Source organism: Phaseolus vulgaris, chromosome 10 (assembly GCF_000499845.2).
Source record: "Phaseolus vulgaris cultivar G19833 chromosome 10, P. vulgaris v2.0, whole genome shotgun sequence".
Lineage (NCBI taxonomy): Eukaryota > Viridiplantae > Streptophyta > Magnoliopsida > Fabales > Fabaceae > Phaseolus > Phaseolus vulgaris.
This window is the reverse complement of record NC_023750.2, coordinates 14,483,562-14,555,650: the sequence shown is the minus strand read 5'-3', so window position 1 is coordinate 14,555,650 and position 72,089 is coordinate 14,483,562. Positions and strand designations below refer to the sequence as shown.

General features: G+C 35.1%; 1 protein-coding gene across 4 annotated transcripts; it reads right to left on the bottom strand.

Moving 5' to 3' along the window:
• Window positions 1-28,479: 28,479 nt before the first annotated feature.
• On the bottom strand, window positions 28,480-40,462 carry LOC137818707 (pentatricopeptide repeat-containing protein At4g02750-like). 4 transcript variants are annotated; one of them, XR_011082127.1, is made up of 4 exons: window positions 37,388-40,462; window positions 37,196-37,289; window positions 36,165-36,315; window positions 28,729-28,867 (listed from the first exon to the last, which is right to left on the bottom strand). XR_011082127.1 is itself a non-coding variant. In XM_068622278.1 (2 exons), the coding sequence occupies exon 1, from the start codon at window positions 39,638-39,640 to the stop codon at window positions 37,394-37,396; it is 2,247 nt and encodes a 748-aa protein (XP_068478379.1). In that variant the 5' UTR covers window positions 39,641-40,462; the 3' UTR covers window positions 35,949-36,315; window positions 37,388-37,393. The 4 variants fall into 4 exon arrangements, 1 of the variants encoding a protein (XP_068478379.1); XR_011082128.1 differs by lacking the exon at window positions 37,196-37,289 and having other exon boundaries at window positions 28,480-28,867; XR_011082126.1 differs by lacking the exon at window positions 28,729-28,867 and having other exon boundaries at window positions 35,949-36,315.
• Between the last annotated feature and the right edge of the window lie 31,627 nt (window positions 40,463-72,089).

Here is a 72,089-nt window from a genome sequence, read left to right as displayed (position 1 = left end):
AAGCAAGTGGAAATCAAGTTTTCCATAGGGAACTACAAAGACAAAGTTTTATGTGATGTAGTGCCTATGGAAGCTTGCCATATCTTATTAGGGAGGCCATGGCAATTTGACAAGAAAACCTTGCATGATGGTCTCACTAACGAGATTTCCTTCACCCATAAATATAAGAAGTTTGTACTTAGTCCTTTACCACATTCTCAAGTGGTGAAAGACCAAATACAAATGAAACAAAAGAGGGATGAGGAAAAAAAAAAAAAAAAGAGCTAGAAAAAGAGAAAATCCTTAGGGATAGAAAGGCGTGGGAGAAGAGTGTTCCTTCCCACAAGGTTGGTCAACAAGAAAAACCTCTTGAAAATGTTTTTGAAAACTTGCTTCTTGTTGAACAACCAAGCCTTATCTTGTGTAAAGGAGCACTTACATGCACTGCCACAAGTAGTGAACTCATGGTTTTACCTCCTCAAGTGCAAAACCTTTTGAGTGAATTTGAAGATCTATTCTCCCAAGAAGGACCCATTGGGCTTCCTCCTCTTAGGGGGATAGAACATCAAATTGACTTTATACCGGGGCAAGCCTACCAAATAGGCCTGCTTATAGAACCAACCCCGAGGAAACAAAGGAGATAGAATCACAAGTTCAAGACTTGTTGGAGAAGGGTTGGGTTCAAAAGAGCCTAAGCCCTTGTGCTGTACCTGTCTTGTTGGTGCCAAAAAAAGATGGAAAATGGCGTATGTGTTGTGATTGTAGAGCAATCAACAACATCACCATCAAGTATAGGCATCCAATCCCAAGGCTTGATGATATGCTTGATGAATTGCATGGGTCAACTCTATTTTCCAAGATTGATCTTAAAAGTGGATATCACCAAATTCGAATCAAGGAGGGTGATGAGTGGAAAACCGCTTTTAAGACCAAATTTGGACTATACGAGTGGTTGGTGATGCCCTTTGGGCTTACTAATGCTCCAAGCACATTCATGAGGCTTATGAATCACACCTTGAGAGATTGTATAGGTAAATATGTAGTAGTTTACTTTGATGATATCTTAGTCTATAGTAAAAGCCTAGAAGACCATCTAAGTCACCTTAGGGAAGTTCTTCTAGTTCTTAGGAAAAATAGTCTTTTTGCCAATAGGGATAAGTGTACCTTTTGTGTAGATAGTGTAGTCTTCTTAGGTTTTATAGTAAACAAAAAGGGGGTGCATGTAGATCCCGAGAAAATCAAAGCCATCCGCGAGTGGCCAACTCCACAAAATGTAAGTGATGTAAGAAGTTTTCATGGGTTAGCTAGCTTCTATAGAAGGTTTGTGCCTAATTTTTCTAGTCTAGCTTCTCCTTTGAATGAACTTGTGAAAAAAGATGTTGCATTTTGTTGGAATGAAAAGCATGAGCAAGCCTTCCAAAGGCTCAAAGCTCAACTCACCAATGCACCCATTCTATCTCTTCCAAATTTTTCCAAAACTTTTGAGATAGAGTGTGATGCATCGGGGGTAGGCATAGGTGCGGTTTTGTTGCAAGGTGGACACCCCATTGCTTATTTTAGTGAAAAACTCCATGGTGCCACCCTCAACTACCCCACCTATGACAAAGAGCTCTATGCTCTTGTGCGAGCCCTAAAGACTTGGGAACACTACCTTGTGTCCAAAGAATTTGTTATCCATAGTGATCACGAGTCTTTAAAATATTTAAAGGGCCAACACAAGCTCAACAAGAGACATGCTAAATGGATGGAATTTCTTGAACAATTTCCTTATGTAATCAAATACAAGAAAGGGAGCACCAATATAGTGGCCGATGCTCTTTCAAGACGGCACACACTCTTTTCAAAACTAGGTGCCCAAATTCTTGGATTTGACCACATAAGAGAGCTTTACCAAGAAGATCAAGAACTCTCATCCATCTATGCCCAATGTCTACATAGAGCACAAGGAGGTTACTATGTGTCCGAGGGATATCTTTTTAAAGAAGGAAAACTTTGCATTCCCCAAGGAACACATAGAAAACTCCTTGTCAAAGAATCACATGAAGGGGGACTCATGGGCCATTTTGGAGTTGATAAGACTCTAGATCTTTTAAAAGCAAAATTTTGTTGGCCACACATGAGGAAAGATGTCCAACGACATTGTTCTAGATGTATCTCATGTTTAAAAGCAAAGTCTAGAACAATGCCGCATGGACTCTACACCCCTTTGCCGATTGCAAATGCTCCTTGGGAAGACATTAGCATGGATTTCATTTTAGGACTTCCTAGGACTGCAAGAGGCCATGACTCTATTTTTGTGGTAGTGGACCGTTTCAGCAAAATGTCCCACTTTATTCCATGCCACAAAGTAGATGATGCTCAAAATATTTCTAAACTCTTCTTTAGAGAAGTGGTGAGACTCCATGGTCTCCCTAGAAGTATAGTGTCCGATAGAGATCCCAAGTTTATAAGCCACTTTTGGAAAACTCTTTGGGGTAAACTTGGAACAAGACTACAATTTTCAACTTCTTGTCATCCTCAAACGGATGGTCAAACCGAAGTAGTCAATAGATCTCTTGGAACTATGCTTAGGGCTATCATGAAGGGAAGCCACAAATCTTGGGATGAGTACCTTCCCCACATTGAATTTGCTTACAATAGAGTAGTTCACAAAACTACTAATGCTTCTCCTTTTGAGGTCGTATATGGTTTTAATCCTCTCACGCCTATGGATTTAATACCCCTTCCTAATCCACAAGATTTTGTGCATAAGGAAGGAGTAATCAAAGCTGATTTTGTCAAGAAAATGCATGAGAAGATTAAAATCCAAATACAACAACAAAATGAGAAGTACACAAAATACAACAACAAAGGGAAGAGAGAAATAATTTTTGAGGAAGGAGACTTAGTTTGGCTTCACCTTCGCAAAGATAGATTTCCAAATCAAAGGAAGTCCAAACTAAGTCCCCGAGGTGATGGACCTTTCCAAGTTCTCAAGCGAGTCAACAACAATGCATATAAGTTGGACCTACCTCTTGAATATGGAGTACATGACACTTTTAATGTAATTGATCTTTCTCCATTTGTAGGTACCAATGACAGTGACGAGCTGGATTTGAGGACAAATCCTTTCCAAGGGGGAGGGGATGATGGAGGAGGGCCAAGCACACCTACCCAAGGAATCCAAGGCACAAGCCAAGGAGAGCGTCTAGACCAAGACCAAGACCACGGAGAGCGTCTAGGACGTGAAAGTGAGCGTCTAGGACGTGAAGGTGAGCGTCTAGGACGTGAAGGAGGGAGGCTATCCATGGAGCTAGACCGTCTAGGACCCCTTACAAGATCAATGGCCAAACATATTCAAACACAAGCAAATGAGGCCACGGATGGAAGAGAGAAGGCTTTGTATATGTTTGCATAAAGGCCCATTGGGGGTACTTAGTAGATAGGATAGTGTAGAAAGCATTTTTGATGGAAACCTTCTAGAATCTAGGGTTGTGTATGGCCGGTCATTGCACCTTAGAATTTAGATTTATTTTTGGTTTTATTTTCTTTAGAAATGTGGCTTAACATTTACGTCCACATAGCCTTATAAATAGGAAGGCTATCTCCTTGTATTTGACAAGTTTAATTGAGTATTGTTATGCTGCCCATTTTGTGCACTAGCTTTACTTCTCCTAGAAATCTAGGCTAAACTTCAATCCCTTCACCTTTCTCCCTTGAGCTGGCCAAACCTCTCAAACCCATACTCATCATGCACCTTCAAAGCCAACACAACTCCTAGGAGGGCTTTGTTTCACTCACCCATTGCTTCCGCATCACTTTCACTACTTTGATTCAAGAAGAACACATGAAATGCCATCATTATTAAACAAGAAGAAGTGAAAATTGATGATGAAGGTTTTCCAGGAGAGCTAGTGGATAAGTCATTAATGATTAATTATGAAGATCATGTGGCCAGACAATTATGAGATGGTTCGGTAAGTAATGAATATTAATTGGGTGTCTTATGTATGTATTTGTTAATTATTGTAGGATCGTGGTGAGTTGAAGGTTGTTTCTCATGGGAGAAAGGTGAATAAGTTAGAAGCACCACATGAACACATAAAGGCTACAGTAGACATGTCTAGCTTAGGTGGTCTGGCTCATGCAAGTTATAAGAATTTAGACCGAAGATTGCTTTGTGCATTTGTAGAGAGATGACATGCAGAGACAAACACATACCTATTGGGGAGACGACTATCATTCTTGATGATGTGTCAAATTTGTTGAATCTGCCCATTGTTGGACAAAAATCATATTATATCGATTAACAATACATATCCCATGTCTAGAATTGTCATCCACTTATTTGTTCCTGCCTGCAAGTGCAAACGACTAACGAAGTTAAATCAAGAAAGCAAATGCAAAGTGAAAACGAAAGGGTGTCAATGGTTGATACCATTAACATGCAATCAACAAGAAGTGACTTCTTCAAATATTCACATCGTTCATCACCACCAAATAGTTCAACATATTCTTGTCTCCATTCACTTAGTTCTTTTAACAAATTCATTTCATTTGAACAACACAACATCCACGATGACTATCAACCTTAACATCGACAACATCAAGAATGTATGGGTGATACCCTACAAGAATCTAATCTAGCAAATGAATGGATTGTGCTAGTAGAATTTGTGGTATTTGTCCTTCATTACATTTTTTACTTGAACAATTATTATGTTGTGAGTGTATGAAGTTCACATGTTCAAAATAAGAAGAGATTCGCTTAGTTGATCTCATAAATTTGGTAGGACGAGTCATCTTTACAACACCTTTTGTTTTGACCTTATCATGTGGTGTGTAGATAGATGTCTTATCTGAAAAGGCAATCTCTTGCAATTTAGTTTTTATGTTAACCTTACCTGCTGATAAAAAAAAAATGTTAACCTTACCTGCAACGTCCAACTCTTTAAAGCGCTTCGAGATCACATCAAACTCTTTCTCAATTGACAACTCAGATGATCATTATTGAGTTGCAATATCTTCAAAGCTTAATCGAGTCCATATGACATGTACTGATTTAAGTGGTATACTACCTACACCAAATGAAACCAATTGACACGCACACGAAAGACCATTGGTACATGTAAGAGTAAATCCACCACACCTATTTTATCAAACTCCACAAATTTAACTTTAACAAGCTCTTCGACAATAAGGTTCAAAGCATATTTAAACGCAAAACCTAAAATTTTTTGGTATTGCTGTAGCCTTAAACCGATGTCCAACCACATGCAGACTCTTTTGGAATGAAGCTTTGATTGTATTATGTTGTAAAATAATCATCTTGTTGATCTAATCCTAACAAAAACATAAATCCTCAATGGAATTTTAAACAATTCTCTTTAGGTTCCAATGTGCTGCCTCAACCCTGTTTCTTGTTATGTTTCTTAAGTGCATGACCTTATCTATCCACGCCTTCACAAATTTTTCTTTATATGGACGTAACCATGTACCGATCACATAGTCAACAAATATAGGCCATGGAGAACAAACAACTTGAAAAGCATTGACACGATCTTCAAAGGCCTCAACAATATCACAATCCACAACAGATCCCCGAGCTTGCATTACTTGATCCCATGCCTTTCTTGGATGCACTGACATTTTACAATTTGTTTTCACATTTTTATTAATATGAAATCGACATAACAAATTATAAGCTTCAGGAAACACAATTCTAATTGCATTCATTAATACAATATCTGTAACACATACCACCACCCTAAGGTATGAATCAACTTTAAAAAACAACCCTTTAAGTCTGTCAAGGGTCCACACAAAATTATTTTCCTTTCCAACTACTAGTAAACAAAATGCAACGAAAAAGGTCAAACCAGCTGATGTAATCCCAACAACCTTAAGTAACGACATCCTATACTTTTTATTTTGTACGTACTATCCATCAATATGACAATATTAAAGGAGTTTACTAGCTGTACCGAATCTAGGTGTGTCCTAAATATATCTTGCATGACATTTGACACCCCTTCACACCTATACCAATGTATATACATGTCCCTTTCTAGTAACATGAATTGTTGCATTTCTATTTTGTGACCTCGTTGTGATCTTTGATGAATATTCATTGCATTATAAACTTGCTTTATCCTCATCATATTTTTCTCATTTCTCTCTTTCATGGTTAGTAAAGTATTTCTTGGTTTCACTAAAGTCTTATTTATATCCCCATCCATAACCTTTTTCCTCAACACGTAACTTTCCAGCATACGGATGACCTACCAATGTTTCTGTCAAATCATGATTGTGAGAACAACAAATTAATTCAACCATCCACCCTTGACCACCTTTGACGATTTGCCTCGCAATTTGAATGGACACTCACATTTTTTAGTTCCACTTCGACTGATATCTACGTCTTTTTCATACCATTTCTATTTACCTCCTTTCACACAACCTAATAATGTGAACGTCATCCTTCCTCGTTGTCCCGTCCATGTATCTGACCTTAATATAACAATAGCAAATTCATAGCTATAGGTAACACTTCTCGCCCATTCTAACAGTTCATCTCAATTGCGAAATACCTACAATAATATATACCAACATTATAAATCATTTGTAAACTACAATTCACACGTCTAACATTTACCTTACCACTTACTTCATTTGTAGTAAACGCCTCACTATTGATGGAAGAGGCCCAACACCAATCCATTAAAAGATCACCAACATGTCAAATTGAGGCAACCACTAGAGTTATGGTCAAGAGGGTTCAAGAGGATGCATTTTACATGCCATAAACTCTAGTGTAGAATAGTTTTTAAATTCTTGTCAAAAGTAGCATAGAATATTTCTTTTGTAATTTTGTATACCTAAAATGCTAACTTAAGTTTAATTGGTCCAAGCTAGCCAATTGAAGCGTAAGTTCTAGAATTCATGGCACATGCTAAATTTTAGAACATACCACCCGTGTGCTCATTTTAGGCTCCACTTTTGGGAGGGAATTCATTTGAATTTCCCTCCACTTTCTTTTGAATTTTCAACCCTCTAAACACTATAAATAAGAGGGCTTGACTCATGTATTTGGAAGATTAATATACTTAGTGAATTGCTGTCAAATTGTGTCAATTTCACTTCTTGCCCAAAACCTCCTAGGTTAGGCTTTTAATCTTTACAAATATTCCCTTTCCAAGTAGAGTTGGCCTCACCACTCTCAATCTCTACCTCTCATGCACCTTCAAGGTCACCAACACTCTTAGGAGGACCTTGCTTCCTCTTCAATCCATGATGCTTCCGCCATTCACCAACAAAACCCAAAAATCATGAAGGCACATCTCCATCAACTATACTCACGTATCTTATTTTCATTATCTAATGTGTTATAAGTTATTGACTACTCTAGATTAACATCATCTAATCCATCCCACATATCAATCTCTTCTAAAATTTCCATGTATGGATCCACTGTATCCATTGTCACAAAAACACATATCAACAACCTTTGTCTTTCAGATATTCATATCCATAAGGTAAAACACACCATTCCAAATATGACTTTCAAATTGCCTATGAAAATTTTCTGCAACTCAAATTTTTGAAACGGGATTTTTGGAAATTTTAGAATGAGATTTTAAAAGAACATAATTTCCATAAAACAATTTTTGCAACGTCACATATACCTTATGGAATGATCAGTTTTCTATTTCGCAACGAGTTCTGCCTCTCTTCTTCTATAGCGACAAGGTACACCAGTAGTGTTGGTGTGTGCATTGAGGAGGGTATTTTAGTCAACACTCTGGTTCCTCAAAAGTGTCATCTATCGTGTCAAGATGCTCTCCCCAAAGTGATATTCTGTAACCATAAATCTACAAGAACAAATGTAATAAATATAATATCATATGCCATATAGGCACATAAAACTAAGAGGTTCACACAATTATGGCATCAGTCAATTTTCTCCAAACAGACAAGGTACTAGAGATACATAGTTCACTTTGAGTAGAAGATCAGGGTGATTTTCAGGTCTATCTATGCCTAGAAATCATCCAGTAATTTGATATATTTGATTTATAATCAATTTAGATAAAATATCACATGACATCTTTGGCTGGATAGAAAGATTTACAACTAGAAAATTTGCTTCCAGAATTAAAGCTTCGGGAGAAATACAAACCTGACCATGTGTAATGGGGTTGATAAGCACCCATACCTATCTCAGTATCCATAGCTCTTTGGTTTATATTAGCAGATCCAATTATAACATACTCACCATCAATAATCATCCCCTTAGCATGCACACAACCATTTTCGTTCACTGTCTAATATGTAAGAGAACTTGAGAAGTGTTCCTACTAGGGAGATGAGATCTAGAGAACTATTGAAGTCTTCGTGCTTCCTCATTTTTAATTTAACTAGTCTCTTTTCTTTACTATTCATTTGCATGCACTATCTCGTCTTTAATTTTAGTTTTCTTATATATATGTGTGGTTGAGCGACTCATCCCTTTTAAAAATATAACTAAATTATTTTTTGATATTTTTATTATTAGACTTTTTTTAATTTAGAAATATAAAATTTAGAGATATCCTTAATTATATAATCTAAAAATTAAAATTTATGATTTTTTATTTATTTTAAATTACACAATTCAAAATAGAAAAATTGTATAACACAATTTTATATTTCAGACTCTACAGTTCATACTAAGACATGGGATAAACAGAGAAATCCCAGTGTGATTCTGTAATCGAAGTTCTACTTAAGAAAGGTTGGGTGGACATTTTACTCATTTCCTATTCCTAATTCAACAAATATTGTAAATTAATATTTGACATATGAAACTTGTACAATTAGCAAATAAATAATAAATAATATATATATATATATAATTAGAATATTTAAGGAGTTAATCCATATAAAAAAAGAAAAGAGAGATTAAAGGTATAAATCCTTAACCCCAATATATAGAAGGAACCAAGAGCTATTACAAAGATTAATGCTACATAGCAAAACCAGAAAACATAGCAAAACTGAATATGAAGTCTCTTTGCAGTGAAAGCCACCCATGACAGAGATATTCCCAGAATAGCACCAAGGACACAAAGATGAGCTCCATAGAAGGACAGACAAATCTGAATTGAAATGCCTCAAATGCAAGCATAAACCTTTAAAAAGAAAGCTGCAACATAGAACAAACAACCCATACTTTTGTGCAGTGTATAGCAAAATCATGAAATTGGAATTAATTTTTAGATATCAAAATAGTTAGTTGCAATAGTAACTAAATTAGATATCATTTTAGAAACTAAAAAAAAAATAGTTTCTAAATTAGTTTCTATTATTATTAAATAGTTTTTAAATTGGTATTTAATTAGCAACCAATGTTTTAACTACCAATTATTTAGTTTCAAATTTGGTAGCAAAAATTTTAGTTGCTAATTAGATACCAATTTAGAAACTATTTAACAATAATAGAAACTTATTTAGAAACCAATTTTTTTTAAGTTTCTAAAATGATCTCTAATTTAGTTACTATTGCAACTAATTATTTTGGTTTCTAAAAATTGGTTTCTATTTCATGATTTTCTTGTAGTGATATTAAGGAAAAAAAACACTCTTAAACCTAACTAAGATGATTAACAAGTATATCAATAAAGCATAAGATAAGTTACATAGATTTAAGACACAAAAATAGAACATTGGAACCATTTGAGATATGAAAAATTCGCAACTTTTTTTTTATGTTTAATCCACCACACTTTTACACCACACTTCACTTCAATCATATCAATCTTTCCCTGCTTAAAAATAATATTATTCTTGAAATTCATATGCATCTCACTTATAACCTTACATGCATTTTTATTCTATACTTATTATCAACTCATTATATCTCAATCACTATAATATATATGACTTTTTTACAATATGTAACCAATCTTTGGTTTTTCTTTAGCAAACACAACAACAATAAGAAGTAGAATTTTTTAAAGTTGAAACTGTTCGAACCAAAATAATGAAGAGACAATAACAGAGTTGGCTGCTGTTACTACCGTGCACTGAGCATTAACCAGTCACTCAATTTCAATCTTACTTTTCCAATTTCAATTTATAGATATCATTATTCTTTTCAGAATGGTAATTTACTCTGATATGATCTATTTTAATAAGTTTAAGTTCACCATTCTGAAAAGAATCTGCATGTTTGTAAAGTTAAATTGGAAGAGTAAAATTGATAATAAGTGACAGTTTAATGCTTATTACAAGAAAAAACAGCTCCCAGCTCTGTTATTGGCTCCTCACTATTTGGGTTCGAAGAGTTTCAAAATCAAAATATTTCACGTCTTGTTGAAATGTGTTACTGCTAAAACAAACCTGAAACTGTAGTTTTGAAAGAATGGTAATGCCAAAAAACAATTTGGTTACATATTGCATAAGAAATAAAGGTCATGTAATAATCTCCAAGTACCTTAGAAAGAGTTTTGCTAAAGAAATAAATTGCACAAGCATAACAAAATAAACAGATTTTACAAAAATATCACACACATTTACACTAAAATTTAAAGATGAAGTTAGTACAATACAGAAACAAAAAATACCAACAACATATAACATATACTCATACATTAATTAGCCTTTAACATGAAAGCATTTGAATTGTATAAATAACCCCAAACTGAGATAAATAATAATAATAATAATAATAATAATAATTGTTCTTACAATTTTTCTGAGACCGAATGTCCCTTATCAAATCTCTTTCATCTCCTCTCTTTTCAGTCCTTCACTTGTTCTTTCGGTATGTCCACGAGGGTGTGGTACCTGCAAAGACACCCTGACCTTCAAGTCAATTGAAGTGTATATTTGATTATCTAGTTCATAATTGAAAGAATCATTACTTTTTACCATGGGGTGCCCTCTTATTTATAATTTTCTATTGGATTTTGTGTTGGGTAAAGATTAGCGTAGACCCAATGATCCTTAATCATGGTTTATCTCTTCTAATCAAGCTTAATCTATTTAATCTGTTTTTTTATCAACAAAAACAAATGTGAACCACTTCAGGGGGTGGTCCAACCCTTATACAAAACAAAACTTTCTCCCTAAAAACAAAAAACCAAAGACTTCTACCAACATCAACGAAAAACACATAAGCAAACATCCAACCAATAAGTGAATTAGTGTTATATTGGTTTTGGCTGAAAGACCATGCTACCGTATAAGGTGATCGATCTTTCGACTCCTCGATTCTTAATATAATAATAATAATAATAATAAATAAATAAATAAATAATGATGTAAAAGGCCATAGCAGAAAACCAAAACACATATACAAATGAAAATCTATTATTGAATAAATATGAAAAGTCAGAAACCTGTAAAAAATTGTTTAATCTATTTGATCTGTGAATTACCATGATATTGGTTTTGGTCCAAGGACCGTGCTATCGTATAACGTGATCGGCTTTTGGTTTCTCGATTCTTAATAGAACAATAATAAAAAAAAATGATGCAAGAGAGAAACCAAAACACATATATACAAATGAAAAACTAGTAGTGAGTAAATATGAACCGTCAAAAACCTATAAAAAATTGTTTGAGGGATGAAAAGGAATATAGTATCACAATTGCATTCCTAATTTGTTCATGAATTCACCCACTCAATGCATATTTTCTATGGAAGTTGAGAAATTTATGAGAAGTCTAAAATTTGGAGAATAAAAGAAATGCATTTTTTAAATCTATGAACTTCTTTAAGAGTACCATGAGAGGGAGGGAAAAACTCTTGCGAGAAGAAACCTTATTTGGAGAATAAAATAAACTATAAACCTTATTCGAAGAAAGGCTAAAAATCTTGGAAAGAAAAAGGAACATATTAATAAACGAAAAATTTGTCTTCTACAATATCTCAAATAAGAAAAAAGGAAGACTTTAATTTGCAACAAGTTTTGCTCAAAATATTGAGGAAATTGCAAAGAGTGAGGTTGAGGGAAGTTGTAGTTGGAGGTTAGAGAGAAAGAGGAATCTGTTACATAGGTTGGAGAAAATTTGGGATGAGTGAAAGTTGTTCTAATGGAACATGAGAGTTAGTAGAAGGAGAGGAAGGTATTTAAACTAAATTGAATATGATAGTGAGAAAAAAGAATTAAAATATTTAATTTAGAGAAATAAATTTATTAATTGAAGGATTGAAATAATTTATTTTTGAGAGAGAAATTTATTAAACTGAAAATTAAACATTTTATTATAATGAGAGAATGAGAGATCTCTAGTATAAAATCATTATTGTAGAAAGAAAAAAGTCATAAATAACGTCATAAGATAAATGTTATTTACGTTATATCCTAACTACTACAGTTTAATACAATACATTAAGATATCTCAGCAGCTTCTCATCATATCCTTACTTAGGGTGTGTCTGTTTCTATGGGGGAGGAGAGAAAGAGTGTTTTTTTGTGTTTGTTTCAAGGATTTTGAGGGTGGGGGAGAGAGTGAGTGGTTTTTTTCATTCTTCACAAAATGAAGAGATTGGTGGGAATTTATGTAGGATGGTTGTATTTTACCAAAATACTCTTGGGCATGCATTTTATTACAATATCAAAATTAAATATTACATAAACTTATTTATAATTTCAAAAATATCTAATTATACTATTAATAACAACATACAATTATAAATAATGAAAATAATAAAATAAAAAATTATAATATTAACAAAATATATATAGTTATATAAAATAATAAATGAATATAATAATAAATATTATTTTCATAAAATTTTAATATATTTAATAATTTTATTTCAATTGAACACACAAATATTTTCTATTATATTTTTTAATTTTTTATTATAAAATATAAGTAATTATGAATAATATATATTAAGAAAATTTAATTAATTCAAACCTACACACAAAAAGAATCATAGTTCATTATTCAAATATTTTTTAATAACAAGGACAAATTTGTAAACTTATAATAAATCATCCTCACAAATTCACTCAATCATCCTTCAATCCAAACAACCTCACATATTTTCACACATCCTCTCTATGTCCTAACTACTACGGTATAATACAATACATTAAGAATCAAGGTGAGTTCAAACATTGAATATCTTGTGACTACAAGCATGTATGAATTCCCTTACCAGCTTTTCACTACTTAGTGAAGTTATATGATCTCTATTAAGCATAGATTTTTCATACTTAATAATGTACCATCAATCAACAACTCATATATTATCATAAATGTATGACATTAATTTCAAACAATTTTCATTATTCAGATACAACTCATACCATCCAATCACATAATATTCAAGAACCTTTCCAACATAAAAAAAAACACTTAACTACCAAATTATCAAAATTTAATAACATATAATCAAACAATTTCATCAAATAACATTCGTGCGAGAAATTTTTTAACTTGGAATCACGTCCTCTTCCCATCTAGATCTTCTAGTACAGGATACTGATGAAAGGAAAAGTTAACTTCCCTTCCCTTAAATTATTTATTCAAATGGAAATTTTAGCTCAAGCAGGAGAACCACTCCAAAATTTGATGACGTAGAGTAAGTTATCCAAACATAACAATTGAGAGAATTACTTTTATCAATTGACCATTTTAAAATTGATAACCAAATCCTATGTAAAAACAAAGAATAATGGATATTTAAAGTAAATAGAAATTGACTAAAATAAGATAGTAGAAAAGTTGAGAGAGAGAAAATATAGGGATTTATGTTTTGTGTTAATTTTTAGGTATAATTACATTTTTGGTTCATACATTTAGAATTAATATTCAATTTTCTATCATGGTTATTAAAAAATTTAATTTGATCCTGACATTTTTTTAAAATGCATTTAAGTTTGTCCTTTTTGTTAACTTTGGAATAACCACGTTAAGTGGTTCTAATGGGATAAAAATAAGTGCAAACATAAATTGTGATTTGTTGTACATGTAAGTCTCCTCCTCAATTGTTCCTACACCTCATTACCTCCCACGTAAAAATAAATTATTAAACGGATGATTTATTTATTTAATATTAGGTCCATCTCTTTCATATCTTAAATTGCTTATTTTAGTCTTTAATTTACTTAAAATGCATTAAATTAGTATTTTGTTAAACATAAATAACTTTCTACTGTTAACTTCTCTATAAATTAAAATTAGTTTATGGAAAGCTAGTTTTGTATAATTTATTTCACGTAGTTTTTCCACATTTTTATTTTTAACATCAATTTTATTTTTTCTTTTATATTTTTCTCTTTTAAAAGTGTCTACGGATAATTTTGTTCAAACAAACCTGATGTGAAAATGGACATTGTACCTAACTCCATGTGGAAAATAATAAAATTTCCATTACTATTAACATCTTTAGTTTTTATACCAACAATTCTAACAAGAATGTGTACTATATGTAAATAAACATCACCAAGTCTTATTATCATAAAAACAATATATTTAATTGTTTTTTACTATTTTTTATAACTCCACCTACTCTCACTACAATTAAGTAGACTCCACCAATATTCAGTAACATAAATATTAATAGACTACCTTTGTTTATATTTTTATAATAACATTTTCTAAATAATATAATAAAAATTATGTTATTTCTCTTTTTATTGTTAAAAGAATTATCATATCTTTATCAATTCATTCCTCATACTTGGAGTATATTTAGTAAACTAATTAATTAGTTGCTAGATTATTTGACAAACTTATAAGTTAGTTTGACCCACACAAAAGTTTTTTATAATAATATCACAATAGCTTATTTTATGAGCTTGTAACTCATAAACTATAAATTAATTCAATTAACTTGTAGTTTATTTAATATTTATTTTCTATTATTGTCTCTTATAATTTTTATATTTAATTTTGTTTTAGTAATTATTATTACACATTTCAATCTTATAGACACAAATTAACTATTACATATATTTTAATATATTTTTTATTATCTTTAAAAAAAATCTTATTATTATTAAAAATTGCAATCTTATAGATATAAATTAATTATTACACTATTTTTAATATTTGTTATGTTATTTTTCATTTTTTATGCATTTTAAATGAAAAAAAAAATTATATTACAAACTGAACTAACAAAAGATGATATTTAAAAATTATAAAAAAATCAATATAATAATAAATTAAATTAAAAAATTAAAATTTATTCTTTTTAATTTTTTATTAATACTCATTGGATCAAGTCATATTAAAATATTATATATTCAAATTAAAAAGCATACATGACTGTAAAAATATAAATTTATTAAAAGGATTAATAAAAATTTTATTGTTTTATATAAATTTAAATTTAAATTTATATAATAATATACTTTTTGTTTAGAGATACAAATATTCTTTATATAAGAAAAGTTAAGTCCAGGTCAATATTTAATTTACTTAGTTATTAAAAAATTCAAAAAAAAATTAATGTTTTTTAAATTTATTTAAGTTGGTTTTTAAGATTAATTTTGGACTAACAACGTTTAAATACAAACTGTGAGTTGTAATACATTTAGTACTCCTCTTCAAGTATCCATACACCATCAAAATGCTTCCTACGTTCTCCTCTCTCACATCTTCAACCTACAAAATTATATGAAACATAAAAATTGAAATATAACATACAAAACTTTGACATGGCCTGAATTTATCTCTAAAGTAAATAGTCTCTTATTCAGACATGGATAAAAGTGTTTCTCAACATTCACAAGTGTACCGATCAGGTCATCGGGGGTGACGACGTGTTTAGCAAGTGACTACGTGGGGCGTGCTCAGCAGGATACGTGGACAAGAGAAAAGATGAATGGTCCAGGAGTGAGCATAGTCGTTGTTTGCGGAAGCGGCGTTCTGCAGTGTACATGGTCGGTTGTCACCAGGTTTTCATGTCATCGCCGTGTTAGGTCATGTAAGATCAGGTGGTCTCACATCGCCACAAGAAGCACATCGTCGGGTTTCCCCAGTAAACGGAGTTGAAGCTGTTGGAGGCCCAGACGAGTAAGTTCAAGCGTGTAAGTTCAGTAAGATGATTGTTAAGTCAGCATGGGGCGTGAAGGTCGAGTGGGTTGGAGGAAACAGCTTGCTCATCGACGACGGGATTCCCAGAGTGGACATTCGTCGATGGCGAGGTTTCCTCAGCTAGAACATGCATGGCGTAGCAGAGAGGAGGGTGGCACTTGCGACAAGCGATATCACAGAGACGGTGTACTTTGTTGCATCCGATACTCGCCTTGTCGGGTGGTGTTCCAGAGCGTGTTACGTGCTAGATTACTCCTTGAAAGGGAGGCTCGGCCGCACGACTGGTTACTAAATAGAAATGACGCTCAAGTTACCCCAGCTCAGATGATGACACGTGTAGGGTTGGGTACTACCAGTTACCCCAACCCAGATGACGACACGTGTAGGGTTGGATGCTACATAGAAATGACGCTCAAGTTATCCTAGCTCAGATGATGACACGTGTAGGGCTGGGCGCTACCTGATACCCCAACCCAGATGATGACACGTGCAGGGCTGGATGCGAGCCACGCGTCCCAAACGTAACTGCTTGGAGAGAGAAAAAACCTAGGTACAAAGGTAAACTTAACAGAATTTGCAGAGGTACGTTCATTACGGCTCATTGTTTTGGGTTGAGTGCACTTTAGTACGGTTCTACAGAGCATAGTTTTCTCTCAGTTTTTGGGTGTTCTTGTTATTGACTTGAGCGTCGGAGCGCCACCGGCCGCAAAGGCGCCATCTTGTGTTTTCAAGTTCTCAGAGAGGCAATATGTGGTGTGAACTTGAAGGGCACGTGGTGTCAAAGCTGGTGAGGAAGGATCGTGACGAGGCATCGTTCTTGCGCTTGGTCAACCGGCAGGATCAACAAGTTTTAGCATTTTCATGTTCATCATCAAATGAGAAACCTTCTTTTAAGTTGGCAAGACAATCTAATGATTATCTGTTTTGGTAAGCTCACAGAAAAAAAAAAGTATGGAGAAATCCTTAATCGTACATCAAATCTACACTTAAAAAATAATTAAATTAAAACAAATAATTAAATTAGATATTATTTTAAAAACTAAAAATTATTAATATTTAAATTAGTTTTTATTATTAAAAAAATATAAAATAATTTTAAAATTAACTACCTAAATTTTAGTTATTAATATTTTAAGTTTTAAATTAATTTTAAAGATTAAAGTAGTCTATTTAATTATTTTGTCACGTAATGTTTGAAGTCCAACTTAGACACCTTATAGTAATCTATCATTCATCTCCTTTCAATCTCATAATGAACAAAATCAACATTCAAGAAAAAAACTTAGACAGTGGATTATACTCAATGAGAGTGTCTTATAAGGTTTTTTCTTGAAATTTGGAAAAAGTTGTTAGTAAAATTATATTTTTATTTATTGTGTTATATTATCTTTTCTAGTAATTTATTTTGGCAATGAGTTAATGTGAATTAATATTTTCCCTCTATGATAACTAATAATGAATATATATGATATTGTCATTGAAATATGAATATATATATATATATATGATATTGTCATTGAAATGTTTGATTTCTGTAATTCATGTACATTGACTATCTCATCTTTAAATTTACTTTGCTTATACGTCGATTTTTTCTTCCATCCCCATAATTTAAAAAATATCTAAATTACTTTTTGATATTTTTTATTAGACTTTTTTCTTAATTCTAAAATGTGAAATTAGGAGAATTTCTCATAATTTAGAAAATACCTAAATTTCTCTTGGATATTTTTCATTAGATTTTCTTTTAATTTTAAAATGTGAATTTTGGAGTGGTTCCCTATTTGAGATAGAATTTTCATCAGAATAAAGAATTTCAGGTAAGGGAAGCTAACTTTAATTTTTTAATAGCAGATATGCTAGAAGATCTGGGTGTGGAGGGGACTTGACTTAATATTCAATTTATCTTGCAGAAATTTTGTTGTTTGTTTATATATTGTTTAAACTTGTAGAAATATTAGATTTTGATAGTTTAGTATTTATATGTTGTTTTTTTTATGTTAAATAGGACTTTTAATATTGTTGATTGCGTTTTGAATTATATTGTATGATGAAGATTGTGTAGAATTGAAGTTATACATTTGGGATAATGTATGGACTGATGTTTGTTTGTTTATTAAGTATTGATGTATTGATGTCTATGTGCTAACAAAGATCTCTGAGTTTCATTCATGATCCAAGTCACATAAACTAAGATATCAGGTGGTGAAGGGGAGTTTATGCACACCGTGAGATATGAGATGCACGACTTGAGTTGTATTGAACTTACCCTGATTATTTCTTTTGGATTCGCTGGTAATCTAAATATTGGGTGTTGGACTAGGTGTTAGTCTCTGATAAGACTTACTTAATATGATTCTTCCAAAAGACGTCAATTGTTATTTTGTTTGTTAAATATCCTGGATGTGTATATTCATGTGGGATTTATGTGATTGTTTTAGGTAAGGATTTGAAGAAGATTGAACAATTGAGAAATTAATCAATGTAATTTGGTTTGCTCTTTTGATTGAATTGTGTATATTATAAAAAAAAAAAATCCATTAGCTTACCCTTACTTTTCTTATTGTGTTGGGAACTGCAATTACTGTACACAAGTATATGATCATACAAGTGATGGAGGTTTTGAAGGGCTTTACGATGTTGTTTTAAACCTTATATTATAAACATTTGTATTTCTATAAGTCTTAATCATGTATTAAGAATGTTTTGAAAAACTCTAAACTTATAAATTAGTATGTAGGATTTGTATGACAATAGTTAGATGTATTTCTGGAATGTTACAAAATAACCTCCAAAGAATCTTACAACAACACTCAGAACCAAGACCTACTACAAAGATTTATGTTACACCCTCCCCAAAGACCAGAAGGCAAATAAAAAATAGCATTAAGTAGCCACCAGCAGCGAAGAAGATGCACTGGACCATCCTAAATGGACTGCCTGATTTTTGGGGGTAGCCCCAAGTAACCTTCGACAACACCTAGCAAAGCTGAATATGAAGTCAACCCTTTTATGATAAAATGCTTCCCATCACAGAGATAGTCCCAGAACTATTGATAAAACCTTCCTTTGTAAACATACTCCATTCAACAAAAGAGTGACACACCTAAAACTTGAGATACGAGGTCAGTGCTCTTTACAGTGAAAGCTTACATGATAAAGATATTCCCAGAATAGCACCAAGGACACAAAGATGAGGTCTCTTGCTCCATAAAAGCACAGATAAATCTCTGAACAAAAATACCTCAAATGCAAGCATAAACCTTTAGAAAGAAAGCCTGCAACATAAAACACCACATACCTTTCTACTGTGTATATTCAGACCATATTAAGAAAAACAAATCTTAAACCTAACTAAGAGGATCAACAAATATACCAATGAAACATAAGATATGTTACATACATTTAAGACACACAAATAGTACATTAGCAGCATTTGGGATATGAAAAATTCTCAACTTTTTTATTTATATTTAATCCACAATCAAATTTTTAAATGAATCAACTTTTAATTGAGTCAAACACCACACTTCACTTCAGTCATAACAACCTTTTTCCTACGTAAAAAATATTATTACTATGATTTCTATGCATCTCACTTATAATCTTACATGCATTTTTATTCTATACTTATTATCAACTCATTATATCTTAATCGCTATAATATATATGACATTTGTACAATATGTAACCAATTATTTTTTTTTGCATGATTATTCCTTTCAAAATTTCAATCTTTGGTTTTTCTTTAGCAGAAACAACAACAATAAGACAGAATTTTTTAAAGTTTGAAACTTTTCGAACCAAAATAATGAAGAGACAATAACAGTGTTGGCTGTTGTTACTACCCTGCACTGAGCATTAACCAGTCACTCAATTTCAATCTTACCCTTCCAATTTCAATTTATAGATATAATTATTCTTTTGAGAATGTAATTTACTCTAATATAATCTATTTTAATTTCTTTAAGTTCACCATTCTGAAAAGAATCTGCATGTTTGTAAAGTTAAATTGAAAGAGTAAAATTGATAATAAGTGACAGTTTAATGCTTATTGCAGGAAGAAACAGCTCCCAACTCTGTTATTGGCTCCTCACTATTTGGTTTCGAAGAGTTTCAAAATCAAAAGATTTTGGGTCTTGTTGAAATATGTTATTGCTAAAACAAACCTGAAACTGCAATTTTGAAAGAATGGTAATGCAAAAAACAATTTGGTTACATATTGCATAAAAAATAAAGGCCATGTAATAATCTGCAAGAACCTTAGAAAGATTTTGCTAAAGAAATAAATTACACAAGCATAAAAAAATAAACAGAGTTTTATAAAAATCACACACACATTTACACTAGAATTTAAAGATGAAATTAGTAGTACAATAAAATTAATTACAGAAACAAAAAATACCAACAACATATACTCATACATTAATTAGCCTTTTAGATGAAAACATTTGAATTGTATAAATAACCTCAAACTGATATAAATAATAATAATAATAACAGTTCTAAGATAAATAATAATAATAATTGTTCTGAGATAAATAATAATAGAATAATAATAATAATAATTGTTCTTACCATTTATTTGAGACCAAATATTCTCTATAAAGTGTATTTCATCTTCTCTCTCTTCAATTCTTCCATTGTTCTTTCGAGTATGTCTATGAGATTAGGGTACTTGCAAAGATATTATGACGTTCAAGTCAACTAAATTGTATATCTGATTATCTAGCTCAAAATTGAAACAGTCATTGCCTTTTATTATGGGGTCTCCTCTTATTTATACTTTTCAACTTTGTGTTGTGTAAAGATTAGTGTAGACCCAATAATCCCTTAATCATGTTTTATCTTTTTTAATCAAGGTTAGTCTATTTAATTTACGGATTAACGTGATACTAGTTTTAGCCAAAAGATCGTGCTACTATATAAGATCGTTCTTGATTCTTACATATATATATATATATATATATATATATATATATATATATATAGTAGCGAGTAAATATGAAAAATCAAAAACCATTACAAATTCGCTTGAGGGATGAAAAGGAATATAATAGCACAATTTAGTGCATTCCTAATTTGTTCATGAAATCACCCACTCAATGCATATTTTCTATCAAAGTTGAGAAATTTATGTGAATTCTAAGAATTGGAGAATAAAATAAATGTATTTTTTAAAGCTATGAACTTCTTCAAGATGACCATGAAAGGGAGGGGAAGACTCTTGCGAGAAGAATCCTTATTTGGAGAATAAAATGAAATATAAATCTTATTTTGAGAAAGGCTTAAAAATCTTGGAAAAAAAAGGAACATAATAATAAACCAAAAAAATTTCTTCTACAATATCTAAAATAAGAAAAATAGAAAACTTTAATTTGCAACAAGTTTTCTTCAAAATATTGAGAGAAATTGCAAAGTGAGGTTGAGGGAAGTTGTTCTAATGGAGGATGAGAATTAGTAGAAGGAGAAGAATGTATTTATACTAAATTGAATGTGATAGTGACAAAAAGAAGAGTTAAAACATTTAATTTAGAGAGATAAATTTATTAAATGAAGGATTGAAATAATTTATTTTTTAGAGATAAATTTATTAAACCGACAATGAAACATTTTATTATAGTGAGAGAATGAGAGATTTCTATATAAAATCATTATTGTAGAAAGAGAAATTCATAAATAATGTGATAAGATAAGTGTTATTTACGTTATGTCCTAACTACTACGGTATAATACAATACATTAAGAATCAATGTGAGTTCAAACATTCAATATCTTATGACTACAAGCGTGTATGAATTCCCTGACCCGCTTCTCACTACTGAGTGAAGTTATATGATCTATGTTAAACATAGATTTTTCATACTTAATGTATCATCAAGCAACAACTCATAAATTATCATAAGTGTATGACATCAATTTCATATAATTTTCATTATTCAGATAAAACTCACACCATCCAATCACATAATATTCAATAACCTTTCCAACATAAAAAAAAACACTTAACTACCAAATTATCAAAATCTAATAACATATAATCAAACAATTTATCACATAACATTCGTGTAAGAAAACTTTTAACTTGGAATCACGTCCTCTTCACATCCAGATCTTCTTGCCTAGGGTACTATTGAAAGTTAAATTTAACTTTCCTTACCTTAAATTATTTATTCCAATGGAAATTCTAGCTCAAACCAGAAAACCACTTCAAAATCTGATGACCTAGAGTAAGTTATCCAAACATAACAGTTGAGAGAATCATTTCTATCAACTGACTCCTTTAAGATTGACGACAAAATTCTAAATAAAAACAAAGAATAAGGGATATTTAGAGTAAATAGAAACGAACTAAAATAAGATAGTCAGAAAGTTGAGAGAGAGAAAATATAGGAAATTATGTTTTGTGTTAATTTTTAGGTATAATTATTTTTTTGATTTCTATTATGGTCAATTTTCAATTTAATATGATAGTTATTAAAAAAAATCAATTTAGTGTACACGTAGACTTTCTCCTCCTCCTCCTGTACCCCACTGTCTCCCCCACATCAAAATAAACTATTAAAGGGATGATTTATTTATTTAATATTAGGTCCATCTCTTGCTTATTTTAGTCTTTAATTTACTTAAAATACGTTTTATTAGTATTTTGTGATAAACATAAATAACTTTATACGGTTAACTTCTCTATAAATTAAAATTATTTTATGAAAAAATAGTTTTGTATAATTTATTTCACATAGTTTTTCCACATTTTTATTTTTAACATCACTTTTATTTTTTATTTTATATTTTCTCTTTTAAAAGTGTTTACGGATAAGTTTGTTCAAACAAACGTGATGTGAAAATGGACATTGTACCTAACTCCATGTGTAAAATAATAAAATTTCCATTACTATTAACATTTTTAGTTTTTATACCAACAATTCTAACAACAATGTGCTACTATGTGTAAATAAACATCACCAAGTCTTATTATCATGAAAATAATATATTTAATTGTGTTTTTTACTGTTTTTTATAACTCCATCTATTCTCATTACAATTGACACTACAAGAAAATTATGAAATAAAAACTAATTTTAAAGACAAAAAATAATTAGTTGCTATAGTGACTAAAATAGGGAGGTTTCTAAATTAGTTTTTATTATTGTTAAATAGTTTTTAAATTGATATCTAATTAGCTACCAAAGTTTTAACTACCAATTATTTATATTCTAAATTTGGTAGCTAATTTGATATCAATTTAGAATCCATTTAACAATAATAGAAACTAATTTAGAAACCGTATTTTTTTTAATTTCTAAAATAATCTCTAATTTAGTGACTATAATAACTAATTATTTTTTGTCTTTAAAATTTGGTTTATACTTCATATTTTTTTATTTATTTTTTAATGTAAGGGTACTCCCCCAATATTCAATATTCAGTAACATAAATATTAATAGTAGACTACCTTTGATTACATTTTTATAATAACATTTTCTAAATAATATAATAAAAATTATGTTATTTATCTTTTTATTGTTAAAAGAATTATCATATCTTTATCAATTCATTCTTGGAGTATATTTAGTAAAATAATAAATCAATTACTAGTTATAAGTTAGTTTGACCAACACAAAAGTTTTTTTTATAATAATATCATAATAGCTTATTTTATGAGCTTGTAACTCAAACTATAAAATAAATTCAATTAACTTGTAGTTTATTTAATATTTTCTTCTATTACTGTCTCTTATATTTTAATATACCTTTTTCTCTTTAATTTTGTTTTACTAATATTATTACACATTTCAATCTTATAGAGACACATTAACTATTACATATATTTTAATATTACTTTTATTATCTTTAAAAAGAAATCTTATTATTATTACACATTTCAATCGTATAGATATAAATTAATTATTACATTACTTTTTAATATTTTTTAGGTTATTTTTAATTTTTTATGCATTTTAAATTAAAAAATATATATTTTATATTAGAAACTGAACTAACAAAAGATGATATTTTAAAATTATACATAATAAAAATTATAAAAAAATCAATATAATAATAAATTAAATTAAAAAAAATAAAAAATTAATTAATACTCATTGGATCAAGTCATATTAAAAAAATTATATATTCAAACAAAAAAACATACATGACTGTAAAAAAATATAAATTTATTAAAAGGATTAATAAAATTTTATTGTTTGATATAAATATAAAATTATAATTATACAATAATATATTTTTGTCTAGAGATACAAATATCCTTTATAAAATAAAAGTTAGATTTAATTACCTGTTTGGTCCAGGCCAATATTCAATTTACTACCGTGATTATTAAAAAATTCAATATGATCATAACTTTTTTGTGTAACTCTGGACTAACAACGTTAAGGCTTTGTTTGCTTTATGGATTTACTGTTCACAAGGAAAGAAGTGAGAGGATATCAATTGTTTGGATCTAGGGTTTTGCAAGGAAAAGGATATATCTGGCAACAGTAAATATCCTCTCCCCTCAAAATGAAGAGATGTAGAGGAAAAGTCACATCAACATGTGTTATTTCCGAATTTACCCTCATTCATTTGCAAGGATTTTTAATATTAAAAAATATTTTTTATTTATTTATATAAGATGTGATTTATTTTCTAATTTTATAGTATATATTTAATATTTTAAGAAATTATTTGAATTAAATAATGTGAATTAATATTTTCCCTGTATGGTAACTAATAATGAATATATATGATATTGTCATTGAAATATTTGATTTCTGTAATTCATGTTCATGTACATGCACTATCTCATCTTTAAATTTACTTTGTTTATATGGCGATTTCTTCTTCCGTCCCCATAATTTAAAAAATATCCAAATTACTTTTTGATATTTTTTATTAGTCTTTTTTCTTAATTCTAAAATGTGAAATTAGGAGAATTTCTTAGAAAATAATTCTAATAATTTTTTTATAACACTTGAAAATATGGGATGCACGAACAAAAAATGGAAGTGTGATTCTGTAATGAATGTTCTGCTTAAGAAAAGTCACAGATGGGTGAACATTTTATTCATTTCGCATTCTTAATTCAACAACTATTTTAGAAATTGATATTTCACATATGAATACGAATCTAACCCCAATATGTAGAAGAGATGTAACCCCGGTAAACAGCTGCCCCACACAGTCACCTTTTTCCTTTTTTTTCATTTCTTCTCTCTCTCAACTTTTTTCTTCTTTTCCTTTTTTTTTTATCCCACGACTAGAGATTAGAGCCTTTCATTTGTATATAAGTGGGTGCAAACCTCAACCTCATGAGCCAGTTTTATGGGGTTGAGTTAGACTTAAAATACCTTTTTCCTTTTTTTTCATTTCTTCTCTCTCTCAACTTTTTTCTTCTTTTCCTTTTTTTTTATCCCACGACTAGAGATTAGAGCCTTTCATTGTATATAAGTGGGTGCAAACCTCAACCTCATGAGCCAGTTTTATGGGGTTGAGTTAGACTTAAAATACACTTCGTAATATGGTATGAGAGTCATTTCGAGCCTATCCTAGCGATTGTTTGTGTAGGGCCTATCGTGTCACCTGCTATCGGGCTGCTATCGGACCACCCATAATATATAGTTTTATGCACGAGTTGGCAGTCTCGGCGTGAGGGGGTGTGTTGGAGATCCCACATCGACTAGATATTAGAGTCTTTCATTGTATATAAATGGGTGCAAACCTCAATCCTATGAACTGGTTTTATGGGGTTGAGTTAGGCTTAAAGTCCACTTTGTAATATTCTTTTTTTTAATTTTCATCTATTTTAGGAATTTGATAGTACCACGCTTTAATTGAGGAATTAAAAAACATTTTTACTCTAAAGATTTCTTATTATCCGTTTTTCTCTATGATTTAGTCATCAATCTTAGTGAAGTCAGTTGAGAAAAATATTTCTCTAAACTTAATTAAACCATACTAAAATTTGGTAATGTTTTGATAACTTGCTCTAGGTTCCAAAATTTTGAAGTGGTTCCCTGTTTGATGTAGAATTTCCATCAGAATAAATAATTTCAGATAAGGAAAGCTAACTTTAATTTTTTAATAGCACCCTAGGCTAGAAGATCTAGGTGTGGAAGAGATGTGGTCTTAATATTCAGTTTATCTTGCAGGGATGTTGTTTGTTTATATTTTATTTAAACTTGTAGAAATATTAGATTCTGATAGTTTAGTATTTAGTGTTTTTTTTTTTGTTAAATAGGACTTTTAATGTTGTTGATTGTATTTTGAGTGATATTGTAGGATGAAGATTGTATGGAATTGAAGTCATACGTTTTGGATAATGTATGTACTAATGTTTGTTTGTGTATTAAGTATTGATGTTTATGTGGTAACAAAGATCTCTGAGCTTCACCTGATGAGCTAAGTCACATAAACTAAGATATCAAGTGATGGGAAACTGATGAGAGAGTTCATGCACACCGTGACATATGAGATGCACGACTTGAGTTGTATTGAACTTACACTGATCCTTTCTCTTAGATTCATTGGTAATCTAAGTCTTGGGTATTGGACCAGGTGTTAGTCTCTGGTAGGACTTACTTAATACGGGTCCATTGTTGGATATCCTGGATGTGTATATTCATATGGGATCTATATGGTTGTTTTATGTTGGGATTTGAAGAAGATTGAATAATTGAAAAATTGATCAATGTAATTTGGTTTGCTCTTTTGATTGAATTGTGTATATTATAAAATTTTACTTTCACTAGTTTACCCTTTCTTTTCTTATTGTATTGGAAACTGCGATAACTATATTATGTACATGAGTAGATGATCATACAGGTGGTGGAGGTTCTGGAGGACTTTAGGATGTTGTTTTGAACCTTATATTGTAAATATTTGTATTTGTATAAGTCTTAGTCATGTATTATTGTATTAGAAATGTTTTGAAAAACTCTAAACTTGTAATAACACGAATAATAATAATAATTGTTCTGAGATAAATAATAATATTAATAATAATAATTGTTTTTACAATTTATTTGAGATCAAATATTTTCTATCAAGTCCCTTCCGTCTTCTCTCTCTTAAGTTCTTTCGTTGTTCTATCGAGTATGTCCGTGAGGGTGAAGTACCGGTAAAGACACTTTGACGCTCAAATCAGCTGAAGTATATATCTGAAACTTTAGTTCAAAATTGAAATAGTCATTACCTTTTACCATATGGTTCCCTCTTATTTATACTTTTCTATTGAGTTTTATGTTGTGTAAATATTAGCATAGACCAAATAATCCATTAATCATGTTTTATCTTTTCTAATCAAACTTAATCTATTTAATTTGTAGATTAACATGATACTAGTTTTAACCAAAAGGTTGTGATTCTGTATAAGGTGATCAAATTTTCGATTTCTTGTTTCTTGATATAATAATAAGAAGAAAATGATGCGAGAGACCATAGCAGAAACCAAAACACATATATATACAAATGAAAAACTAGTACTGAGTAAATATGAAAAATAAAAAACCTGTAAAAATTTGTTTGAGGGGTGAAAAGGAATATAATAGCATAATTCAGTGCATTCCTAATTTGTTCATGAAATCACCCCACTCAATGCATATTTTCTACCAAAGTTGAGAAATTTATGTGAAGTCTAAAATTTGGAGAATAAAAAAAATTATTTTTTAAAGCTATGAACTTTTTCAAGAGGACCATGAAAGGGAGGGGAAGACTCTTGCGAGAAGAATACTTATTTCGAGAATAAAATGAAACATAAACCTTATCTGGAGAAAGGCTAAAAATCTTGGAAAGAAAAAAGAACATGATAATAAACCAAAAAATTGTCTTCTACAATATCTAAATAAGAAAAATGAAGACTTTAATTTGCAAAAGTTTTGTTCTAAATATTGAGAGAAATTGCAAAGAGAGAGGTTGTAGTTGGAGGTTAGAAGAAAGAGGAATATGTTACATAGGTTGGAGAAAATTTGGGATGAGAGAAAGTTATTCTAATGGAGCATGAGAGGTAGTAGAAGGCGAGGAATGTATTTATACTAAATTGAATGTGATAGTGAGAAAAGGAAGAGTTAAAACATTTAATTTAGAGAAATAAATTTATTAAATGAAGGATTAAAATAATTTATTTTTGAGAGAGAAGTTTATTAAATTGACAATGAAACATTTTATTATAGTGAGAGAATGAGATATTTCTTGTATAAAATCATTATTGTAGAAAGATAAACTCATAAATAATGTGATAAGATAAGCGTTATTTACTTATGTCCTACCTACTACACTATAATACAATATATTAAGAATAAGGTAAGTTCAAACATTCAATATCTTGTGACTACAGTGACTATAAGCGTGTATGAATTCCCTCCCTTAGCAGCTTCTCACCATATACGTTACTTACTAAAGTGAAGTTATATGATATTTGTTAAACATAAGTTTTTCATACTTAATGTGCCATCAAGCAACAACTCATACATTATCATAAGTGTATGACATCAATTTCATACAATTTTCATTATTCAGATACAATTCATACCATTCAATCACATAATATTCAAGAAGCTTTTCAACAACAAAAAACACTTAATTACCAAATTACCAAAATCTAATAACATATAATCAAACTATTTCATCAAATAACATTCGTGCAAGAAATTTTTTAACTTGGAATCACGTCCTCTTCACATCCAGATCTTCTAGTCTAGGATACTATTGAAGTTAACTTTCCTTACCTTAAATTATTTATTCCAATGAAAATTCTAGTTCAAGCAGGAAAACCACCCCAAAATCTGATGACCTAGAGTAAGTTGTCCAAACATAACAGTTGAGATAATCACTTTTATCAACTGACCATTTTAATATCGATGACCAAATCCTAAGTAAAAAAAAAAGAATAAGAGATATTTAGAGTAAATAGAAACGAACTAAAATAAAAGAGTAGAAAAGTTGAGAGAGAGAAAAAAAATCCATGGAGTTGTGTTTTGTGTTAATTTTTAGGTATAATTACTTTTTTATCCCTACATTTAGAGTCAATATTCAATTTACTACAATAGTTATTAAAAAAATTCAATCTAGTCCTAAATTTTTTTTAAAATGCATTTAAGTTGGTCCTTTGTTGTTAACTTTGGACTAACAATGTTAAGTGTACTTATGATGTGACATAGATAAGTACAAACATAGATTGTGATTTGTTGTATCATAAACCTCCTTCCCACATCAAAATAAATTATTAAACGAATGATTTATTTATTTAATGTTAGGTTCATCTCTTTAATGTCTTAAATTGCTTATTTTAATCTTTAATTTACTTAAAATGCGTTATATTAGTATTTAGTTCTAAACATAAATAACTTTCTAATGTTTACTTCTCTATAAATTAAAACTAGTTTATGGAAAGCTAGTTTTGTATAATTTATTTTACGTAGTTTTTCTACATTTTTATTTTTAACATCAATCTTATTTTTTCTTTTATATTTTTCTCTTTTAAAAGTGTTTAAGGATAAGTTTATTCAAACAAACCTGATGTGAAAATGGACATTTTCCCTAACTCCATGTGGAAAATAATAAAATTTCCATTACTATTAACAGCTTTAGTTTTTATACCAACAATTCTAACAACAATGTGCTACTATATATAAATAAACATCACCAAGTCTTATTATCATAAAAATAATATATTTAATTGTTTTTTACTATTTTTTATAACTCCACCTATTCTCATACAATTAAGTAGACTCCGCCAATATTCAGTAACATAAATATTAATAGTAGACTAGCTCTGTTTATATTTTTATAATAACATTTTCTAAATAATATAATAAAAATGATGTTATTTATCGTTTTATTGTTAAAAGAATTATCATATCTTTATCAATTCATTCCTCATAATTGGAGTATATTTAGTAAACTAATAAATCAATTATTAGTTTATTTGAGAAACTTATAAGTTAGTTTGACCAACACAAAAGTTGAGATATGAGAGATATATAACAAGCCTCAGTCTCTACTATCAAAATGGAATAAAAACACTCTTCCTTACCGTAATTAGAACAGTGTACAACTGGGAAAACAGGGATTTCAGCAACAACTTTTACACTATTTGATCATAGAATATAAGTATTGTTGTATATTAGTAGCCAAGCCCATTACAAGACTGGCTAATGGAATGCAGATCAAATAACAGAGACAATCAGCAAGAAAATGGATATCTCCTTTAGGATTCCTGAATCAGGTAACTAATACCGTGTATCTCAGCAGGAAAAATAAGGAAATAACAATCTAACAGTAATTGGTAGCAAGCTACCAATCCAGAGCCACAGGGCCTCTACAATTCACGTTTACAGTGAATCCACTTCTAACAGAATCCTCGATACTCTCTCTCTCCTCTAACCACCTATATATATTACTAATGCTTATACCCCTTATATCCTCCATACATATCAAGCCTGATTCAGGGCCACGTCATTCCTCTTAACCCCTCTCTTATTCTTCCTCTCATACACTCTCCAAATCTTGGGCTTAGGACCATATTCCTGGCCCAGTTGTACCTCAGCATTTCTATCAATGCCACCCGCATCAGAAATGACCTTGTCCTCAAGGTTAAATTCTGGAAATTGACCCCTCAACACAGCATTGTCCTCCCATGTGACATCATCAATAAATTTATTCTTCCATTGGATCAAACTTTGAGGAATGGAAACTCCTTCCTGAACTGTTACTCTGAAGCCCAAAACCTTTACTGGATATATCTCTTCTTCAGCAACAACCTCTAATTCTTTAGGCAATTCTCCCAGGATATGGTAGTTCCCAACTGCCTTCTTTAATAAGGATATGTGAAAAACAGGATGAATTTTGGAGTAGTCAGGTAGTTGAAGCTTATAAGCAACTTCTCCAACCTTCTCAATGATCTTGAAAGGACCATAAAAACGTGCTGCAAGTTTCTAATTTATCCTTCGGACAACTGATTGTTGCCTATGGGGCCTCAATTTTAAAAACACCCATTCACCAATCTCGAACTGCAAATCCCTCCTCTTCTTATTGGCATACACTGTCATTTGCTGCTGGGCTTTGAACAAGTGCTTCTTAAGTTGATCCAAAGCCTCATCTCTGTCTTTTAACTCCAAAGCAACTGCAGCTACCTTTGTTTCATTGCTCAAGTATCGCAGCAATTTAGGAGGTTGTCTCCCGTACACAACTTCAAAAGGGGACTTACCTATAGACACATGATAAGTAGTGTTGTACTAATATTCAGCCCATGGCACCCAATAGGCCCAAGTCTTGGGTTGATCAGCCGCAAAACACCGAAGATAGCTTTCAAGACACCTATTGATAACCTCGGTTTGCCCATCTGTTTCGGGATGATAGGCGGAGCTCATTTTGAGTGTCGTACCCTGCAATTTGAACAATTCCCTCCAGAAATGGCTCACAAACAAGGGATCTCTATCACTTACAATGGAACTAGGAATTCCATGAAGTCGCACCACCTCCTTAACAAAGACTTCTGCCACAGACTTGGCAGTATAAGGATGCTTCAATAAGATAAAATGACTATACTTGGATAGTCTGTCTACCACCACAAAAACCGCTTCAAAACCTCTGGATTTAGGCAAGCCAGTCACAAAGTCCATGGAAATATCCTCCCATACAGCATTGGGAATAGGTAGAGGTTGTAAAAAACCCCCTGGAGTAGTTGCATCATATTTCTGTCTTTGGCACACATCACATGCTCGTACATAATCCCGGATGGATTTCTGCATTCCCACCCAGTAAAGATTCTCTGCAATACGCCTATAAGTCCTCAAAAATCCAGAATGGCCGCCCATAGGAGTTTCATGAAATTCTTTCAACAATGAAGGAATAGAGGGAGATTTAGCACCCAATACCAAACGGCCCTGGTACAATAAAACCCCTTGCTGCACACTATAACCCGGTTTAGCCATAGGATCTTTTATCACCTCCGCCATTACCTTCTGAACAGATTCATCATTCCTCACTTCTTGTAGTAGCTTATTACTCCCTAACCATATAGGAGTGTGCACCAGTGCAGAAAATGCACCCTCATCATAGCAACGAGACAAGGCATCAGCAGCTTTGTTTTCGAAACCCGGTTTATAACGCACTTCAAATTGATAGCCTAACAACTTTGCCAACCAGCACTGTTGGTCAGGAGAGGAAATCCGCTGCTGTAAAAAATGCTTCAAACTCCTATGATCAGTGTACACAACAAACTCCTTGCCCAATAAATAATGCCTCCAATGTTGAATGGCAAGGACTAAAGCCATCAACTCCTTTTCATAAGCAGTTTTCATCAAGTTGTTGTCAGACAAAGCTTTGCTAAAATAAGCAATTGGTTGTCTGTTTTGCATCAACACAGCACCTACTCCTCTCCCTGCAGCATCGCATTCAATTTCAAAGGGCACAGAGAAATTAGGCAGCAAAAGAACAGGAGATGTTGTCATAATTTTCTTTAACCTCTCAAAAGCTTCCTTAGCAGCCATACCCCAATTGAAACCATCTTTCTTTGTCAATTCGGTCAGAGGTTTGGCAATCTTGCCATAATCCTTGACGAACTTCCTGTAGTATCCAGTCAAACCCAAAAACCCACGCACTCCTTTAACATTCTTAGGTTCAGGCCACTCCAAGATGCATCTAACCTTTTCTGGATTCACAGAAACCCCTGCACCAGAAATTATATGACCCAAGTAATCTACTTGCAAACATCCAAATTTACATTTAGCCATGTTAGCAACAAAACACTGATCCACTAACACCTGTAGCACTTGTTGAAGTTGTTGTATGTGCTCCTTTTCATCCTTGTTGTACACCAATATGTCATCGAAAAATACCAACACAAACTTTCTAAGAAATGGCCTAAAAATGTCGTTCATTGTGGCCTGAAAAGTGGCTGGTGCGTTCATCAATCCGAAAGGCATCACAAGATATTCGTAATGACCATTGTGAGTCCTAAACGCAGTTTTGTGCACATCATTCTCATGCACACGTATCTGATGATACCCTGATTTTAAATCAATCTTCGAAAAAATTGTTGACCCATGTAATTCATCCAACAATTCATCCACAATGGGTATAGGGTATTTATCCGGGATAGTTACTTTATTGAGAGCTCTATAATCCACACACATCCGCCATGTTTGATCCTTCTTCTTGACCAAAATGACTGGGCTAGAGAAAGCGCTCATACTGGGCTGAACAACCCCTGCCTGCAACAGCTCTGCTACTTGTCTCTCAATTTCAGATTTTTGGTGGTGAGGGTATTTGTATGGCCGCACATTGACTGGACCACAATTAGGTAACAAATTGATTCTATGCACCTGATCTCTTACTGGAGGTAGTGTTAACTTGTCTGTAAACACTGCAGGAAACCGCTCCAATACTTCCCGCACACTGTTTTGACCCAATTCCATTGCATGCTGCTTCTCTTCCAATTGAGTCCACCACCCTTCACCATTCCACCCCGCTCTTGGCCTGTCAAGAAGGAATTGAGACAGCCATGTCGAACCTGTCCTTTTCCTTGACCCTGTAATGTTACCAGCTCCCCATTATGCCAAAACTGCATAGATAAATTTTTCCAGTCCATTACCACTTTCCCCAATGTGCTCAACCATGATATACCGAGAACCACATCTAACCCTCCTAATTCCAACACCAGAGCATCTATTACAAAGAGCCTAGACCCCAGAAAAAGCTTAATTCCTTTACACGTGCCTTCGGACATAACCCGATGGCCATCCCCAAGCTTGATTCTCTTAACAGTAGTAGGGCTTACTGGTAGTCCCAATGCGGAGGTCAATTCAGGTGAAATAAAATTGTGGCTAGCTCCACTATCGACCAACACCTCCACAACCACATCAGCTAATTGTGCCTCCAACTTCATGGTATTATATTCTCCCATCTTTCCCAGAACCCCAATAATTTTGCACTCCGCCTCTGGTTCTTCCTCCTCCTCGGCATCTTCTACCTCCAACGCTACTATTTCTCCGTCTTCATTCACTGTTTCTCCTTCCCCCAATATCAACACACGTAGGGAGCGTTCAGGACATTTGTGCAAGGTTGGGTGATACTTACCACCGCACTTAAAACAAAGCCCCTTTGCTCGCCGTTCCTCCATCTCCTCACTTCGCACTCCCCGCCACCGTTCCGAAGCTCTACCGCGGCGGTCGCCGTCGCTCTTCCGTCCCGTCGAGCTCAGCGATGAAGTTGGGTTCGCGTTCGACCCAAAAGAGCTCCCTGTTTTTGCCGGGTTGGGCCAACTTAAGTTTCCGGGTCTATTCATGTCCTTCTGGGTCGGGTTAAACCCACTACTGAACTTAAGCCCACTTTCTTCTCTTCGGCCCACAAACCTTTTCCCCACAGCTTTTTCACCCTCGGCCTCGTCTTCCTTAATCTCCTCCTCAACATCCTTAGCCATCCTCATCATCTGCATCCGATTAGAAGGATTCAGAGTTCTCACCCTTCGTCGGATCGGAGGTTTCAACCCACTCATGAAGTATCCTAAGTATTGCTCCTTCGGCAATCGACCCACCTGCGAGGAAAACAATTCAAATGCTTCAACAAACTCTTCAACTCTTCCAGTTTGACGGAGCGTGGATAATTCTTCAAACGGGTTTTCCAATCTCCGGCCACCGTAACGTGCGATCAATGCCCTTTTGAGTTTTTCCCATGATAGCTGATCTTCCGTCTCCATCAGTAAATTGAACCAATGGATCGTGGGACCTTCCATGCTCAAACGTGAAAGCTTCACCCGCATATCCTCCGGTGTGTTCTGGACATCGAAATATATTTCCGCACGAGTTATCCAAGCCACTGGATCTTCGCCATCAAACAGTGGAAGCTTCACCTTCTTCCCGGCGAGTCGAGACTCACTCGAAGGCGAATCACCACCCGAGTTTCCACTCGATGCCTCTCCTTCTCTATTTCCCTCCTTCAGTTTGCTTAGTTTCGCGAGAACTAGACTCTGCTGCTGCATCTATTCGGACTGGAGCTGCATCTGTCGAACCAATGCGTCGAGCGTGGAGGTAACATGTCCCACTTGGGTCTCCAAAGCGTCAATCCGATCACCCATCTTAGGCGTAGGTGGCTTCCTTGGCATCGACGGTCTTCTCCGGGCTGGGTCTTGATCCGGCAGGTCGGACCAATTTAATGGAATGCAGATCAAATAACAGAGACAATCAGCAAGAAAATGGATATCTCCTTTAGGATTCCTGAATCAGGTAACTAATACCGTGTATCTCAGCAGGAAAAATAAGGAAATAACAATCTAACAGTAATTGGTAGCAAGCTACCAATCCAGAGCCACAGGGCCTCTACAATTCACGTTTATAGTGAATCCACTTCTAACAGAATCCTCGATACTCTCTCTCTCCTCAAACCACCTATATATATTACTAATGCTTATACCCCTTATATCCTCCATACATATCAAGCCTGATTCAGGGCCACGTCATTCCTCTTAACCCCTCTCTTATTCTTCCTCTCATACACTCTCCAAATCTTGGGCTTAGGACCATATTCCTGGCCCAGTTGTACCTCAGCATTTCTATCACTGGCATATATTGATTCATATGTCAAGGCTATCATATCATATAAGCATAGTGAAAGCAAAAGCTAATGGCTTTTTATCTATGAGCAGATTCAAGTGAAGAACTGTAAATGGAGCCTGGGTGAACTCCAAACAAATGCATATCGCTTGCTATTTTCATTTAGAGTCCAAGAATCTTGTAAAGGGATAAACTAGAAGATTATAGTGTAATGTTTAGTCGAAAAATGGCCAAAGCCTTATACCACAATGTTCTATATTACAATTGACAAATAAAATTCAACAATGACTTCGAAGATGCTGCCGATATAAGTCATGATGGATGAAACATAATAACCAACAATTTTTACTATACTACAAAGCTTACGGCAAAGAAACAATAATTTAAAACACATCTTTTTGTGAGTGAAGTGATATTACTGGCAAGAGATTACTATTGTTGTCTATGTAAAGAAAATTTCATCATAGACAGTGGCAGATAACGATCTAGAATATAAAGCAACTTTGTATGGTCTGATATGCTAATAAACTACATTTTAAAGAAGCTTAAAAGAAAAGAATTACGGTGTGCTGAAGATATAAACAAGATGGATATAATATTATTTTAGAAAATCACCTGTGCACCAGGTGCTTGAACTTTCTTCATTGAAGTCTTCCCGATTACTAAGGGAATAAAAGTTGAGGTAATCTTGTGGGTGCTCATCAGTAAGTTGCGTTGTCTTTAATTCTCTAGCAACTGAACTATACATTGCTTGCATCGTTTGGCCCTGTATACCAAAAACGTAGAACTGAGAATAAATATTTTCTTTTTTTGTTACATTTATGATCTTTTGAAGCACTAAGCTTTAGAAAGATCCTTTAACAGGGAGGGCACACATTAGAGAGTAAAGTGCGGCTTTAATGAAAATAAATGGTTGATTTTGATAAGATACAACCACAGAGAAAAACAAACAAGTATTTCATAGGCTCATTAGTGAGGGTTTTAGTAGAAAAAGTGCAGCAGAGGAAATGAAAAATAGCTCAAGATAAAATTTGGATATATATATATATATATATATATATATATATATATATATTCCCAACCTTCATTTGAGATGTAAACACCTCCCTCCGAAAGAAAAGAAACATGAATCATAGGGATTTGGAAAGTGACATTAAGTCGAGGTAATAAACCCGAAATATAGGAATGGTGTAGCTCTTCTAATTCCACACTATAGGTGCTTATGGGCAATATTATAAAATACAAATTCTGTGGTGAAATTTCAATATACTTGGTGACCAAAAAAACACATCAGAGTCTCTAAACAGAGTCTTACACAGAATCTAATGTTATCTAATTCAACCCTGTAACATGGGGGTTTCGCTAAGGCATTGTCAATGATATTATATAATACAATTTCCAGTCAGAAGCTACTGTGTACTTAACGGAAAATCAGGATTAATATAGAGTGTCCACAACAATTTTCATTCCCGCCATGGGTTCAATCCAGACACAATGAATAATATAACCAAACTATGTTCTGTTGAAAATAGTAAAAAACAGGTCTGCACTGATTCCGAATAAAATGAAAGAACAAGTGAAACACTTAACAAATTAAATGGCCATCGCGCTGAAACTTATAGGAAATGTAGGATTGTGAAAATCACCAGAAAATACAGTGTCAAGATCACAAAACAGATGATGCTCGGGTGTGTCATAGCAACTATCACATAGATCAAGACCTCCAATAAAAGCAGTTATCTGGCGATTATTCCCAGTAGTTAGCAATGCAATAGAAATTCACTTTATTTTTTCAATGTAGTTCAAAACATATGAAGTTGTGACCAAGTTTTGAATACCTCCAGTCATAAAATGTCATAGGCTGACTCCATGTCAGATATGTTACATTTATCCCTCATGTGTGCAGCTAAAGTATTTAATATAATCTGAATATTTTCATGTCTCAGCTTCGCCAGATCATGTGACAGAAAATGTTGTATCTGGTTTTGAACTTCAATCCAGCTGCAACCAGGTTGCTTTCTAGCACTTTTGTCCCTCATCAGCATCCTTAGTCTTTCAACCTCTTTCCATCTGCCAGCCTCAGCATGCATGTTTGACAGGGTAATGTAATTGGAGGCATTATCAGGTTCGAGTTCAAAAAGTCTCCGGGCGGCAAATATGCCAAGTTCAAGGTTTTTGTGTACACGACAAGCCCCAAGTAATGAACCCCATAATCCAGCATTTGCTTGCACCTTCATCTCCCTCACAATATTGAAGGCTTCCTCTAGCCTACCCACCCGGCCAAACAAGTCAACAAGGCAGCTGTAGTGTTCAGCCAATGGTTCAATGGCAAAATCTTCAATCATACGTTTAAAAATATCCAAACCCTCAGTCGCTAAACCAACATGACTACACGCTGACAACATCCCAATAAAAGTAACCTCGTCTGGAACCACTCTATCTGATAACATCCGACCAAAGGCTTCGAATGCCTTATTTGCGTATCCATTCAAAGCATAACCCGAAATTAAGGAATTCCAGGAAATAAGATCAACACATTCAATGTCTCTGAACACTTGTTCAGCATTTTGTACCCTTCCACTTTTAGCATACATAGTGATCAGGGCATTGTTGACAAATAAATCATTCATATAACCGCTCTTCAGAATGTATTCGTGAAGTTGCTTGCCTACTTGCAAAGCAGCAAGGTTAGCACATGCACTTAAGCCACATGCTAAAGTTGATTGATCGGGTTTATTTCCCAACTGGCCCATCATAACCAAACTCTTAAGAGAATCCGAGTAAAGATTATTTTGTAGGAAACCAGCAATAAGAGAATTCCAGGAAACTAAATTCTTTTCCCTCATGGCCTGAAAGATCTTTGTTGCTCTATCCATATGTCCTGCCTGAGCATATCCAGAAATCATAGTATTCCATGAAACAACATTCTTTACCGGCATTTGTCTAAATAAATTGAGAGCTTCATCCATTCTTCCACTCTGGGAATAGCCTGCAATCATCATGTTCCAACAAATAACATCAGGTGCATGAATTTGACTAAACATTTTATTAGCCTCATCTATATTTCCATTTCGTATTAATCCATACATCAAAGCCGTTTTTGCTGCAATGTCTTTGCAAGGCATCTGATTGTAAACTTCACGTGCTTCATCAAGCTTACCAACTCGAATGTACCCATTAATTATTGTAGTCCATGAGACACTATCTTTATGTGGCATTTTCTTGAACAGCTTATCAGCTTCATCTATTTGTAACTCCTGGACATAGGTTGCAATCATTGCATTCCAGGAAACCACATTCTTTCTGGGAATCCTGTCAAAAAGTCTTCTAGCCTCTATAATCTTTCCGTATCGTGCAAAGCCACACAGCATTGTAACCCAGGAGACAACATTAGGATTTGGAATATTTTCAAACAATTGCCTCGCAGAACTAAGGTCACCACTGTTAACATATCCAGCCACCATCAAATTCCACGAGACCACATTCCTCTTCGCCATTTTCTCAAAAAATCGCAATGCTAAAAGCATTTTCCCATTTTGTGTATACCCAGCCAACATTGAGTTGTAAGAAACCAAATCCTTTGCCGGCATCTGGTCAAACACTTTCTCAGCATCATTGAACTTGCCCTTCTTTGCATAACCAGCTATCATTGCATTCCAACATGCAGTGTCCAGCTTATCAGGAACCAACTCAAGCAATTCTCTAGCCTTATCAAGCTTCCCGCTACGTGTATAGCAAGTTATCATCAAAGCCCATGAAAAACTGTCTCTTTCAGGCATTGCATCAAACAACTCACTGGCTTCTTCAACCATGGTGTTGTGAAGATATCCAGCAATCATGGAGTTCCAAGAAACAAGGTTTTTGGGGGACATTTTATCAAACAATTGTCTAGCATGACTGATTCTAGCATTTTTGGCTAACATGGATATCATGGAATTGTATGTTACAAGATTTTTGTGGGTCATGTTAGAGAAGATTCTGAAGGCGTCTTCAACTCTTCCCAGTTTCCCAAGATGAATAATCTGCAGATTATGGCTAATAACATGATTTGCCGCTCTACCTATCGATCTAATTCCATGCTTAAGTTTCATCGTAGCAGACGGTGTCTTACAAGGTTGTCGCCGACAGCGAGGAGATCAAAATCCAAATCCACGTCCTAAGTCAATCCAAGAACAACGTTAAATGCCTAGGGTAAGCACGGAGTTGTCCACGTTGGCCATCTAAGCGATGGCATCATCCAAAGATCTCTCTTCGAAGATGGAATCATCGCAATTGGTGTTGGACACCACCACCATTCTCTCCTACTCATCCTCTGCATCAGTGCAACTCCTGCTTCTTCAGTTGTACAATTTAAAACCTAACACCCATAATTTAAACTTTCAGATTCAAACTTTCTGAATCACTCAATCTGAAATTTTCTGAATTACTGAATCTAAAATTTTCTCAAATGAGGCGGAGGAAGAATTTATAGGACGTAAAAAAGAAAGAGCCCTTCAACCATTTCGCCCGTGGTCAACCAGCTCAACTCCTACCATCCACCCACAACCACCACATCAATCACCACCTCAACCACCACTTTACCACTCCCTCTTCCTTTTTTTCCCCTCTCCCCACCCCATTTCCCAATCCGCCGTTTCCCAGTTCTCCTCTTCGATTCCCTCGCCCTCTCCGCCTGGAAAGCCACCAGCTTTTCCACTTGGTTCCTCAGGGACCGGACCGAGGCCTACATTGTTGACCCACCCATACCCTCTATCTCTGATTCCACTTTTGTTGCTCATTGTACCCCTAAGGAGCATTCTTTGAAACTCACAGCGCAAATCCCATCTTGGTTTTTACCCAAGTTTTTTTCCACCCAATTCGTTCGTTGTTGAGTTGCCCTCGGTTTTCTGGCGTGAGGCTTGGAAGTACGGGGAACGGGCGTTCAGGTACTACCAGTTTTGTGCTTAAATATTACAAATTATGTTGACTAGTCATTTAAGTAGTAAAACATTGTTTAAGTTTGTCATCCAACTTTGTTAAGATGTTGTTTGGATAATCTCTTTAGCAAGAACTTCTACGAGAAGGGAATTATAAAAAAAATATCTATTTTCACAAGCTTGAAATAGTTTATGCATGTGCTAATCTGTAGGAACTCTCTTCATTTAGCTTCTCTAAGAGTTGATGTTGATTTTAGCTTTTGCATCATGGAGAAGTTTAATTCACTTTTATATTATTATTTTTTTTCTATTTAGACAAGGAAAATCTTTAACTTAGGACAAGGACTAAACTCAAATAGTTGTGAATTATGTTGTACATGATCAAATAGTTTTCTGGTTAGACAGTGAAATGAAACACAGTCATTGAGGAGATGAGATATGTCTTTATTAGGATGAAAGTGAGTGTTTATGTTACTGTTTTTAATAGATAGATCTGTTAAATTTGGATTTGCTGTTAAGAAGGAATGTTGGTTAGTATAATGTTGCCCAATTGTTACATATAAGGAAGAGTCGGTGTGTAATGTTGTGTGTATAAGGTGTTTGAGGAATTGATTTAGCCTTATGAGTTCACTAGTGATTAATGTGTGTATTCTGATTCTGCACTTCATCTAAGATTTTGTTTCTGAGTTTTTCACGATATTAAATTACCTTCAATTCAACAAGCACACAATATTCTGAAGTGGAGTTTCTAACTTAGTACAAACTTTTTATTCATTTTCACTTACTTTTTCTCTAAATCTAAATAACTTCACTTTCCATTAACTTCCCCATTCTTTATTTCCTTTTCCATTTAGAATCAGTATGATTCATTCCCTCCTATGAGCCAGAAGGAAAACAGTATCCAGATGGTCATTCTATAACTCAAGTAGAACTACAATTCTATAGATAACATAGAAATATCTTGATTGCAGACAGAATTTTCAACATGGATTTGTTCTCATACTTGTATGTTAAGGTCCACCTGTGGAATCTAAACCTTATGATCTAAGTCAATCAACCATTCTCATTATACTACATAATATGTGATAGGTTGATTAACTATTCAAATGCAAAACCATGTTATAAGTCTTCTATTGATGAAATATTGAGTCTTAGAAAGGGTGTTGAGATTAACCATATTTATAGCTATTGGTAGCATGGTATGTACTTCACAATTGCATCTTACCGGGATAAAAGCTTTCAGATGGTAAACCAGATTCCAGGATCCTGAGTTCTCACTCTATAGTAATTGAATTGAACTATTGACCAATTAAAGGAATTTCTAATTGATAGAGCAGTGATTGTACTTTTAAGAAGGAGAACTAGATCATTGCTGATAAAAAAAAAGGTGAACTAGATTCTAGGATCCTCTGATTTCCTACTTTATCCAGCAACTGAATAATGGAGACATAATCTTTAACAAGTATTAAGTTGTGGCAGATACAAGCAGGTGAGTTAAGCACCTTTTGGCTCACAAAATTGGTTATAGAAAAGAATGAAAGAGCACTGAAAAATTGTCTATAATTTTGCTACCTGTTTGAATGTTTTGCCTCCAGTTTTCACTACCACTTTTGGCAGCATAGTTGATTCAGGGCAACTTCTTCCAGCACCTCTACAAATTTATTCCTGCACCCCATCATTTTCAGAGAAGACTGTTTTGCCCCCTTTAAAAAATAACTTCCAGATTATGGTTTCCGAAATATTTCTAGAACATCTTTTTTTAAATATGTTTTATGAATTCTGGATTTATCAATCTGGAAATAAATAAAAAATGTTCCAGAATGATTTTTTATCTTCCAGATTTTTTATTCTGAAAGAACCACTATTCTGGAAACTTCTAAAGGTAATTTTATTTTTTGAAGAATGTAGGGGTGTATCAAGAAAAATGTAGAGGTGCAAGAAGAAAGACCTTTGATTCAGACCCCAAATCAAACTCATATTTCTTAGTGGGCTAAATATGTTGGTCCACTATATATGAGCCTTTTCTCTTTGCACTCCATAGTTGTCATGTGCACCCCTAGAGGTGGCTAAAAGATCAAACTTCTTTCTTGCCTCCACCATCCCGTGCCGCCGTAGTTGCTGCCCCGTCACCGCCCTTGCCACTAACCATTCTCTTTATATATGTTGTGCTAAGAATATACTCAAGAAAGAGAGTATTTTGGATTATACAATTGAAAGATACTTTTAAATTCTAAATTATATAATTTAGAAGAATCTTTTGGATTACACGTTAAAATATGAGTTTCAAATTATATAATTTAAAAAAAAAATTGTGTAAAAATAATGTTTGGGTTACACAATTTGAAAATAAAAATAAAAAATTATAGATTGTATAATCTAAAAGTAAATGACTCTTGAAAGGATAAATTTTTTTTGGATTGTACAATCTCTGCGAAAATTAGTTGTATAATTTAAAAATATTTTCATGTAAAAAGATTATTTTCAAATTATAAATTTCTAAAATATCTTTTTTCATATAAAGTAGAAGAGTAAAGTGAAATTTTCATATGATAAAGGAAATTATGAGTTGAAGAATCCTTTTGTTTTGACAAATATTTATGTAATAGTCAGAATTGTTCTCCTTTAATTACGACTTGACATGCAGAAATCATAAAACCAATAATTAATGAATCCCTAAACACTAGCCCCATAGTCTGGTCTTTATTTATCAATCTTTAAAAAAAAAAATTAGAAGGACGAAAAAAAATAAATAAGAAAATGAGCTTGATTGGATTAAGAAAAAGTGAAAAGTTAAGATAAATAAAAAATTGTTAAAGTTTATATATAATTTGATTGATATAATATATTTAAAAAATTATAAAATGATATATTTAGAAAATGAATAAATTATTCTTATTATTAAAAGTTAATATTAACTAAATATCAAACTATAATTTTATTATTAATTTATAAATTTACTTTATTTATTATTATTTTATAAATTTATTGTTATTGTTTTTATCATCATTATTTTTTTATTATAATTAATTCTTTTTATTATTTTATAAAAAAATGTTTTTTAATTTTATTTATAGGTATAATGGTCTAATTAGTCCCTACATTGGTCAATATTCAATTTAGTTTAGTGGTTTTTAAAAAAATTCAATTTCGTCCCTTTATTTTTTAAAAAGTATTCAAATTGGTCCTTTCTGTTAAGTCCCTCGCAACGACGTCAAGTGTTGTTTATGTGGCAGAGATAATTGTTGATGTGACTATTATTTCAAAGACAAGTGAGATTGGGTGTTGTGTGAGGTGGCAAGTGGAGAGGTTTCAGATATTAGTAAAGTTTGGGGGTTAGGGTTTCTCTCATTCGTTAACGTTTTTGGAAGGTGGTCTATCAGCAGATACGAGGGTCGTTTGTGGAGGTGGTTCAATTCTAAGGGGTGTGTTGGAGGTTGTGGTTGTTGATCAAGGATGATCTTGAAGCTTTGATGTCTCCAAATCCATGGTGTTTGATGGAAGGCTGGAGTTGTTGCTTGTGTGGGTGGGTTTTGGGTAGAATGATGTGTAATCCACTCTTTGTTTGAATCCAAAACAGTTTGGAATCAAAACCTTTTTGAAAAAGATTGTTTCATGAAGAAGTGGAAAAACAACTTGTTGTTTTGTCGTTTCAATTAGTTGTTTATCACTTAAAGGTTTTTGAAAAGGGTTTGAAACTGTTTGACTTGGTTGACTTTGCTGTCAAACCAATTCAATCGGTTGTTTCAAGAATTCAACTGATTGTTTCTTGAAAATCCATAACAGAATTTTTGTTATGTTTGCAAATCAGCTTTAAATGTTTTCTAACTGAATAGGCTCCTGCTTTAAATGTTTTTAACAGCTTTTGGAGTATTTAAAGAGGTTGTTATATTCTCTTAAAGTTTGATAACAGTTTTGAGACATTTGTGAAAGTGAGAAAACAAATTTGAATTTTCAAGATTTGCATTCAAGCTTTTTGGGTTTTCTCAAAGAAGTGGAATAGGATTGTTGTAATCTTTTCATTTGATCTTCATCAGGTGTAATCCTTTCTGAATCTATTGTATTTCTAAATACTGGTGTGTAAGTGCAGAACCAGAGGTTGTTCTGATTTATGTGGTGTTTGTGTGCCTAAGGAAGTGTGTGTCTTGAGGTGTTCAAGGTCACTTCTTTGGTGGTGTGTTTGTAATCTGGATTTTGATTGCATAGTAGATACTCAGTGGTTTCTGGGGACTGGATGTAGCTCTAGGGATAAGAGTGAACCAGTATAAATTGCTTGTGTGCTTTTATCTTACCCTAAACTCATCTAAATTCTGCTTTTAAGTTGTTTTCAATTCAGCTGATATAAACAACCGGTTGAATCGCAAAAACAACCGGTTGATTTTCTGTAAATCAACTTAAACAATTTTAATTGATTGCTTTCTGGATTTCTATATCTGTGATTCTACTTTGAATTTCATTATACCTTCAAAGTTTGCGAAAATCTTTCATAAACAATTCACCCCCCCCCCCTCTTGTTTAAAGCCATATATTCTAACAGTGGTGGAGTTCGGTTTTGTGGATTTGTTGCTGGAAGGAAGGAGTTGGCTTTTGTGATTCATTCTCATATTCGTTCTTGTTTGATGTTTCCTTGAGTGAGAATGTATGGCTATAGGTCTACATTTGCATCATCATGCACCTGTAATCGGATGGGTGAGCAAAACTAGTCTAATTGTAGCTTTGGTGGTGGGAGCAGGACCACAGTAGTTGCTCCTAGTTGCGATTGTGGGGAATTTATGATTTTGAGAACAACAACAATTGTCAAAAATGGTGGGAGGCAATTTTCGGGGTGTCCAAAGTATAAGGTAAGATTTAGATGGTGCATTGAAGACACTAAGTGATGGAGGAGGGCCAAGCACATCCCACCATGAAAGCCAAGACCCAAAGCTAGACCATGATGAGCGTCTAGACTCAAGGAAGGAGCGTCTAGGACGTGAAGAGGGGAGGCTACACATGGAGCGTCTAGGGGGAGGCCTAGACCGTCTAGGCCCAATTACAAGATCAATGGCTAAGCACATTCACGCCCAATTGAATGAAGCCACAGATAGAAGAGAGAAAGCCTTGTACATGTTACATGGAGGCCCATTAGGGGTGCTTAGTAATTAGAGTAGTGTAGAAAGCATAATTGAGTGAACATTCTAGAATATCTTTTGTTTTGGCCGGTCATGAGCACATGGCACATGTGCTTGGTGATTTGCATTTCATTTGGCTTTCATTTCATTAGCTATTAGCTTAGTTTACACGGCCATTTAGCTTATAAATAGGAAGGCCTACACCTTGTATTTTCAAGTTTATTGTGAGTAAAGTTATGCTGCCATTTTGTGCCAAGCTTTGCTTCTCCCTAGAACTCTAGGCTCTAAACTTCACATCCTTCACCTTTCCTTGGGCTGGCCGAACCTCCCTATGTTCATACCTATCATGCACCTTCAAGATCAACATCACTCTTAGGAGGATCTTGCACACACACCTCCATAGCTTCCGCACCATTTTCTTACATGATTCAAGAAGACCTTCATGAAATTTGCCATCATTTGGTATCATGAGCTTGGGTTCTTCAAGATGAGTTGCTTTTGGTCTTTTCATTTCTAGTTCTTCTTTATTTCATGTTGTTCATCTTATTTCCATAATTGTCTTGCTGTTTTTTTGCATTTTAATTTGTTTTGGTGTGCTATTTGGAAGATTCAACCGAAGCACTTTTGTTCAATTGATCTTGAACAATTTCTTGTGCAAATTGTGATAGGATTCCATACACCTTTGAGTTGTTGTTTTCTTTTAGGCTTTTGAGTCTTTATTGCACTTTTAATTTGGTTCTTATTATGCTTTTGAGTCTTTAATTTCTGAATCCATATATGGTTTGCCAAGTCATGTTCATCCACAATGTCAACAATTCTTAGTAGTCCTTTATTTGGCTTAATTGTTTCTTGATTTTGGGTATCTTTAATTGCTTTGAATCTGCTGTTCTTTGATCTTTTAGTGCCTTTTTAATTTTAGTTTGAGTTCCTATTTGTGTTTAGATCTTACACAAATTCCTTTTCTCAATTCCATTGTGTTTAAATTTTGGTATCTTGCTGTTTTTGTTTCCAGTTTCCAGAATCCCCTGTTTCAAATTTTCTGTGCTGGCTGTTTTGTTCCAGAAAAATATTTTTACTCATAGGAAAATTTTGATTCTCTGTAATATGCAAGTTTGAAGTGTTATAGAAAGGACAAAAAAAGAATTAGTCCAAAAGAATCAACAGAAAAAAAATGATAAATCTTTTAAAATCAGTGTGCAAATCTGAGGCGCTACAGCTGGCGTAACTGAACACCAAAATTGAAAAATTTATTAAAACAAATTGGTGCATGCGTTTTGAGTGATTCCAAAGCCAGATTTTTGCTAAGATCTTGAATATCTTGCATATCAAATTTCAGAATCATATCTTAAAAACACAGCTCAGCATAAATTGGGAAAAAACACGTTTCTAGCCCACAACATTTTCCAGTGGTGCTGTTTTTTTTTATTTGGTCATCTAATTCTAGTGCCATTCTTAGGATTCTTTTGTGTGCCTACCTTTATTTTGGTACCTTTTATTTGCTTGCTTAATATTTCTTGGACCTCTTTCTAGTTGTCATAATCTAACTCCTTTTGGTGGTACTGTTTTATTCAATTAAATTGTTTCTTGCTTTTGTTCTTTGACCTTTAATTTGGTGCTGAAATTTATTTCTCCTTTGGTGCTTAATTGAATGGAAACTTGACTTGGGTAAGGTCTAGTCTTTTGATAGGTTCTGGACTTGGAGAATTAAAACCTTCATTCTAAGGGGAAACAAAGCTGAGGCCCAAACAAGCTTTCTTGAAAAACACTACAAACACTTGGAGGGCCAACAAGCAAAGACAACAAGGAAGTGCATTTAGCAAAAAGAGGATCAACAAAGGGAGTTTTCTTAATTTCCTTGCAACTTAATTTTGTGTTAATTACCTCTTAATTACGATTTAGACGGTGAGTGTGTCTTCAAGGGCTCAAAGTGTCCAAGAAGCCTCACCTAGGGCCGACTAGTATAGAATTCTTAATTAGCAATTGTTAATTGTTTGTAATTGCCTTTTCTTTTGCTTAGTTAGTGACGCTTTGCATGCTTATTTTGTTAAGTTTGTGATAAACCGTCTAGCTTTGTTGATTGATTAGCATACATTGTTTTCTTGCATTGAAAAAAAAAAGTTTTGATTTCTCAACTTAATTGTGTTCTAAGTAGTTTACTAAGAGGAAGTTTTGTGTGAAGACATTGAGGGATAGTTTTTGGCTAAGGCAAAGGCTTGGTACTTAAGTAGTCCTTTGTGACTCACCTCCCTTACCTGGAAAACTACCTTCTTTGACTTTCCTAAATTTCCTTAAGGTAAAACACTTATATACACAAAAACTTTAGCCATGTCTTCTCCTCCTCACTCTCCAAAGTCTATTGAAAGTGAAGTCAAATCTATAAAATCTCTTTTAAAAGAAGTTTCACAAGTTGTACAAATGATTTCCTTTAGACAATTGGAGAATGAGAATAAAATCAATGAATTGGCTAAAGCCCAAGAGGAGAAATCCCAAAAATCACAAAAATCAAAGAAAACTCATACTCATGCATCTAGGAGTAATGAGTCTCTAGGGGAGGGAAGCCTTAGAATTAATGACTACTACCAACCACCCCCTAGAAGGAATAGGCAAAGGGAGCAAGAGGTGCCAAGGGAAACTAGAGTAGACCTACCTCATTTTCATGGTAAGGAAAATGTAGAAATCTATCTAGATTGGGAAATGAAGGTAGAACAACTCTTTGTTTGCCATAGGGTAAGTGAGGAATGTAAAGTACCCTTAGCCGCCCTTAGCTTCCAAGGGAACGCCATGTATTGGTGGACCTCTCTCGAAAGAGAAAGGCGTCTTCATAGGGAACCTCCCATTACATATTGGAATGACCTTAGGGGAGCCCTAAGACGCCGACACATACCTTCCTACTACCATAGGGAGTTGATGGACAAGCTCCAAAGACTCCAACAAAAAAACATGAGTGTGGAAGAGTATAGACAAAAAATGGAGCTCTACATGGTGAGAGCATCCATTAGAGAAGAGGAGGATACCACAATAGCTAGGTTCCTTAGTGGCCTATCACTTGAGATAAGAGATAGAGTGGAGCTCTTACCTTACCAAGACTTGAATGACTTGGTTCAACTTTGCATTAAAGTTGAACAACAAATCTTACGCAAAACATCAAGTTTAAAGGTGAGCCCTTACTCTAACTTTTATCCCAAGAAAGAGTTTAGAAGGGAGGGTAGTACATCAAAAGAAAAACCAAAAGAACCTACCAAACCTTTTACCAAAGAAACCTCCACCCCACCCATCCGAGCTAGAGATGTCAAGTGTTTCAAGTGCTATGGTAGAGGGCATGTGCAAGCACAATGTCCAAACCAAAGGACTTTGTTTCTTAAGGGTGTAGATGAATACACTAGTGGCGAGGATGAGCCTAGTGAGAGAGAGGAGGGGGGAGAGGATGAGAGGGTAGCTCCACTAGAGGGAGAATTGCTTATGATTAGGAGAACCCTCAACAATCACCCTAGCACATCCATTGAAACACAAAGAGAGAACATATTTCATACAACATGCAATGTTTTAGAAAACATATGCTCTCTCATTGTGGATAGTGGATCTAGTTGCAATTGTTGTAGTGCTAGAATGGTGGAGAAGCTTAAGCTACAAGTAGTTCCTCACCCAAAACCTTATAAACTTCAATGGCTTAATGAAAATGGGGAACTACATGTAGACAAGCAAGTGGAAATCAAGTTTTCCATAGGGAACTACAAAGATAAGGTTTTATGTGATGTAGTACCTATGGAAGCTTGTCATATCTTATTAGGGAGACCATGGCAATTTGATAAGAAAACCTTGCATGATGGTCTCACTAACGAGATTTCCTTCACCCACAAGTATAAAAAGTTTGTACTTAGTCCTTTACCACATTCTCAAGTGGTAAAAGACCAAATACAAATGAAGCAAAAGAGGGATGAGGAAAACAAAAAAAAAAGCGCTAGAAAAAGAGAAAATCCTTAGGGATAGGAAGGCGTGGGAGAAGAGTGTTCCTTCCCACAAGGTTGGTCAACAAGAAAAGCCTCTTGAAAATGTTTTTGAAAATTTGCTTCTTGTTGAACAACCAAGCCTTATCTTTTGTAAAGGAGCACTTACATGCACTGCCACAAGTAATGAACTTATGAATTTACCTCCTCAAATAGAAAACCTTTTAAGTGAATTTGAAGATCTATTCTCTAATGAGGGTCCCATTGGGCTTCTTCCCCTTAGAGGTATAGAACATCAAATTGACTTCATTCCGGGGGCAAGCCTACCAAATAGGCCTGCTTATAGAACCAACCCCGAGGAGACAAAGGAGATAGAATCACAAGTTCAAGACTTGTTGGAGAAGGGTTGGGTTCAAAAGAGCCTAAGCCCTTGTGCTGTACCTGTCTTGTTGGTGCCCAAAAAGGATGGAAAATGGCGCATGTGTTGTGATTGTCGAGCAATCAACAACATCACCATCAAGTATAGGCATCCAATCCCAAGGCTTGACGATATGCTTGATGAATTACATGGGTCAACTCTATTCTCCAAAATTGACCTTAAAAGTGGATATCACCAAATTCGAATCAAGGAGGGTGATGAGTGGAAAACCGCTTTTAAGACGAAATTTGGATTATATGAGTGGTTGGTGATGCCCTTTGGGCTTACTAATGCCCCAAGTACATTCATGAGGCTTATGAATCACACCTTGAGAGATTGTATAGGTAAATATGTAGTAGTTTATTTTGATGATATCTTAGTGTATAGTAAATCCCTAGAAGACCATCTAAGTCACCTTAGGGAAGTTCTTCTAGTGCTTAGGAAAAATAGTCTTTTTGCAAATAGGGATAAGTGTACCTTTTGTGTAGATAGTGTAGTTTTCTTAGGCTTCATAGTAAACAAAAAGGGGGTGCATGTAGATCCCGAGAAAATCAAAGCCATCCGCGAGTGGCCCACTCCACAAAATGTAAGTGATGTAAGAAGTTTTCATGGGTTAGCTAGCTTCTATAGAAGGTTTGTGCCTAATTTTTCTAGCCTAGCTTCTCCTTTGAATGAACTTGTTAAAAAAGATGTTGCATTTTGTTGGAATGAAAAGCATGAGCAAGCCTTCCAAAGGCTAAAAGCTCAACTCACCAATGCACCAATTCTATCTCTCCCAAATTTTTCCAAAACTTTTGAGATAGAGTGTGATGCATCGGGGGTAGGCATAGGTGCGGTATTGTTGCAAGGTGGACACCCCATTGCTTATTTTAGTGAAAAACTCCATGGTGCCACCCTCAACTACCCCACCTATGACAAAGAGCTCTATGCTCTTGTGCGAGCCCTAAAGACTTGGGAACACTACCTTGTGTCCAAAGAATTTGTCATCCATAGTGATCACGAGTCTTTAAAATATTTGAAGGGCCAACACAAGCTCAACAAGAGACAAGCTAAATGGATGGAATTTCTTGAACAATTTCCTTATGTAATCAAATACAAGAAAGGAAGCACCAATATAGTGGTCGATGCTCTTTCAAGACGGCATACACTCTTTTCAAAATTGGGTGCCCAAATTCTTGGATTTGACCACATAAGAGAGCTTTACCAAGAAGATCAAGAACTCTCATCCATCTATGCCCAATGTCTACATAGAGCGCAATGAGGTTACTATGTGTCCGAGGGATATCTTTTTAAAGAGGGAAAACTTTGCATTCCCCAAGGAACACATAGGAAACTCCTTGTCAAAGAATCACATGAGGGGGGACTCATGGGCCATTTTGGAGTTGATATTACTCTAGACCTTTTAAAAGCAAAATTTTGTTGGCCACACATGAGGAAAGATGTCCAAAGACATTGTTCTAGAAGCATCTCATGTTTAAAAGCAAAGTCTAGAACAATGCCTCATGGACTCTACACCCCTTTGCCGATTGCAAATGCTCCTTGGGAAGACATTAACATGGATTTCATTTTAGGACTTCCTAGGACTGCAAGAGGCCATGACTCTATCTTTGTGGTAGTGGACCGTTTTAGCAAAATGTCCCATTTTATTCCATGCCACAAGGTAGATGATGCTCAAAATATTTCTAGACTCTTCTTTAGAGAAGTGGTGAGACTTCATGGTCTCCCTAGAAGTATAGTATCCGATAGAGATCCCAAGTTTATCAGCCACTTTTGGAAAACTCTTTGGGGCAAACTTGGAACAAGACTACAATTTTCAACTTCTTGTCATCCTCAAACGGATGGTCAAACCGAAGTAGTCAATAGATCTCTTGGGACTATGCTTAGGGCTATCATGAAGGTCAACCATAAATCTTGGGATGAGTATCTTCCCCACATTGAATTTGCTTACAATAGAGTAGTTCACAAGACTACTAATGCTTCTCCTTTTGAAGTAGTATATGGTTTTAATCCTCTCACACCCATGGATTTGATACCTCTTCCTAATCCACAAGATTTTGTGCATAAGGAAGGAGTAATCAAAGCCGACTTTGTAAAGAAAATGCATGAGAAGATTAAACTCCAAATACAACAACAAAATGAGAAGTACACAAAATACAACAATAAAGGGAAGAAAGAAATAATTTTTGAGGAAGGAGACTTAGTTTGGCTTCACCTTCGCAAAGATAGATTTCCAACTCAAAGGAAGTCCAAACTAAGTCCCCGAGGTGATGGACCCTTTCAAGTCCTCAAGCGAGTCAATAACAATGCATATAAATTGGACCTACCTCTTGAATATGGAGTTCATGACACTTTTAATGTAATTGATCTTCCTCCATTTGTAGGTACCAATAACGATGACGAGCTGGATTTGAGGACAAATCCTTTCCAAGGGGGAGGGGATGATGGAGGAGGGCCAAGCACATCCCACCATGAAAGCCAAGACCCAAAGCTAGACCATGATGAGCGTCTAGACTCAAGGAAGGAGCGTCTAGGACGTGAAGAGGGGAGGCTACACATGGAGCGTCTAGGGGGAGGCCTAGACCGTCTAGGCCCAATTACAAGATCAATGGCTAAGCACATTCACGCCCAATTGAATGAAGCCACAGATAGAAGAGAGAAAGCCTTGTACATGTTACATGGAGGCCCATTAGGGGTGCTTAGTAATTAGAGTAGTGTAGAAAGCATAATTGAGTGAACATTCTAGAATATCTTTTGTTTTGGCCGGTCATGAGCACATGGCACATGTGCTTGGTGATTTGCATTTCATTTGGCTTTCATTTCATTAGCTATTAGCTTAGTTTACACGGCCATTTAGCTTATAAATAGGAAGGCCTACACCTTGTATTTCCAAGTTTATTGTGAGTAAAGTTATGCTGCCATTTTGTGCCAAGCTTTGCTTCTCCCTAGAACTCTAGGCTCTAAACTTCACATCCTTCACCTTTCCTTGGGCTGGCCGAACCTCCCTATGTTCATACCTATCATGCACCTTCAAGATCAACATCACTCTTAGGAGGATCTTGCACACACACCTCCATAGCTTCCGCACCATTTTCTTACATGATTCAAGAAGACCTTCATGAAATTTGCCATCACTAAGGATGACAAAGATGGATTTATTGCTAGACAAAGAAATAAGATTTGTAGTTTGGAAAAACATTTGAAGGTTTCAAGAAAGTGAATTAAGATGTTGTTAGTAGGATTGTCTGTTGTTGTAATAAACATTGTTATGTTGTCTATTTTCTTAAAATTCCCATGACGTATGTATTTCTTTTGAGATTATGATTGAATGGGTTAATGTAATATGTATTAGTTCAATGTATTGAAATTATCCTGAAATTTGAATTTGTATTTCAGTATTAAGTAATGCAAAATGAATTTTAATTAACCAAATATTTGAATTTGATTTCAGTATCATGTCAAGAATGAATTTTAATGATAGCAATGTGTTGTATAATATAAAATGAACCCATGAAGGAAATGAAATAAGCAAAGCCATATGGAATGAACCAAACTTAATTATCATACAACCTGATAACATCAATGTGCTGTGAAATTATCAAATACATGTCTACATGAACCTAAATATCATTCCAAAATACATTAACAGGAGCCTAGAATAACTGTTTTTCAAAATACACAGTTATAAACTGAAATCAGTGGCTTCCAAAAATGCCCTCTCTTGGACCGTAACTTAAGACTCGTGTTGGGTCCGCTAAATTTTTCGCTTGATCTTGTTGTCCTTCGAGCTGGCTAAGATAGCTGGCGTGGTTGTGAATTTGTTGATTGAGTAGGGAGAAATGGTGGAGGGGGTTGGGTTAGAGCTGTCTCAGATAGGGATGGCAAAGTCGGGTGGGCCACGTGGGCCGGCACGAAGCCCGCTGATAAAAAACGTGGGGCGGGCTCACCTTTTCAACCTGCTAACCCGCATTAGCCCGCCCTGCATAACCTGCGGGCTAACAACGGGGCGGGCTGGTGTGCAAGCCCGCAAACCAAAAAACAAATTGACTTTGGCAGCAGTGGAGTAAATGTTCTGTTTTTCTTCCTTTTTCATTTTGGGGTAGAAAATTACAAGGGTCATTGGAGTTATAATTTCCTTGAGACTCCTTTTTGGTCTAATTTTGGGGATGAAAATACAGGATGTTGGATATGATATTTTTCATGTAATTTGGAATAAATAATAATGGATATGTTAGGTAGTGGGTAAGTCCAGAATATTGGAAGGTTGAAACTTGGATTATGTAACATTCAATTAATGTTTGTTGTTGTATTAATCCTAAACCCTTTGTTTTTTTAGACATTTTTTCAAGAGAAAAAGTAAAAAAAAAAATCATTCAATTTCTAAAAAAATAAAAATTCAATGCGAGTTGGCCCGCAAACCCGCGGGCCAGCCCTTATGCGGGACGGAACAGAAAATCTAGCCCGCATTCACTTTGCGGCGCGGGCCAAGTGCGAGGCGAGCCTATTCGGGGCGGGCTAGCCCGCTTTGCTATCCCTAGTCTCAGATGGATGTGCCTGAGATGGCCCTGGGTTAGGTGGATCTGCCTCACTTGGAGCTTGCTGAGATAGTTTTTCAGTGCAGGACTTTCTGTTTTGGCCAAGTTTATGACAAATCCCACATATTTTCTTTTATCCAGTTTGGCCTAATTAAGTCTTGTTCTTCATTATCTCCCATGCTTCCAACCTTCTCTTCTTTTTTGGTCTTCTAGACATCTTCTTTGTGGGAGGTGGCACAACATCTGGCATTTAAGTTTTCTCCCATAGTTCACCGTTCATTGGATAAATAATTGAGTTGTACACATCTGCATATGTTGCCTTCTTGAACCAAAATGAAATGAAGTTAACTGCATCCACATTCTCTAATTTCATTGAACATAGTGCATGACATCAAGGTATTTCAGTCAACATCCATTTTCGGCACCTGTATGTCCAAGTTAAGCACAAATTTTTCTCCAATGATAGAGATATGTCTGACCTCGAATAAGTGATCTACGGAAAAGTTGTGATCATCCAATTGGTTAAACAAATCTAACAACTAACACAATAAAATTTTAAAATATTGTATGAATGTTGTGATCTAACCTGGGTATCCAATATATGAGTTTGATTTGCTTTCTTTGTAATTTGCTTAATATCTTTGGACATATTGATCCTTCAAATGAGGCAACTTTCAATCTGTTCTTTGCCCATCTCTGCATTATATAAGTCCTAATATCTTTTAGCATGGTAATGATAGGTTTTGCACGTGCAACTACAAGCACACTATTAAACCCTTCACAAATATTATTGACAAGTGAGTCACATTTTGGAGTGAATGTAAACCTTGATCTGGACCATAACTTTGTAAAGGAAAACAAACATTAGTTAAATACTTCGAAAATAAATGTGAGTACAACTATGTGCTTCATGAATGCTTGCCTTGGAGGTAGTGCAATCAAATGTTTGAAAGCCTCATCATTGACTTCCTTTATAGCTCTCATCTCCCTCTCCCATGCTTGGGAATATGTGTTGTGGTTGCCCTCCATATTAAACTTTTTAATTTTTTTCCTGCTAGTTTTTTTTCTTCTAAAGTTTGAGTACAGGTGTCGAACACAAAAGCGTTGGACAGCTCCATGTATCCGATCTTGAATGCCAGACAACAAACCTTGTGTAAGGTCATATATAGAATACTTAAATGAAAAAATACACAAACAAAATCAACAATGGACAACAAAGAATATACCTTTTGTTGGTTAGACATGAAAGTGATGCATGCACATACTTCTACACCCCAATATCTCCAATTAAAAGATGCAAAAACTAGCTTCAAGAATCCTTGCATTCAACATCAACCAAAGCATATGCTAGTGGTAGCATCTGATCATTTGGGTCTTTCCCAACTGTTGTCAACAGTTCACCCTCATAAAAGCCTTTCAAGAAACACCCATCCAAAGCAATTATGGGCCTAGAAGATATAAATTTATCCTTGCAGGCCTTTAAGTAAACATAAAATTTGTTAAACACTTTGAACCCATTAATGTCTTCAACTTTGACTTTGATTGTGGAACCCAGATTTGAGCACAACAACTCATATGCATAGTCATAAATTCGTTTGTACAACTCCTAGTATGAACAATGGACATTCTTCGATGCCATAACCTGTTGATCTTTTGACTTACTTATACTAGTGTTCCATTTTTTAACAGCTTTATTACTTACATCATTACTTCTCATTTTTGGATTATGACTTAAAGAAGACTCTAACCTCCCACTCAACCATTTAGTACTCAACAAATCAACCTTAAACTGCCTAGCACAAGTATGTACATCAATTATTTTTCTTAACTACCAACAACTTGTTGATGGTAAGTACCTACAGTATGCATACACAGACTCTCGTATTATCATTTTTTACTAATTTCAAGTTTCTCCCTGAATGGATAACATAAGTTCTGATGACATCTTTAAATGCTTCCTTGTCTATAAAATAGGTACCTAGATCCTAGGAAAAATCTGTCATGTTCTATGGCATTTGAAAGGATGGAAATTTACCACCAGTACTGATATCCTCATCACCATCTTCAACATCGTCCATGTTGTCTAACTCTTCTGATTTCCATTTTGTATTTGACAACCCTCTCTCATGCACAATTGTACCTTCACTTTCATCATCATCAAGACCAAAATTCTGCAAATCCTTTGAAGAATTTGGTTCATAACCTTCTATGGGATTACTTTCCTGCCTTTTACTTTTGGGCCTCGGTCTACTCTCAGTAGCCCTCAACTCATTAACCTCGACAAATGTCTCACCCTCACCATCACCCTTATCTCTAGTACCCTCACTTTGAACTTCAACTTTACCTTCAATAAATTCAACTTCCCTTAACCTTGAAGAATCTTCTGACACGTGCCCACCATCATCATCCCCACCATCATGATCTCATTCCATCACTTCATGAACAACTGCACCAATACCCTGACCACCATCACCTTCCTCACCACCAATAGCACATCAGGTTCTACATCTACATTGAATTCCTCATCATCATCATCTTCCTCAACAACACCTTCCACATTATCAGGTTCCACACCTGAATTCCTCCTCATCATCATCTTCCTGAACATCACCTTCCACACCAGCACTGATATCCTAATCATCATCTTCCTTAACATCACCTTCCTTATTAACATCATCTTCACACCATCAGCATCACCAACATCATTTTCACCCTCAACCTCACAATCAACCTCATCACCTAGAAGCAACATAACTTTTGACCTTTAATACAAAGTGCACTAAAAATAAGTGAACTTCAAAAACGTATTTGCAACTTTCAGCATATCTATTGCACCACCATCATCAACTAGAAGTTGCAATCTATTTTCCAACACTTCACAACCTCCACGTGAATACCACATTTCCTATACTGATAAAAAGCCCATCTCCTTTACAATGCAACCTATTTCAAAGTAACTCCATCTATTAGAGTCACATGACCATGTTGATGTATCACCACCAACATATCTCACTCTATCACCATCAAAAAATATCTCACTATGGTGGACCACAAGGTCAAAAAAACCTTTTGACATGATATGGAGTTTATGAAAGGTATCTCTGAAAAATATACATATGACACACTTACCAAACAAATTACAAACTAATCCTTCATTTAACTATGTAAAAAACCAAATGTTGGACCACATAGAAATTTTTCCACATGGTGGGACCCTACATCATAAACTACTCTGTAAATGTTCCCTTAAAGTAATCAAATACACAACATACAACATATAAAATAAAGCAACCAATTAAACAACATTTAAAGACCCCATAATCATTTAACCAACATAGGGTAAATGAAAAAGTCCTAACCTTAGGAAGGAGCAAACACAAAAATGCACCACGCTCAACAATCACTGCACCTCAAACCACTAAACACCAACACTGCACCAAATCCCACTTCACAAAATCGCACCCCACACAATCGCACTTCACAAAATTGCACTTCACCAATGTTGAACTATAACCCGAATCGCCCAAACTCACTGCTTGCCACACAGATTGTAATTAAAAAACCCTAACCTCAATTGCACCCACTCAGTGATTGCAATTCAAAAAAATCCTAACCCCAATGTTCATTTTTACTAATTTGTCAATCCGCTCCACTTGCCACCTCACACAACACCCAATCCATTTTTTCTCTGCCACATAAGCAACACTTGATGCCATTAGGGGGACTTAAGAAAAATGACAAATTTGGGTACTTTTTAAAAAACAAAGGGACCAAAATCATGTTTTTAAAAGCCACTATACTAAATTCAATATTGACCCTAAATGTAGAGATAAATAAGATAATTATACCTTATTTATATTACTATTATTTTATAATTTTTTATCATTATTTTATAATTTTTTATTAATATTTTTACTATTATTATTAGATTTTTTTTATTATAATTATCGCTCTTTTAATAATTTTTTATTATTATTGTAAGTATTTTTCTTTTAATATTTTTATTATTATAATAATTATTAATATTTATTATTATAATTGATTGATTTAGATTGTTATATAGTGTGATCAAGCCAACTCCAAATGAAAAATAAATAAAACAAAACAAACCTTAAGCCTACTTACTGGAAAAACCACATTGACCATCTCGAAAACAAAACAAACCACGTAGTAACACCTTCGTAAACCACTCCCTGCAAGCACATCATTTCATTCACTTTAAACACTTTAATGAAGTCAACTCAAAAGCATGCAAGCAAACTAAAAAAAAAGAAAGCTTGAGCCTAATCTATTGTGGGAGTAAGGGGATAATCTGTTATATTTAGAGAGGAAGCACATGATCGGTTATGTGCTTCCTTTTGAAGCATAATCTATTATCTCCTCATCCCATAATCCATTCTAGAGATTACAATGTCATTCTATTTTCTATGAAGTGCATCTACCCATAAACTTACCTCTTCATCTTTACACCAAGTCCACCAACGACCCTTGATAATAGTGGAAGACCTCCACAACCTTTAACAACAACAACTATGTAACAATGGTACTTGTGGAAGAAGAAGATGACACGCACCAAGAGACATGTATAAGGAAGAAGGTGACACGCACCAAAAAAAAAGAAATACATATCAATTTCTTTAGAAAGAACGTGACCCAATACTACAGAGTGTTCAAAATAACAGAAAGAGAAAATTACAATCATTCCCCCTTTTTCTCTCTCTCCACTATTACCTTAAATACTAATGTTTGGACCACTCAAACTTCGCAAGCTTGGAATTGGTTATTTTGGACTGAGCATTGCACCTCGTCCTTCCATTGCTTACCACATATCCTTTTTCCTTATTTCCACTATTCTTTGTAATTTCCTTTGATACAACTATGTTTGTTACATTACCTTTGTGTTTAAAAGAAACCTTGTCCTCAAGGTTGAATTCTAGAAAGGCTTTCCTCAGAGTCATGTTATCCTCCCATGTTATTTGGTTGTCTTCCAACCCTTCCCACTTTATTAAGTGTTGTTGTACTTGTTGTTGATTCCTTCTAATGGTTTTGTTTTGTAATATGGCTTACAATTGCAACACCAAACCTAAGTCTAAATTTGTAATAGGTAATGGAACATATGGTTGATCATGATCACCTTTACACAATTTCATATGGGCGCAATAAAAGACAAGATGAATTTTTGCAGAAGGAGAAAAAAGTTTATAAGTTACTTCCTCAATCTTCTCAATTATAGGGAATGGTCTGAAATATCGAAGGCTAAGATTTTGATTCTTTCTTAGCAGTACAAAATGTTGTCTATAGAGTTGAAGTTTCACAAATACCATATCACTAACTTCTAGTTGCATAAGTTTTCGTCTTTTATCCGCCTATTTCTTCTTGTGTTGCTGAGTGTGGCCTCCCTCTAGACGAGTAGGTCTTGCACATTAGTGGGATCCTGATTGTTGATGGTATATTTAATTAGTTGTGGAGGTTCTTTACCATAAACGGCTTTAAATGGTGTTATGTTAGTGTTGTGATGGAAGAAAGAGTTGTACCAAAATTCTGCCCATGGTAATAATTTAGACCATTCTTTAGTATTGTCATATGTAAAACACTGTAGATACATTTCAATGCATTTGTTCAATGCCTCTGATTGACCATTTGTTTGTGGGTGGTACGCAGTGCTTAATTTCAAAGTGGTACCACTCAGCTTAAACAAATATTTTCAAAATTGACTCGTGAACTCCTTATCTCTATAAAAAATTATGGATTTTGGAAAACCATGTAACTTGACCATGTTTTTCACAAACAACCCAACCACTTGCTTGTTGTTCAATTTAGGTTTCAAACTAGACAAGTGTGCATATTTGGAAAGCCTATCAATGACCACCACAATAACAATATGCCCATTTGAAGAGGGAAGGTTGGTGATAAAATCCATGGCCACATCCTCCCGTATTTACCCCGGAATTTGGAAAGTGATGGCATTTTCATGAAGTTCTTCTTGAATCAATGTAGAGTATGGGGCGGAAGCAATGAATGAGAGTGAGCAAGATCCTCCTAAGAGTGGTGTTGATCTTGTAGGTGCATGATAAGTGTGGGTATTGAGTGGTTCGGCCAGCTCAAGGGAAAAGATGAAGGAATTGAAGTTTAGAGCCTAGGATTCTAGGGAGAAGCAAAGTTTGGCACAAAATGGCAGCATAACTTTACTCACAATAAACTTGAAAATACAAGGTGTAGACTCCTCCTTTTATAGGCTAAGGAGGACCATAATGCAACCCTAATGCTAGCCAAATGAAATGTAAATGTGAAGCACATGGGTGCACATGGCACATGGGTGCACAAATGAGCACATGGGGAGGGGTGTGTCTAGTTTTTATGCTCACCCCCTCCATGGGCTTTCTAGACCGGCCTTGGTAAATTTAGAGGTTTTTTTAGAAACTCTAAGTTTACCTAGGTTGGTGTTTTAGGTGCCAAAATTAATTCTAAGAAAATTACAAATAAAGTTCCTATGCTAATTTTGACAAGAAATTAAAGTCTACTCTACACTAGAGTTTATGGCATTTGAACATGTAAAAGAACGTCTTCTTGGATCCTCTTGGCCATAACTCTATGGTTGGCCCAAATCTACCCTTTGGTGGGCTTGCATGTGGGCTTGTGCTTGGGCCTCTTCCATCATCCCCTCCCTCTTGAAAAGGATTTGTCCTCAAATCCATTGCTTCTTCTTCTTCATGGCTAGGGGAATGGATGTGGCTGGATGGTGTCCATCATCTCCTCCTTCTTGAGAAGATCTATCCTCAGATCTACAGACTTGATCTCGGATAGCAACCTTTTGCTTCGCCAAAGCTTGTCCTCCTGGATCAAACGTCCACCTATAGAAATAATCAAATAAGGCATAGGTGTTAGTTTGCAAATTAATTTTACTAGGTTGCCATTTTTGTTTTTCTTTTGGTTTTGGCAACCTTGGACAAAGTTTCTCTTTTAATGGTTGTGTGTGGTCTCTAATCATCTTATGTATTTTAAAATGTTCATTTGTGGTTACTTTCTCTTTAGGCATAAATCCTATAGAAGATGGTAACAACATAAAAGGAGAAAGATGATTGAACCCACACATAACTTTAAAAGTAGAAATATAAGTAGTTTTGTGAACTACTTTATGGTATGTTTGCTCACCTCTAGAGTTGTGTGTGCACTTCATGATTATTCTAGGCATAGTAGAAAGAGCTAGATTTTCAAATATATTTTGACCATGCGTTTGAGGATGATAAGAATTTAAAGTGTGCAATTTAGTTGCAAGTTTTCCAAAGTAAATCCTCAAATCATGGTTTGCGAAATTTGGAACTCTATTCAACACTATGCTTGAAGATAAACCATGAAGATGTATGACTTCTCTAGAGAAGAGTTTATCCATAACCATGAAGATTGAATCACAACCTTTTGTTGTCCTAGGGAGTTTTAATATGAAATTTATATCTTCCCAATGATCATTTGCAAAAGGTGAAGGAGTATAGAGTTCATGAGAGATTGCCTTGGGTGTAGTTTGAAAACAAGAATTGTACCTAAGGTAATGTCTTTGAACTTCTTTTCTCATGGGGGACAAAAGTTTTCCTTTTAAAAGCTCTAGAGTTTTATCAACTCTAATTTGTCCCATGAGTTCTCCTTCATGAAGACTCTTTCTCTTATGTGTAAGGATAGTCTCGTTGTGACAACCATTGTTTATAAGGATTTGTACACTTTGCAATGGTTGTCTCAATAAGACATGACAAGTTTCTTTAGGCCCTACTTCACATAAAAATTTGTTTTTGTAGATGCTTATAAAAAACTTGACATTCACTTGGTGATATCCTAGCACATATGAGAAATAATCTATTTCATTTTTATCTATGCAAGCTTCTTTTAAAGACTCTTCTTTTTCACTTAGGCTTGCAAGTGTTCCTTTACAAAAGGTAAGGCTTTGAGGTTGTTCAGCAAGACACATATTTTCAAAGGTATTTTTAAATCTTTGGTCTTGTTGAATGACCTTGTGGGAAGGAACACTCTTCTCCCACGCCTTTTGTTCTTCAAGGGTCTTCTCATGCTTTTCTTTTTCTTCTTTTTCTTTAGCTTCCCTTTCGACTTCCCCTCTCTTATTTTGTATTTTTCTTTCCTTTCTTTCTTTATGGGAAGCAAACAATTTTTCTACCCTCATTTCCCAATCTAGGCAAGCTTCTATATTTTCTTTTCCATGGAAATGGGGTTGTTCTACCCTAACCTCTCTTGGGTTTTCTTGTTCTTTTCTATCTCTTCTATGTCTTCTAGGGGGTGCTTGATAATAATCATTTACTCTAATGCTTCCCTCCCCAAAAGAATCATGATCTTTAGAGATATATGCATGAGAAGGTAATTTTTTTAGAATGTGAGACTTCTCATCCTTTGCTTTAGTCAAAACATTAAGTTTAGTCTCACTCTCCAATTGTCTATATGCAATTGATTGCACAGTTTGTGAAACTTCTTTCAAAAGAGTTTTTAAAGATTTTAATTCACTTCCAATAGACTTTGTAGAATGAGAAGAAGAAGACATGGCTAAAGCTTTGTGTATACAAGTATTTTACCTTGAGAAAACTTAGGAAAGTCAAAGAAGGTAGTTTTCCAGGTAAGGGAGGTGAGTCACAAAGGACTACTTAAATACCAAGCCTTTGCCTTAGCCAAAAACTATCCCCCAATGTCTTCACACAAAGCTTTCTCTTAGTAAACTACTTAGAACACAATTAAGTTGAGAAATCAATTTTTTTTTTCAATGCAAGAAAACAATGTATGCTAACTAATTAACAAGGCTAGTCGGTTTAGCACAAAATTTAAACAAAATTAAACATGCAAAGCGTTTCTACTAAAGCAATAGAATAGCAAATTCAAACAAGTAACAATTACTAAACAAGAATGCTATACTATTCGGCCCTAGGTGAGGCTTCTTGGACACTTAGAGCCCTTGAAGACACACTCACCGTCTAAAACGTAATTAAAAGGTAATTAACAATAAACCAAGTTGCAAAGGAAATAAGAGAACTCCCTTTGTTGATCCTTTTTTTTTTTTTTTGGTTAGTGCACTTCCTTGTTGTCTTTGCTTGTTGATCTTCCAAGTGTTTGTAGTGTTTTTCAAGAATGCTTGTTTCGGCTTTGGCCTTGTCTTCTCCTTAGAATGATGGTCTTTAATTCTCCAATTTCCAGCACCTAGCAAAGGGCTAAACCTTAACCAAATCAAGTTCCCATTCACATAAGCACCAAAGAAGAATAAATTCCAGCACCCAAATTAGAGGTCAAAGAACAAAAGCAAGAAACAAATTTAATTGAATAAAACAGTACCACCAAAAGGATTTAGATGATGACAACTAGAAATAGAATCAAGAAATTAAAGCAAACAAATAAAGGTACTCAATTAAAGGTTGGCACACAAAAGAATTCCTAAAGAAAAGCACTAGATTAGATGACCAAATAAAAAAACAGCACCACTGGAAAATGTTGTGGGCCAGAAAACGTGTTTGTTCCCCGATTTATGCTGAGCTTTATTTTTAAAATTTGACTCTGAAATTTGATATGCAAGAGATTCAGGATCTTATCTAAAATCTGGCTTTGGAATCACTCAAAACGAATGCACCATTTTTTTTTAATAAATTTTGCAGTTTTGGTGTTCGGTTAGGCCAGCTGGAGCGCTTCAGATTTGCACTCTGATTTTAAAAGATTTATCATTTTTTTTCTGTTGCTTTTTTTGACCTAATTCTTTTTTTGTCCTTTCTATAACACTTTAAACTTGCATTTTCCAGAGAATCAAAATTTTCCTATGAGTGGAAATATTTTTCTGGGTTAAAACAGCCAAAACAGAGAAGGTGAAAACAGGGGAATCTGAAAACTGGAAACAAAAACAGCAAGATACCGAAGTTTAGACACAATGGAAATTTGTGAAATAGAATTTGTGTATGATCTAAACACAAATGGAACTCAAAATAAAATTAAAAAGGCACCAAAAGAGCAAAGAACAGCAGATTCAAGCAATTAAAGAGACCCAAAATCAAGAAACAATCAAGCCAAATAAAAGGACTACTATGAATTGTTGACAATATGGATGAACATGACTTGACAAAACATGTATAGATTCAGAAAATTAAAGACTCAAAGCATAATATGAACCAAATAATGAAAGCAATAAAGACTCAAAAGCCTAAAAGAAAATAGCAACACAAAGGTGTATGGAATCCTATCACAAATTGCACAAGAAATTGTTCAATATCAATTGAACAAGAGTGCTTCGGTTGGATCTTCCACAAAGCACACCAAGAACAAATTAAAATGTAAAAAAACAGCAAGACAAGTAAGGAAAGTAAATGACAATATGAAATAAAGAAGAACTAAAATTGAAAAGACAAGGAGCTACTCATCTTGAAGAACCAAAGCTCATGATACCAAATGATGGCATTTTCATGAAGTTCTTCTTGAATCAATGTAGAGTATGGGGCGGAAGCAATGAATGAGAGTGAGCAAGATCCTCCTAAGAGTGGTGTTGATCTTGTAGGTGCATGATAAGTGTGGGTATTGAGTGGTTCGGCCAGCTCAAGGGAAAAGATGAAGGAATTTTAGTTTAGAGCCTAGGATTCTAGGGAGAAGCAAAGTTTGGCACAAAATGGCAGCATAACTTTACTCACAATAAACTTGAAAATACAAGGTGTAGACTCCTCCTTTTATAGGCTAAGGAGGACCATAATGCAACCCTAATGCTAGCCAAATGAAATGTAAATGTGAAGCACATGGGTGCACATGGCACATGGGTGTACAAATGAGCACATGGGGAGGGGTGTGTCTAGTTTTTATGCTCACCCCCTCCATGGGCTTTCTAGACCGGCCTTGGTAAATTTAGAGGTTTTTTTAGAAACTCTAAGTTTACCTAGGTTGGTGTTTTAGGTGCCAAAATTAATTCTAAGAAAATTACAAATAAAGTTCCTATGCTAATTTTGACAAGAAATTAAAGTCTACTCTACACTAGAGTTTATGGCATTTGAACATGTAAAAGAACGTCTTCTTGGATCCTCTTGGCCATAACTCTATGGTTGGCCCAAATCTACCCTTTGGTGGGCTTGCATGTGGGCTTGTGCTTGGGCCTCTTCCATCAGAAAGGGTTGTAGTAACCCAAATGGTAGAGTTGTATCATGTTTTGTTTGTTGACATATTAAACAATTATGCACATACACCTTTACATCTTCGTGCATACCTTGCTAGTAGAACTGTGTTGCAAGTCTCTTTAAGGTTCTTGTGAATCCTGAATGTCCACCAACAATGTACTATGGAACTCCTGGAAGATTTTTCTCACCAATTCATGTCCTTTATATAAAACCATTATGTCTTTCCAATACAGTAACTGATCACGAACTGAATAATGAGGAGTGGGAAGCTTGTTCTGCAGACACAACTACATAATTGCACTTAACTGATTATCTTGGGCAATAACTTCCTGTACTTTTGGAAGTAATTATAGTTTCGGCTCAAATATTACCATCATAAAAGAGCGAGAAAGAGAATCAGTAGCCACATTTTCCTTTCTAGGTTTATACTCAATAGTGAAATCATAACCTCCGTGAGTGGACAACCATTTTTCTTATTCTGGTGTGTGGACAACTTGATCAATGAGTGATCTTAGGCTCTTTTGGCCAAGGAAATAATGTATGAATTTTGCTATAGCCTCCGTGATAGCAAAAAACTCACTTATGTAAGGTGACTACTGTCTTTGCATCATATCCGTGAGTTTTTTAGAAAAATAAGCAATAGGATGTCGATTTTGACTCAAAACAGCACTGATACCCACTCTGAAAGCATCATTTTTAAGAGTGAAAGGTTTTGAAAATTCTGGCAAGGCTAAAATTAGTGCTTGTGTAATTGTAGATTTGAGCTTGGAGTTTGTCGGCATCTGGACCCCTTAGAAATTTATCCTTTTTCAGTAAATTTGTTAAGGAAGTTGCAATTGCTGCATAGGACTTGATGAATTTTCTATAATACCCAGTCAAGCCTAGGAATCCTTGCAATTGTTTAAGATTCTGCGAAACTAACCTCTGTAAAACTGCTTGTACCTTGTCTTTATGCATTGCTACTCCTTGTCCTGAAAATGTGTGGCCAAGATAATCCACTTGTTGTAGACCAAAGGAGCATTTTGATAGCTTCACATGTAACTGATGCTTTTGCAGAGCAACTGAAGAAACAATTCAAGATGTAATAGATGATTCTTCTAAGAAGGATTGTATACTAATATGTTATCAAAGAAAACCAATACAAATTTTCTAAGAAAGTCCTTAAAAATATCATTCATGGGGCTTTGAAAAGTGGTTGGGGCATTAGTAAGCACCAAATGGCATCACCACCATTCATATGGTCCTTGGTGGGTTCTAAAAGTTGTTTTTGTGTCTATCTTGTTCAACAACGAGAATTTGGTGGTAGCCTGATCTCAGTTATATCTTGGAAAAATAATGGGAGCCATATAATTCATCTACTTTTGGAACTGGAAAGTTGTCTTTGATTGTAATTGCATTTAATACTTTATAATCCGTACAAAACCTCCATGTACCATCTTTCTTCTTAACTAGTATAATTGGTGAGAGAATTGACTTTTGTTGGTTGCAAATAATGCCGCAACAAGCATTTCTTGAACCATCATTTCTATCTAGTGTTTTTTACTTTGATAGGGCCTCACTTTTACTGGTTTTGCATCGCTCATCAAGAAAATAACATGGTTATGACTTCTTAAGGGTGGTAAATTGGTGGACATAGCAAATACGCTTTTGTAATTATGCAGCAACATGACCAACTCAGGTTCCATATTATCAGGTAGCTCGATCCATTGATCTTGCAACACATCTTGTTGTTTGTACTACAAAGTGAAGACCTTTGCTATAGAATGAACATTATGCATTCGATGAAGCTGATTAAATTGACCAGGAGCAGGCAATTTATATTTATCACCATGTAAGGTGACAAACTGTTTGTCCATGTAAAACTTCAAAGTAAGCTTATTGTAAATAGAAATGTGAGGTTCCAATGTAACAAGCCACGCGGCTCCCAACACCAGATCAACACCAGAAATTGGTAAGAGATACGCATGAATCTAATGAATGTCCTTGTACCATTACCTCTAGTTGCTTCACCAATCCTTCTGCAACTAAAGAATTACCATTTCCCACCAATCATTGAAAATTTGGAGCATCTTCCACTAGCAGCTTTAAATAATTTGCAATTCCAGGTTGCAGAAAATTATCTGAACTGCCACTATCCAACAGAATTTGAATCACCATGGCATTAATTATGCCTTGAAACTTCATAGTCCCCAACCCTTTTGATCCTTTTAAGGCGTTATATGATAAATGATGATCCTAAATTGCATTATCTATCACCTCCTCTGTCTCAGGTTGCAATTATGATATATCTACCTCATCTATTTGCAGCAACAAATATTGTCTATTCGGACACCTATGTGAGGGGGTGAACTTTTCACCACAAGTATAGCATAGCTCTTTCTCTTATCTGATTTGCATCTTTGCTGGAGATATTTTTTTAATATTTGTAGGCTTCGGTAACGTGGAATGTGTGTTGGTAACTGGGGCTTGTAACAAGGGTGGAAGGCTCGAGGACTTGATGGATTGAGATGAGATTACGTTTGTGTTTGGGTTGTGATGTCGAAATGGAAAAATGTGAGGCTTGTTTGTTTTACTATATTTTTCTTCATATAACTTGGCCAAGGAAACACAGTGTATTAATGTAGTAGGAAATTGAGCTATAACATAACACTAGATATTTCATTTAAGTTCTCCCACAAAACAATCAATCAAAGCTTCACTTGTGACTCCTTGTACCCAATTTGCAAGAGCAGTAAATTGAGTATAATACTCATGCATTGGTGCAACCAATGCTAGTTTGAAAAGTTAGGACCTAGAACACTCATACGAAGATGGATCGAATTCTAACTCTAATGCTCGAGTAAAATCAATCCAAAAATGAAAAGGAGTAGATTTATTAGTCATTTGAAACAAAGGAACTACCTCCTTCTCCATATGAATTGCAGAAATGGTAATACGTTGAGCATCCGGTGTTTTGTATAGTATAAAAATTGCTCCGCTTTGAAGATCCATTGAAGAACTTCAAATTTGTCAAAGCGCGGAAAATCAAGCTTCACATTTCTCACTTAAAAGGGTTGTTATTGCGTCGTGTTAACAGTGGAACTAGTTTCGTTCGCATTAGGGTGAATGATTCCTTCTGTGTTGTGATTTTGCTTCAGCAAGGTATCCACTGTAACTTCCAAAGTCTCAAATCGAGTTTTGTTTTCTTCTCTATCAGCCTCCAGCATCTCTAAAATTTTGGTCATATTCATAGAGATTTCCTTAAGACGTGTGTTTTCTGCCATGTTTGTGGAATAGAGCACCAATGTAACTGATCCTGCTTGTTGACCAAAACGCTGGAGTTTTGCCTCGTCAAACTTGGATCGACGTATGCGCCGTGTTTGCCTCCGTCCTTCACCGCGATCCACCTCGAGAACCTGCAAAAGACGAAACGGCGCCGCTGCGGCCGATCGCGCTCCAACGCCCAAGTCAGTGACTGAACCACCAATTACTCAAGAGTAAGACTCAAGAACTCTAAGGAACCGTGACCAGTTCTCTCTCAGTGTACTCAAGACTTGCAAGCGTAAAGAAACAATCTGAACGTGCGTACCTCAGAAGTTCGTTGAGAACTCTTATATACCTGGGCACTTTCTCTGTCCTGGCAGTTACACATCTGGACACGTGGCTCGCATCCAGCTGTACACGTGCCATCATCTGGAGCATCCTTGACTTGGGCGCTACTTCTGACTCTTCTTTTGGCTAAGTTACTTATGCATGGCGTACTCAGTGCATAGATGCCTTGGAGCGTGATCTCTTCTGGATGGCGAGTTCGGGTGCCTTCGTACACACCTTCCCTGTGGTCTCGCCGGCCGCCTTCATGATCTGCCCTACCTGCTTCACCGTGTAAGTGGGCTATCTCCCAAGCTCATCCTCTGGCCAACTGGGAAATGACCATCTGCCTTCATCTTCGGCGATGTCCTTGCTTCGGCGATCTCTAATCACTTGGTCGCCTGGATTCACATCTGGCGACTTCATCTTCAACTCGGTGACCGCCGGTTTAGGTATGGTGGAGATCGGAGCACGCCAACTTAATAACTGGCGACTACGCAAACCCCCCGACTTCCTTCCCTTCTGCCAACCAGGTGTCCCATCAACACGCCTATACAGTAGCTTGATGCCACGTCATCATTTCCGACTACCAGGGCGGTACACAAGCCCCCCAGTCTTAAGCGAAGACTTGTCCAGCGAAAAGACTAAAGGAGTCACGTCAATACCGATCTACGTGGTGCTGGCGCGGAATTCCAAACGTTTGTACTTTCTGCTTTCCTGACACTCCACCAAATACTCTTCCAATCGCTCGACACGTGGCTCCATCAACGGTTACCTTTAATTGTCGTTTGCACTTCCAAAACCCATTCGAAAAACCCTTAAACCCATTTCACTTCTACTGTTCCATCACTTCTTTGCTTTCTCAAACGCTTCAAGCTTCTTCTGCAAAAACTCACGACGCTCTCCTGAATCCTCAACTTCCTTCATCGTTCTTCCGATCATAAAAAGGTACTCCCTTTACTTCTTCTGCTGATTTTTCCTGCATTTTAACCGATTCGCATCATCCATTAACTGTCTGGTGCATACGCTGTGGGCTGTTTCTTCTATTTCTCCTTTCTCGTAACTTAGGGCTTCGTCTTCGTTACAACGAACCTTCGTTCGTTCGTTTTTCACCCTTCTTTCACGATCGAGTCAGCCTCTGCGAACCCTGATCACCTTTCCTTTTCTTTTTCCTTTGCAGTTTCCGCGATGGCTCGAACAAAGACCACCGCGAATCCTCCTCCCTCGTCACGAAACCCTTCATCTCAAGCTCACAACCCACCACGAGCACCTGGTGCTTCTTCTTCCCAGGCTGAGAGGCCTGCAACCTCCCGCCCTAACCTGGCTAAGGCTACTCCACCAATCGCCGGAGGAACCTCCATTCCTTCCCCAGACTTCAAAAAGCTATACCCCTAGGCCAGCTCGGCACTGCTGAAAGAAACGTCTTCGATAAACTCTGAAACGGCGGTACTCCAACTAAGGAAAGGGGATCAGTCGAATCTTTCCTTTCACAAGGAGCATGATAACAAGGTGACCGTGCTGCCTTGCCACCCTGAGGAGCCGATCTGTGCTGACGACAAAGTGAGCGGTGGCGATTCGTTCTGCTTCCTCTACACAACGTTATTCAAGAAGGTGAAGCTCCGACTTCCCTTCACCCGTTTCGAACGAGAGCTGCTAACCGAGCTCGATATCGCCCCCGCCCAGCTTCATCCCAACAGCTGGGCGTTCGTAAGGGCGTTCCAGATCATGTGCGCACATCTGGGGCTGCCAGCGTCAGTGGACGTTTTTCTTTTTCTTTTTGAAGCCAAACACCTGGGAGATCGCCTGTGGGTGAGTCTGAACGGGATTGTTGGGAGGTCGATCCTCTCTATCTTCCAGCAATCCTACAAGGATTGGAAGGGCAAATTTGTCCAAGTACGCCAAAACGACCAGGATGCCTCGATGCTCGACGGGTTTCCCTTGTACTGGGTAAACAAGGGAAACAAAGACGCCAAGGGAAGCTTTAGGAGGCCAAGAAGTCCTGACAGCATGGGTGCTTTGGACAAGGATTTGTGCCTCTTCTGGAAGAGCGTGGCAGGCGCCAATATCACCTTCCTCACCACTGCGCTCATCTCCTTCGAGTTCTTTGAAGATCAACTCGAAGTTCGCATAGGTTAGAGCTCACCTCAGTGTCTAAATCATTTACTCTTGGCGATACTTCTGCTAACTGTTTCTGGGCGTCTTGTCTGTTGTGCACAAGACTTTGGTTTTATTTTCTGCACCACTTATCTGCTTTTGTTGCATACTGACTTATGTGTTTATCTTTCTCTCTGAGCTAACCTATGTACCTTTGTATCATGCAGACCGTATGTTGGGCAAGGGAAAACTGGCAGAATTGAGGGCGCTCGCCCGAGCCCATGGGTTGGCGTCGGGTTCCCAGAACGTGCCAAATTCAGTGGTGGAGATCGCCGCTGCTCAGGGCAGATCGCCCCCTAAAGGCCCAACTCCTTCAGAGGCCCAGCCCGCCCAGCAGCGCAAGAAGCTCATCCTCAGGAAGCCAAAGAGGAAAACCCCTCAGGTGGTCCAAGAGGATGACGAAGAAGACGATGAGGCGACTGAAGATGGCCTTATCACCAAGAGGAAGAGGGTGGCGCCTTCTTCACCATCTGCTCCACCTCCTCTTCCAACATCAACACCACCTTCCACACCAGCTCCACCTCCCACACTGCTTCCTGCTCCAGCTCCCACCTCGCCAGTCCAAGCAGTTCCTCTGGCATCTGCGCTTCCTGTGGTTGAGGCTGCCGAGCCCAACTTTATGGAGAACCCCCCGAGCGCCTCCACGCCCTATGTATCAGCTGGAGGGGGTCCTCCTTCAAACGCCTCAACTGCAAACGCTGCACCAGGCGGGGATGAAGGTGCTCACAACTCGCCTATCCTCATCACCGAATCCCCGTCGTCGCCACCACGCCAAGAA

What these genes read in the sequence shown, in the direction of transcription:
- LOC137818707 (XM_068622278.1), bottom strand. Translation starts at nt 39,640, where the DNA reads ATGAAACTTAAGCATGGAATTAGATCGATAGGTAGAGCGGCAAATCAT.